Genomic DNA, 72089 nt, shown 5'->3' on the forward strand with positions numbered 1-72089 from the left:
GACTAAATGGTGGCTGGTGTGATGGCAAATTATGATCATTTTAGGATTCGTCAGGCAGAATCACACATTCAAGGTCAAGTCTAATTCGCTATGGAGGTAATTTGAAATTATTCTTTGTTGACCCCAGGAGTTTTCCAATGAGCCCTCGCTCCCTTAGAGTGATCGGTCCCCTACTTCCCTTGTTTGTCCCCCTGCTTGAATGACAATTAATGACATCCAATACTGTTTGGCTTCGGGCATGAATGAAAGATGGCCATCGGGGTAGAACTTTAATAACATGGTGTGAAAAAATACTTAGGATCACTTAGAGGTGCGGGTTTCAAGTCCACTTAAGGGTTTAGTCAACGTAAAGGGATTTACATGCGTCGTCCTCGATGAGCAATTTGCATTTAAATTCAGTGTGGTTTCAATTCCAATTAAGATTTGGCCCAAGGAGACCTTTTTATTTGATTTGATTGATGCGTATAACAGTGAGCAGTGGTTTTTACTGTGCGTTTAAGCACCTGGAGTCATGTTCCAGGCCTGCCTGTCTTTAAGCAAGACATGTAGGCTTTATTAGAAGCTTTCAGGGTAGAGGACACCTCTTTAAATGGCACTAAATGGCAATAAACCCCAGTAGACCCTAACAGAGCTTATATAAAGGCCTTGATTCTGGCCATTTTTGGGAGAAGCTTGAGTTATATATTGAGCATTTAGTGTTAAAGGCCTACTGCTGTATCAATAAAAGATGATGCTCAGTGAGTTGTGTTATTCAGCACAGTGAGTACATAGAATTCCAAATGTAAAATAATGGACGTAACACACAGAGGACCAAGAAAGTGTTTGGACACCATTTAAAATTCATAATATTTCATCCAAATTGAGAATCCTGATATAATTGTGTAACATGGCTGCTTTAGTAATGAGGGAGCATTGGATACAGATGCAGTAGACACATTTATTAAAAAACAAACAAAAGTAAATCCAGGTAGAAAACAAAATATTCCAGACATGGGAGAAACAGAACTAAAACAAATGCGCATGTAAAATTGATCAAAAACGTACATTTACACACAAATCGACCAGCAACTGCAACTTTCAGACGTCATCTTTATTTTACTAGCTTAACTGTCACCGAATGGAACGCAAAGGATTATGGGATATCAAAGGCAGCGAGGGATACATCTATTCTGCCTTTAAAATTTGATCAATGAAGGTATCTCAGGGGACAAGAAGTGAAGCTAACATTGGATTCAGACGTGCCTTCCTACCTGGGAATGTGTACGGTGGCCGAGAGAGCTCAAGGCGCTGCAACTGAAGAAAACACATGCAAATAGAAAAAAACACCTGCAAATTAAGAAAACATCTTCATCAGTTTTACAACACACGTGTGCTCCAAAAGTTCACAACACAACCAAATACAGAAATCCTGTATTTCTGTATTTTTGAACATTTGTATTCTGTATGTAACTGTAAAGTTCTATATTCCCTGAACTTTTGCATCGCGTTTCTGTATTTGGTTGTGTTGTGTATTTGAGTATTGTATTTGTAGTTGAGTATTTGGAGCACACTTGTGTTGTGAAACTGATGATGTTTTCTTAATTTGCAGGTGTTTTTCTATTTGCATGTGTTTTCTTCAGTTGCAGCGCGTTGAGCTCCCTCGAAGGCTGCGTCCAGTCTGGAGGTCGTATTTGTCGACCGCATACGTCATAAAGGATGTCTTATTTCAGAACTGTAACCATTATAAAATTGACCATCATTCCTTGTCAAGCATAAATTGTTATAATTTCTTAATGACTTTGGAATGTAGAGGTCAGCAGCCTCGCCGACAAAAGCGACCTCCGGAGGACGCAGCCTACAAAATGAGACACAGCAAAAGAAAGCAGGAACAAATCACAGGAAGTCAAACAGCAGAAACAATAGGAACAAGCGGGATTTTCAACAGCCATAACTCCAGTCTTCAGTGTCACATGATTTTTTCAGAAATCATTCTAATATGCTGATTTATTATCAATGTTAGAAACATTTTTTTTTGTATAACCTGTGATACTTGTTTCAGGATTCAAAAGTATTTAATTAAAATATAAATTATTTTATAAGTCTTTACTGTCACTTTTGATCAATTTAGCACATCCTTGCTGAATAAAAATAGCCTATTAATTTCTTTTTTTTAAAAAGAAAGAAAGAATATTACTGACCCCAAACTTTTGAACGGTAGTGTATATTGGTACAAAATATTTCTATTTTAAATAAATTGTGTCCTTTTTTTAAACTCAGAATCCTATATGTATATTAAAATAGAAAACCATTATGTCAAATTGTAGTAATATTTCACAATATTATTAATTTATTTTTATTTTTTTTGTATTTTAGATCAAATAAATGCAACCTTGATGAGCATAAAGAGCATAAATGATCAAAAACATTAAAAATAGTAGTGTCCAAACTTATATACAGTGAGGAAAATAAGTATTTGAACACCCTGCTATTTTGCAAGTTCTCCCACTTAGAAATCATGGAGGGGTCTGAAATTGTCATCGTAGGTGCATGTCACAATGTATGATTTTTTAACTATTTATTTGTATGATACAGCTGCAAATAAGTATTTGAACACCTGAGAAAATCAATGTTAATATTTGGTACAGTAGCCTTTGTTTGCAATTACAGAGGTCAAACGTTTCCTGTAGTTTTTCACCAGGTTTGCACACACTGCAGGAGGGATTTTGGCCCACTCCTCCACACAGATCTTCTCTAGATCAGTCAGGTTTCTGGGCTGTCGCTGAGAAACACGGAGTTTGAGCTCCCTCCAAAGATTCTCTATTGGGTTTAGGTCTGGAGACTGGCTAGGCCACGCCAGAACCTTGATATGCTTCTTACAGAGCCACTCCTTGATTATCCTGGCTGTGTGCTTCGGGTCATTGTTATGTTGGAAGACCCAGCCTCGACCCATCTTCAATGCTCTAACTGAGGGAAGGAGGTTGTTCCCCAAAATCTCACAATACATGGCCCCGGTAATCCTCTCCTTAATACAGTGCAGTCGCCCTGTCCCATGTGCAGAAAAACACCCCCCAAGCATGATGCTACCACCCCCATGCTTCACAGCAGGGATGGTGTTCTTGGGATGGTACTCATCATTCTTCTTCCTCCAAACACGTTTAGTGGAATTATGACCAAAAAGTTCTATTTTGGTCTCATCTGACCACATGACTTTCTCCCATGACTCCTCTGGATCATCCAAATGGTCATTGGCAAACTTAAGACGGGCCTTGACATGTGCTGGTTTAAGCAGGGGAACCTTCCGTGCCATGCATGATTTCAAACCATGACGTCTTAGTGTATTACCAACAGTAACCTTGGAAACGGTGGTCCCAGCTCTTTTCAGGTCATTGACCAGCTCCTCCCGTGTAGTTCTGGGCTGATTTCTCACCTTTCTTAGGATCATTGAGACCCCACGAGGTGAGATCTTGCATGGAGCGCCAGTCCGAGGGAGATTGACAGTCATGTTTAGCTTCTTCCATTTTCTAATGATTGCTCCAACAGTGGACCTTTTTTCACCAAGCTGCTTGGCAATTTCCCCGTAGCCCTTTCCAGCCTTGTGGAGGTGTACAATTTTGTCTCTAGTGTCTTTGGACAGCTCTTTGGTCTTGGCCATGTTAGTAGTTGGATTCTTACTGATTGTATGGGGTGGACAGGTGTCTTTATGCAGCTAACGACTTCAAACAGGTGCATCTAATTTAGGATAATAAATGTGTGGAGGTGGACATTTTAAAGGCAGACTAACAGGTCTTTGAGGGTCAGAATTCTAGCTGATAGACAGGTGTTCAAATACTTATTTGCAGCTGTATCATACAAATAAATAGTTAAAAAATCATATATTGTGATTTCTGGATTTTTGTTTTTAGATTATGTCTCTCACAGTGGACATGCACCTACGATGACAATTTCAGACCCCTCCATGATTTCCAAGTGGGAGAACTTGCAAAATAGCCGGGTGTTCAAATACTTATTTTCCTCACTGTATATATATGCCCCTTTTTTACATGTGAGCCCCTGTCCCTGAAGAACTCTCTGCACTTCCCTGGTAAAACATGTTGAAGGTTAGCAAACAGGCTGTCGATTCATTAAATGATAAGCTATTTCCTCACAAGAGCTGTTTATTCAGCGTATAGTGAAGCCTCTCCTCTATTGATATCCATTAAAAAAAATGCTCCTTTCCTGCATACCGCCAAAGCCGGGCCGTTAGCTTTAGCAGTTACACTTTTTTTGGCTAAAGGTTGCAGGCTTCCCTTTCATTTGCTTTGGTTACAACCTCTGTGTTCCAAAGAAGAAAGTGATACAGATTTGAAATGACATGAGGGTTAGTAAATTATGACATAATGCATCTTTGGGTGAACTATCCCTTTAAGCCACACTTAAAATGTCACTGAATTAAAGTAAGGCTGCATCCAAAACCGCATCCTACCCTACAGTACGCAAAAAAAAAAAAAAAAAAAAAAAAAAAAAAAATCAGTATGTGAAAAGACTAGTACACTCTTTTAAATAAAGCTCCATAAAGAACCTTTATTAAAGTGAAAAAGTAAAAATATGGCAGTGGGTACAATTTAAACCCTAGCACAATGTCATGGAATGGTAAGGATATTCTGCTCCCTAGATGTGACTTGTAGCTTACTGACTGATAAAGAGGTCACTGCACTAACAAAGTCTGTGCCCTGTGCAGCGGCTTCATTGTCAAAACCTATTTAATCAGGTAAGGTGCAGGAGCTAATGTCTTCGACGGTAGGTTGACCTTTGCAATTTACCCTACATCTCAGTGGTGCCCTGCCCTGTCTTCTCTCATTGTGCCTGCATCCACCTCCTCTCATCTATGTCACTACAGTAACTTATTACTGTTTGAGGCCTGTATATGAATTGTTCCCCTTAACCCTGTAAAGCCTGACATATGAAACAATAGTCAGAAAAAAAAAAAAATTTGGAATAGTTTATTGAACTTTAGACAAAATCTAAAAAAAGATATCTAAATAAAGTTTGCATACTGTATTTGTTTTTTGTTAAACACTATATTTGAAAGACAAGGCTTTTAAAGGATAACTGTCGCCAACATGCAACCTAGGGTCTTTTTGTTAATCTAACTGAGGCAATATTTTGTTTAAAAGCATAATTAGAATGGAAACGCCACTTTTAAGTTTGACTGAATTTTCGTTTTCGGTCAAATTGCCTTTTGAATGGGAGTGCTTGGGGCACTACTATGATAGCATCAAAAATCGCTATTTTTAAAACACCAAGAAGGCTCGACACAGCATGAAACTTTGCTCGAAGTATCACCAGGGGCTCTACACATGAACTCGAGCATTGAGAACATTGCAGAGTTTACTAAGAAGAAAGATTTTGAACAACCCACTGTAGCTGTGTCTGCCGGCATTTTGACAGTCAAAAATAGTCGATCTCTGAATGTGAATGAACTGACTCTGAATTTTAGTATTGCTTCTTATATGAGCATCCTTTTCCAAATAGTTATTTTTCACTAATGACAAAACAACAAATTATCCGTGAATTTATATGGAACTAAACTTTAGGAGCTTTCCATCTTTACTCTCCTCCCTGTTACGTTGCATTCGGAGATCGACTATTTATGACTGTCAAAATTTGAATTATGCTTTTAAACAAAAGTTTGCCTCGGCTAGATTAACAAAAATACCCTAGGTTGCATTTTGTCGACAGTTATCCTTTAAGCTTATAATAGAAGAATATGGAGCTGATACTCGAAGAGAAAAGAAAAACCTCAGAGGCCCAAACTGAGCATAAATATGCAATTTGGTGCAGTTGCTGATATTTACTGTACATGGCCAACAAGTAAGAAGAAATTCTGAAAGCTTGTAATGTAAATTAATGAGGAATTTATAACAGTATAGCAGATTACATAAAATGCATATACATATCATGGTAACATATTACAATAAGGTTTCATTAGTTAACTACACTAGTTAACATGAACTAATGAGCTGCACTTTTGCAGAATGTAATAATATTTGTTAATGTTCATTTCAACATTTACGAATACATTATTAAAATCAAAAGTTGTATATGTTAACATTAGTTAATGCACTGTGAACTAACATAATCAATGAAAAGCTGTATTTTTATTAACTAATGTTAACACAAATACAGTAACAGATGCATTGCATGGTTAGTTCATGTTAGTTAAATACATCAACTATTATTGATATATTATATTATGCTATATGTTAACAAAATGAAACCTTATTGTAAAGTGTTACCAATATAATTTATCACTCTATATCTCCCAATAAGGAACAACTTTGAATTGACTGAAGTTATATGGACCAGATTTTTTAGGCTTATGGTGCTGTTTGTTATGGTGTTATTATGGAGCTTGACAGTCCCAGTCCTCATTCCATTTTATTATACCACAAAGAGTGACAGGGGGATACTTCAAAAACTACCCCTTTGTGTTATACAGAAGACATAAAAAAGCAGGTTAGAATGAGTCATATGAACTACATTTTCTTATTCTTACACCAAGACTTATGGTGGTTTTTTGTGTCATTTCGGAGCTTGAAATCACAGTTTTCATTTACTTCTATTATACTGAAAACAGTGGCCAGGGTATTCTACAAAAACTCCCATTGTGTTACACCAAATATATAAATCATAGAGGTATGTACTCATACATACCTCTATGATTTATCTATTTACTCATACATACCTCTATGTGTTACTCATACAATTAGTATGAGTAAATAATGACAGACATTTCATATCTGGGTAAAGTATTTCTTTAAACTCACCTGCTTTGCTCCATCTGTCTTCGAAGCATGCACCATTATGCCAGTTTTGCTTACATGTGTTTGAAACAGTGTGCAGGCATGTGCTTCTGTCTGTGTGTGTGTGTGTGTGTGTGTGTGTGTGTGTGTGTGTGTGTGTGTGTGTGTGTGTGTGTGTGTGTGTGTGTGATTGAGGTACGGCCAGAGGAATGATACTGTCTCTCAGGCTCAGTGTGATGGTTCAGTGAGCATGGCACTGACCCACATTCACCACCATCACATTAGCTCTTCCTTCCTGTCTCTCACACAGACATTGCGTAACACTGCGGCTCTTCTCTGCATTCGAGTGTTCCACTTTCACTCAGGGACGGACTGGGGCTAAAAAACAGCCCTGGACTTTCTCCCAAATAGGCCCATCATCCGGCCATTCAACTCTAGCCGTGTGCGACAGACACTATAGCCAGGATGTCCTGATACTATATGCCACAATACTGTAGCCTATCAGACAAGGTATTCACAGCAAGTAACATCTCAAAACAAATGATGATAATTGGGGTTGTGTCAACCTGATCTCCTGGGAAAACGTACAAATTCTACGAGGTGGCTAATTCGTACGAATTCATACGACCTCACTCGTACGAATTTTTGCAAAATCGTACATATTTTACGAATTGCCCAATTCGTATGAATTCATACGAATGACCTACCCCTGACCCCACCCCTAAACCTACCCATCACGTGGGTTTAGACAAATCGTACAAATTCGTACGAGTGAGGTCGTACGAATTCGTATGAATTAGCCAACTTTTTATCATTCGTACGAATTGGTCGTGAGATAGTGTTGGTTGTGTTTATTAATGAAGCCTCAGCCTTCAAATAAAAACAAAAAATGTACAATGCCATAAAATACAAATAATGAAATGTCACTGGCTACAGTAACCCCAAATTACACAAACTTGTAATTATAAAACATATAGGCCTAGTTAATATACCAGGGTCCAACCTTTTTGTGTGCGAGGGCTACCTCAAGGGATGAAATAATCTAGAAGGAATTTTTATTTGTTATACTCCAATATTTATTATACATAACATGGTGAAGCTTTTTTTACTTTTCACCATCATATGTGAAATTATGAAAATATTTATTGATTTTTTTTTTGTTGATTTTCTATAAACCTATTGTATGTGTTATCAAAAACAGTAGCCCAAACATTTAGTATAAATATAAATGAAAAAAATTAAAAAATAAACTGCCATAACTTCTAAACAAAACATTACTGCATTAGGCTACATTTAATACATGACTAATATAACAGCATTTTTAATATGAATACAGGCACATTTCTGCCAAAAAAGTTTGTTTTACTAAAGTTAATTCATAAGTTTTGGTGTGAAATGTCTTCTAACTGGTTTGTTCTCGGAACAATGTTTCGCCTTTTTTTTTTTTGCGTCAATATGTTGAGAATATCAGCGATGTTTCATCTGGCTTTTACTGTAACAAGCTTAAATCACATAGTCTAGTCATTTGTGGGTTTATAATAGAGATAGAGAATTCTGCGCTGAATTTAAATGCTTCTCAGTGGATCGCGCAGCTCTGTGTAATAGCCTAATGTTCGCGTGATCGAGATCGCACAGCTGCTTTGTCCGCGATCGCTGTTTTTTGGGCCGAGCTAATAATGCGCTGCTCAGATCAAACAAGTTTTGTTCCGCTTTTTGAGCGTTTGCCATTTGATATTTTACATACGCAACGCAAATGACAGCGTATAATCATAGAGAGTTGGGTAATTTTGTAGAGGCAAAAGTTCAAATTGAAACGTTTAGTTGAAAAGGTCGCAAAATTATACCATTTTTTCCGAAGTCTGGAACCCCGACGGCAAGTTGGGGCTATTTATAGAATGTGTTTAGCGGGCAACTCACAGGCACCACGTTGGAGACCACTGCTATTCAAATAGCCTATAATGTAAGCAAATTTAAAAGTGCAGCCTTATAAAACTAACTTTCTGTCAGTGGCTATAGGCCGACTCTTCTTCCTCAGTTGTTGTTTTTTTACACGTAGCATATAAGTGATCATATTAGTGCCCCTGCTGTTGGCGGTTCATATTGCTTTATTAGACTTTTTTCTTTTCTTTTTTTCTTTTTTTTTGTGCCGACGGCCCTCGGTTGGACTGCCGTTCTGGACTTTTCCAGAACGCACAGATTGTCAGTCCATCCCTGCTTTCACTCAGATTCCAAACTGCCAACGTATAATGTGTGTACAGAAAATATGCCTGATATGCATGAAAATAAATATATGCTTGCCTGTTTATGTGCCATTGGGTGAGCTGGGCTCATTGTTCTACATAGAAGAAAAAAAAAGATACAGCATCAAAAAATCCCACTTTTCACAACATTATGTGCCTGCTGTTTACAATAGCAGCAAATTATATTTTGTTTGTTACATCTGACAGACTTAATGTAGTTATGTACTTTTGCTGTTTACAATAGCAGCAAATTATATTTTGTTTGTTACATCTGATCTGACAGACTTAGGCTAATGTAGTTTATGTACTGACCTGGGACACTCTTCATTGTGATGAGCAAAAGAGCATCCTATGCCTTTTCAGAGACCCATAATCAAAATAAAAAAAAATGTTGATGTTATGCTACGGACTGAGGACAATACAACTAGGAATCCTATTCTTTAAGTGTGCAGGAAAATCTTTTTATAAATACAGCCTTAAGTAATACATACAATTTTCCCTGAATGATATTGTTCAAGCTTTTATTTTAAATAGAACAAAACTGGAAGAATGAAACTATAAATCTTTCAATTGTGTGTTCGCTTTACAGAACCTTCTATTGTGTTGCATCTTTGCACATGGGAAATATATATAATTTTTATAAAAAATGTTGTACATGTATTTATACAAGAAACACTGCCCCTCAGTGGCTAAAACTATAAAGACTCTACTCTTCTATTGTTCCCTTTATGGTATAGTCTTTATATCTTACATACTATAATATATTCCTCGACTAATGTTGTCAGATTTAAGAATTTTGGCTTAATAAAAAATGACATGTATCCTATGGAATTCAAAGCCATTGCAAAGCCAGTGTGTGTGTGTGTGTGTACACAATGTGTACACACACACACACACACTATATACTCATACATACATACATACATTCATACATCAACGGAAAGAGCAAACAAATTCATCTTAGCGAAATGTAAGATCATTAGTGTTGCTTGATTAAGACCTGATTCTGTGGGAGCGCTCAATTATACAGTCAATGCACATGCAAATTTCCCCATGGCAAAGCGGTGGGAAACAGGTCTGCCCTGTTGGTATGGTACAACATGCTCCTCATAAGAGGACGACACTGGAAGAACGAAAGGGAGAGAGAGGGACAGAGAGACAAAGAGGGAGAGAGAGAGAGAAAATGGGATTCTAATGAGTCAGCCATCCAGAACCACAACTGATGCCCTGGGGATGATCTGGGGCATACACTCTACCAACACTGTTTATTCTTTCATTTCCACAGGTTAATGGTTTCCTTTATAAAATCTTCATTTCAATATCATAAGGTGATTTAATTGGGCATTTCTGGATGTGACTGACTCAAGCAAAGGCAGTCTAAAGGTAAATGTCATTTCCGCATAACTAACAGCCTCAGACGGATGTTAAAAAGTATCTGGCAATTTAGTTTGTTCCACTCTACCATTTGAATATATTATTTCACCTTATAATGAATATACATCTCTGGCTTAGACACGGCTCTCCTCATTATTTTATTATTATTATAATAAACTCCTCATTTTTAAACTGTCACAGAGGAGAGTAAAGATTTAGGGCTAGCTACAGCAGCAGCATTCCATGAGGCTGAAAATATTAGGAAAGAAAATTTAGATTTCCTTATTTGGATAAAACCAATTTTGTAACCAATTTTATGGGGTTCAGAATGATGCAGAAATGAATAGTAGGGAAAACCATGAGATTAATAGTGCTTGTAGTCACTGGTGTGTGGTGCACAAACACAAAGCACTTCATCACCTTGTGTTAGTGCTATGTGCAGGTCAGGGTCATGTCCCCAGAAGAATAGCAAAATATTAAATCACATCCATATAGGGCCAGCAAACCAGGGTCACGCACCATTCAGAAATGAATGCTTTTTAAAATTCGGATTAAATTCATGAGTTTAAATTGAATTTTGTAATTTAAAGTTAATAAATAGGTTCGCATTTTGAACTTGAAAGCACAACAAATTGAAATTCAAAGAAATTAATTTAAACCATTTCATTTTTAATTAAACAAAAGCAAACGTCAAGACAATCTTTAAATTGTATTGGCTTGACAAAGCTTAAAAAGCTTTCTCTGGATAAATTTATAGAACGACAGAACTATAGATTGACAGATCATTAGAACTATTGATATAACCATAGAAAGAAAGTCAGAGAGAGAGCGGTATAACGACAGAAAGAATAACCAATAAAACAGAAGATAGACCTATAAAAGGAACTATAGATAGAACAATAGAAAGATGGATGGATGGAGCCTCAGTAGAACGTCTCCATCATGTACAGGCTAAAGCCCTATTCGGACGGGATTAACTTTACAAGGGTAGATGGAGTAATGTAATTTTACCACAGGACGTCTGTACTATTAATGGCCAATTCGCACGGGATAAGATATCTCAGTAAAACTGACAGAAGTGGAGGGGTAACTCGATTTGCGCATCGCCGTCAACCTACTGTCGTCTTGTGCGTATTACGTTGCTTCCTGATATCACGTGCGCAAACACATATAACCTATATTTATATATATAAAACAGTTATGTCTGGTCGAACGATATATTAACTAATTTCAGATTGGATTGTGTTGAAACAAGTGCTTTCGATCTTCTTTCTGATCTGAATTGTATGTGGAAAACACTTGAGTTTTGCCACAGACTTGTCCCAGCGTCTAGAACGCAACTGAATGCTTTTTCAAGTGTCTCCATACTCAAAAAAACGCGAAAAACTACTTTTATGCACGAAATGACTAAATATTTACGTACATATTTACACCGGGTCTATTCGCACGGGATTAGTATTACCTTAATAGCTTAAACCCTATTCGGACGGGACTAGTTTAACATGGAGAGGTGGGGTAAAGTAATCTCAGTAATCATTACGGACAATGTCAGTAAAGATTACGGCGACTTTTACCTTCAGTAAAAAGGTCCGGAAAAATTACCTCAGCTAATACGACAGGAGGTTGACGGCGATGCGCAAATAGAGTTACCCCTCCCACTTCTGCTAGTTTTACTGAGATATCTTATCCCGTGCGAATTGGCCATTAATATTACAGACGTCCTGTGGTAAAATTACATTATTCTATCTACCCTTGTAAAGTTAATCCCGTCCAGATAGGGCTTAAGAGTATGTGTGTTTTCAAAGAGGTGTTACAGTAAGTATGAGAGCTCATCACATAATTCGTTTTGGCCCAAGCAGGGATGAACAGAATTGTTTACAAAAAATAACAGTTCCTGATCTGAATGAGAAATTGCTAATCACTGTTGTGTTAACTTTCTTAGGACTGTTGCTTCTGGGTCTGATTACTGAGGCCTCCACTGTATCGCTGTGCATTGAGCGTCTGGATGTGTCACACAGTACCAAAAACCCATTTGTCTTCATAACAAAGTATGTGTTGTGCTTGCTTTTTGAAAGCACCGTGTCCCATCTTTTTGTCTGGCGGCAAGCGGCACCTTTTTCAGCAAGACACATTGCACGAGAGGCGCTGAGTCAGCAAACCATCCTGACAGAAACATGGTGCTCTGTCTCATCCAAAAAGATGTCCCTTGAGACCACAGCGGCTAGACAACAACAACAACAACAACACGAAGTGGGACACTCATCTCTCACAGGCTGTGGCAGAGTCATGAGATAATGAAGCTGTTGAGAGATAAAGAGTGAATAGGAGGGAGGGCGAATGAGTGTGCGAGAGAGAACGAGTGCGGGTACGAGAGAAAGTGATCACTCTGAAAAAAGAGTGACAGTGTGGAAACAACAAAGGATGTGGAGGCAGAACGGCAGTGCCCCTTCAAGGTCATCTCCTCAGGTATGTGATGTGAGAAAAATGAGCTAGCGAAACGACAGCGCGGTCCCTGCTCACAATGAGGCCCATCAGCTCCGCTGTTGGCATATTTTGCTTTGACAAGTTTCATTTATTAAGTGGAGGGCTTGCGTATGCACTGCGCTTGCCGGCAGTCACCTTAGAGCATCCCAATTAACTCCTCTCTAATTGATGTTGGACGTATTAAAGTTAATGAGGCAGCGGTCCATCTGTTGCGTGAGGAAGCAGAGAGGGTATTGTCATTGATAGGGCGAGCGAGAGCATAATGCAGCAAGGACGGTGGTTCTGACGGCGTGCAACAAGACAAAGAGCTGTTTGGTGAGCGGGATCCATAACGCAGCTTTGAGATTACCTCACACCGCTCCGTGATGATCCCTCAATTCGCCTCTCATGCATTTTTACGAGTTTCATATATCAGCTATATGAGTCTATATAAGGGAAGTATGACACAATGAATGATTCACAGGGCCTGAACAGCTCAGTATGTCTAATAAATAATAAATCTAAATTTCACTGATGCACACATTGTGTTTTGCTCTCGATTAAATTTTAATCGAGGTGACAGTGGCCGCAGTGCTGTACATGCCATTGTAGACTGCGCAAATCTATATCACTCTCTCTTGTTGCTTTGTTGTGGTTTCAGCCCCCTGTGGTTTATCAAAGAAAAAGATTTCTGACCAACTCAGTCTTATGGTTTATGTTTCTCTGTGCGTGTGGCTGTACTTGCAAGCATATGAATGCGTGTGCTAATGGAAGAGAAAAAATGGGAAACTATAATAAGGCAGAAAGTCTCTTATTATAGTAAATGTATTCTTTGGATCTTTACCTATCACACTGTATGACTGCTTGGACTAGAAAGAAGTGCTTGGTAGCACCCTGGGACAGCAAGAGTGTCACACTGTACAAATCACACAACATACACTGTTTAAAACTAAAGAGAGAACATTTTTGCAGAACATTTACAGTAAAAAATATGGTAGCAAGTTCCACATACAATACTGATGTGGTAATGGAATTTTTTTTTATCTCTTTCTTTTTTGATGATGAATCCATGCATTTGCACAACACAAAGAACATTTCAAGAAGTGTTTTGTGGTGAACTACTAACATTCAACAATCCCATCTAGCATTCAAGGCAAATGGAGCATTCACACCCCGTTCCTTTCTTTGTATTGTGTAACAACTTCCAGATGAGTCCACATGAGAGTGTCTGAACTGCTGAATTATGTAACCACAGTTTTACAGGTCTGCTGAATGAATTCCTCGAATGGTGGAATAAGGTGTTATTCCTTAGGTTGAGAACCAAAAAAATGCAGGGATAACAGTGATAAATATTAATAATAAGATGCATCTGAACATATAATCATACATAGTAATGATAGCAAAATAAATAGGCTTATCAACTTTTTTTGAGGAAATGTTTCCCATATCTTTTGTTATTGACACCACAGGATGAACATCCAGCCCCAAATAGACTGTCACAAAAGCACTGAAGGCAAGTTTGAAGAACCCATGTGCAGTTTATTAACATGAACGTAGACAAAATATACAATAAACAAAGACTTGGCTTGACCTGAACCATGAACTAAACTTGAACAGAAACATAAACTCACCAACAGTAGGATGACACCAACAAAGCTATAAGGAACAATGGTGACTAATGAGCAATAAGAAACACCTGTGAACAATCAAGGTAATAAACCAATCACAAAACAGAACAGAGAAACACATGACCTGAAAAACCATTCAGAACAGGCTCGTTCGACTTGAACCGGCGCTGCACAGACCGATCAGTAAATGACATCAAAGTACAGCGAGAGCGAATAGAAAGTAGACGGCTCCTTATGCTTTTGAATTGCTCTCGCGGTACTTTGATGTCATAAACCGATCGGTCTGTGCAGCGCCGGTTCAAGACGAACAAGCCTATCATTACATGAGACTAGGGAAGCACATGACATGATCACATGATGGGATAAGGGGATCACATGACAAAACCAGGAAACAAAGGTACCATGACTACAAAATAAAATACACGAAAACGTGAACCAAAACCCAAAGCCAAACGCGACACTCTATATGCAAGCTGACTGCCTACGTATTTCCGCTGAAATCTTCTATATTCTTCTAATACATTTTGTTATACAATATTATTAACTATATTAAACAACATTTTATTATACAGTATGTTAAAACATAACTTCTTTGTAATGATTTCCAGAAGCTTTAAATACCTTGAAGGTGAATCAAATCAATATTGCTTTGTCAATATTACTCTTCCTCATTATTTCATTTTGTGTTTAATTTTCTCACAATTTCCATACACTCCGCTACACTGGAAGTTGAGGTGGCCACTGAGGCTAAATAAGGAAGTGATCATGCATAGAATCCATTCATCTGTCTATTGGTAGAGGCAATACAGATACCAACGTGGACAGGTTGTGTGACATGTTCTCAAAAACCCATGAATGAAACTACACAAGGTTAAAGAAAATATGACCCAGACTACATTAAATAGAGCTTCAAATGTAACAAGAATAAACATGGTTTGTGCTAAGCTCAGTTTTGTCCAATCAATAAAAAATACATCAAAATGTATGCATTAACAAATATTTTGGTATGTGTCGAGTTGCCACTGGTCCTGAAGAAACACTTTATGGAAGTCACTGCAGTAAAGCAAATTCCTGTGAGACGGTTCAAGACTGCTTTATGGGTCTGGAGTTCACACTCAAAGACACATTAGGAATAACATATGGAGAGAGATCTCCATGGATTCTGTGGCTCATCGAATTTTTAAGATTGAGTACTTCCCTTTTTCCCCTTTGAACTATAGCTAAACAATTTACAATCATCCAATGCATTAACTTTTAGAAGGCAGCAGTGAGCCATCATTCTAAATGCTTTAAGGGTTAGTTCACCCTAAAATGAAAATGAAGTCATCATTTACTCACCCTGGTGTTACCATATGCCCTTCTTTCTTTTTTGGACCACAAACGGAGAATAATAAATAAAAAAATGCCCTGCTTGCACTCATCTATTTTAATGGCAGTGAGAATAGGAAAGGTATCACAGAATGGTTCCAAGTGACACGTGTCATATATTCCAAGCTTTCTGATGCTATACGATAGGGTTTAGTGAAAAACAAACGAAATTTAAAGAATTATCTAATGCAAATCCTGACCTTGGCCATTGATTTTCTATGTACGGCTGCGCGTTCATGAGACTATCTTAGCTCTTCAGTTCACTCAGACTGGTCCATATAAAGATTGTAAGAAATCAATATTAATAAAAATGCGAAATGAAATACAATTCTGAGGTGAATATATCCGTTGTGTTTGTCAAAATAAAAGGTTATCACATTTACTGTGATTCTGACTGTCAAATGGAGTTCTGGCCCATACTAGATATTCGGTCAGCCAAGTCAGCCAAGGTCAGGATTTTCGTTAAATAATACATAAAATTTTGGATTGTTTTTCACCAAACCCTACATCATATACAACCATATACGACATGTCGCATATGACCATTCTGTGATACTTTTGCATCTTTTTTTATTCTTGGTGCTTTATCCTTGTGTTGTCAAAAAAAAAAAAAAAAAAAGAGAAAGAACTGCATACTGAAGAACAACACCAAGGTGAGTAAATGATTACTTAATTTTCATTTTAGTGTGAACTATCCCTTTAAGAAGACACTTGTAATGCATGTCTGATGAAGCTAAGAAATGAGAAAATGCATTGAAGGGGTGACACCACAAAGAGCGAGATTAAGGTAGGAGAAGAGAAAAAGATGGCCCGGCATAAGATGCGTGGCTGGCATATTTAACCTGCCCATCTGCATGAAATACGGCCAGGCGGACGTCGCTTCGCTTCAGTGCTCCCGAGCCCGTACTTAACATTTCCGGAGGTGAAAGGGGAGGCGTCGTTAAGGGGAGCCACGCTCCGGGGATGCTCATCTCCAGCTCTCTCTGAAGCCATTTATTGCATGAGAGCCTCCATATCATGATCAACCCCCTGGAAATAACCAAGAGGGTCCATGCCACCACAGAGGCTCACAGTTACACCTTTTTCGTCCCCAAATACTTCTCTATTCCATCTGAAAACAATTTTCAGGAGCTTGGAGCACTATTTGAGACCTTCACTGGGTATTTTCCATTTATCAGACCTCTTGTGGAAAGTCCTCTGATAGCTGGATTACACTGGAGTCAAACTCCTTTTCTTACTTTAACAATCTTTATACAGTTAATGCTATAAAACAACAGTTGGTAGTGACCTCAGCTGGCAAGCTCTAAGCTCTAAATATCATAAAATGACTTGTGCACTATATTCCAAGTCATGCAATAGCTAAAATTAAGGTATTTATATATTATAGCCATATGCATGGTCACAAAATCATTTTACACGCTGTTATGTCTCGTGGACAATGTATAGAACAAAGGAATAAGACTATGATGCACAGCAATGCCTCTCTCTCCCTTTCCATAAACTGTGCTAGGCACTTCTCCTTGATCTGATTTATAGGCCTAGTCGCCTATGGCATGATGGACCAACTTGAATTAATATGCATTTGCTTATGGCTTCCTGTGATAAATTAATACTAGGGGAGACAATAGAGGTCACAGGGGAGTCTGTGTTTAGGCACAGTCACTACTGTCTCTGTTTGCTGCTCTGCGCATCCCATAATCCCTCACTATGATGAAAAGGAAAGTCTCACGCAGAGGGATTTACAGGCTGTGTTTACAATGTGATTATACTGACTGCTGTCAGGGAGGGTTCTCTTGTGGTCTTAATAAAGTAATAGGAATGCCTGATGTGTTTTTTTTTCCCCTATGACTATTCGCATACGGTTTTAAGGGTATTTGTTTTCTCCAGATGGTGAACTTGACAAAGGATTTGTTTTGGAAGACTGGAACCACAGTGTTTTCGTTGTTAATGATATAATAAATCAGAGTTTTCACTTGCCTGATCTTAGCTTTGTCTAATCAAATAAAATGGTCCTGAGATTCTTATTCTGAGCCATTATGGTAACACTATTTGTCGTGGTGGTCGTATACTTCCTCATTAGAGCAGAGCTGCTTGTTTTGCAGGTTCGCAGGTCATATTATTGGCCAGCCTATGACAAGGGTCCCGTCCTGGGAGGAGGTCCTTAATGACGAAATGCCCCTCTGGATCATCACAGCAACTACGAGAAACCAACCATGCATCACCTGAGTTCCTGCCCTGGAGGGAACAGATAATACTTAATCTAGCCAATCTCATTATGGCTGTCCATGTTTTACTGGCTCCGCTGATATAGCTGAATTTTCTTTCGCTTGGGACACTTGCCTTACTTATGATGAAAAAGTGTCCACCTAATATTTTATTTCTCCCCCTCCCCAAAATACAGGACTACTGTATGTCTGGAGGTTATTAACTGCTTTAATTCCTAATGATGTCTGACAGGTGCTCTTCTTGGTGAGATTAAGGACTGGATGGGTTAATGATGGGATTGGCGAGATTGTCATAACTCACAATAGGACCATTAAAGTGATATTACGAAGAGGGCTGCTGCTGATATGTGTTTAACTCTGGCAAGGTGGCACCAGGCAATCTATCAATTTTTTTTTCTTTATGTGATTTTCTCGCCTGTAGGGCCCAGTCTTAGATGTGTGAGAAATGTCAAATAATGCTGGCCATGAAAATCGGAAGGCGAATAAGTGGAAATGAGATTGAGTGAAGGTAAAGGAAAAAAGTATAGAGCAAACAGAGTTGTGAAAGATGTAACAATTTGCAGGCAATGATAATTTTAGATTTAAAAAAAAATACTACTAGGAGTAGGAAAAGGTAGAAAAGAGAATGAGAGAAGGTGGAAAGTATATAGGTAAAGAGAAAGGTATGATAGATGAGACATGCAAGGCAAAGTGGCTATACATACATACATATATTCCTTAAATAACTATATACATATATACATGCATGTATATGTATAATTTGTTTTATTATTATTATTGGCTTTTTTTTTTAGATTATTCCAGCAAATCTTCAAAATCATTTGCTGAGGGGATTTTATATCTCTTTGTTTTGTTTTCCTATGGATAAAACTGGACAAAGACATTTTCTTCCTCTAAGGGACCATCAATCATCTCCAAGTATCTAAGATACCACAATGGTGAACCATTGAAGCCATCCAAGCTGAGAGCCTTTGCACTGCAATACTGCCCTCTATTGGCAGATACATTTCCTTTGGTACAAAAGAACAAAGGAAACCACACATAAAAAAGTACACAAAGGAAATTAAGGAATATGTACAACACCTGATAGGTACTGATCAAAGTCAACCTTAAAGACAGCACTCACCATGTTTTTGGTTCTACTTTCTCCTTGACCTTTTCTCTGTGGATACTCTTTGACATTGGAACAATTTTATTTTATTTTTGAATTGGTGTCATGAGTACATTTCAAATGACTTTAGCTAATCATTACCATTCAGAAGCAAGAAAAACAGTAAAATGATTGTTATCATAATGATTATTATGTGTGTGGGAGATTTTGGACCATATGCATTTAAGTGACATCATGGAGGTAATCCACATTGGAAACCACTCTGACTGCAGGGCAATGCAAATCATATGACACTCAAGCCACATTAAAGCCATTTTAACCAGCTATGTTATATCCAAACCACACCCATCTCACCTGTTCAAGTCTCTTCCACTCTTTCCCTCTCATTCTGTCTCTTTTATCTCTGTCTATTCACTTAACAGCTCACTCAACATTACATCTATTAGTGCGCTTTGGATCGAAACAGGTGAGTTGCTTTTACATAAGCTAAACAAAATTGGATTCAAATGGATTTAAGCAGCTTAAGTGCTTATTTATTACATGTCGGGTGTGTGTGTGTGTGAAAACAATCAAACTATGAAATGCAGCTCTGAATCTTATTTATGTTTATTGCTTCATTACAGAATAAAATGGGCTGCTTCACATTTGTCAAAGTTGTGATGGTTGTGTTTAACTTGCTTATCTGCGTAAGTATGCTTTATTTTCTCATTAAATGTTTACATTTGAGTGCGGGGAGAGGGGTGTTTAGAAGAATAATTGCATTTCTTTATTCATTGACTGAGACTTTTATGTGGGGTGTAAAGAATGAAATAGATTCAGCCTGCCTCCGAATGAGCAATAAATAATTTATACTCTTCTCTTTACAACAAACGCACACAGTCCACACATAAATTGAACTAATGCAAACCGATAACACGAATCCATTAGAAAATGTTTCATTGCTCCATGGTGGAGTCTTGATGATCACAATCAAAGTGTGAATGTAAGGCAGCCACACTTGTTCACATGCAACAATTTTCATCTCATTATTGTTCACAGCCACTTTGTTTGAGAGTTAAAGTCTGCAAGTGCCTGAAATGATGGTATGCTGGGTTGCTTGGTGGGACAGGAGGTTTTTAAGGCTGTAGATACTGGAACAAGTGAAAGCATACATAACAGTGTGCAATATTTCATTCGAAGTATTGCTAGAACAGCATACTGTTGGTTTCTATCTGGTGAACAATTTATCTGATCTACTACTGACGTATCAGTCTTAATACTTGTCAAGACTTACATGTGTTATACCGAATAAGAGGTCAAGGTTTTCTGCAAATAATTAATTCTATGTCAATTAAAAGCAGAAAAAAAGAGAAATGTACAACTGTGCCTTCTGTCAGAATTCAACATACAGTAAATCAATCAGTTAGTTAATTAGTCTTGAGTCTGACATAGTGATTCAAAAGCAATGGTTGGTCAACACTAGATAAAGTATTTTTCACAAACTAGAATCTTGTTTTGTTTTACTATGTGTCCACTGATTATGGAGCGCATTCATGGTTAGTAATGCTGTGCGCATTGGCATTATGTGAAATGTTTATTTCCTGCATTAAATATTTAAGGCCCGTTCACACAAAGGACAATAACTATGATGATAACTATAAAGTTTTAATAATCATTCTAAATCTATGGAAGTTGTAAAGTCCACACCACAGTTATAACCATAACGATACAGAGGAACTGTATCATTTAAAAAAACTTTCTGAACTTTTTTTTTCAGCTAATGAACAATAAAAAAAACATTGACAGACAATCGGAATCCATTCATCTGATGCTTGAGCATTTAATACAGCCGATGATATAACTGCAGCGGGTGTTTATTATAAACAGAATATTATCGTTTTTGATGTGAACTGGCCTGTACTGTCAAATATGCTGCAAATAATGCAGATTTTGTGAGGTGGATGATAACCATATTTTACGTCATTAAAGGACTTTCTGCTAAATATGAATCAGACCCAGAAGAATGCCAAATTATGCAGGTGTTTAAGTTTTTGGAGGTTTAGAGTTGAATGCTATAGGGGTATTTGCACCCTATGGGGTGGGGCTTTATGTATGCAGCCTGAACAACCACTAAATGCACTAACATTTGGCTAAGTTGAGTCTGAAACCACCTCTTGAGCTGTGTTCGGATTGCTATCCATTTCAAATGCATCTTGGAGGGTACTTGCACTTTAGCGTTACATGATAGGATAGCTATCAATAAAATCAGTGATATCAATAAAAACATATGAAGTGTCCAAGTGAAAATACTCCCATAGAATATTACTTAAAGTCCCCCTGTGCTGTGGTGAAAATCACACTTTTAATGTTGTTTATTTGTCTATGTGGTGTTTTTAATATGCTTTGATACAAACCATGTGCAAATTCATGAGTCAACACCATTGCTGAGTATTTTCTCCTTAAAACTCCAGTGAATCAAAGACAGTCTCAAAAAATGCGGTTTGAAATCGCTGGTGTTTCTGACGTCACAAACTACCATGTAACCAATCAAGTCAACGTGTGATCGACAACGAGTTGGCTAGAGCGGGGCTAGTTTGCATATTCATAGAACCGCGTATACTAATTGAGGCAAGGGTGTAGTTACATTCATGCTATTATAAGGCTTTTTTTTTTCTTTTTTTTTTACAAGGAAAAAAAAAGTTTAAATATGTCATTTTGGTGATCAAAGATGAGTTTTAAGAGAGAAAATGATTGACTACTGGGGGACTTTAAATAGTTACAACAACTGATTTTGATGTTGTTGGGTAAAATATGAGCCAAGACGCTCCAACAAAGCAACAGCTCATATTGATACAACTAAATTAAGGGTTCTTATATTCAAAATATTTGACTTATTTCGTCTTACATTCAGCAAGACAGCCCATACGGTCTTTTTTTCAATTTAGATCCCCCTGCACATTGGTCTTCATAAATCCCAGTGTAATACCATGGAAATCCAACTTATTTTCCTCACCTTCAATGTGGTGTGCCAATTCCATTCCTTAGTATACCCTTACACACAATCTTATTTCCATGTAATCTCTCCAGGTGCATCTTCCTTTGACGTGCCATTTCCAACATTAAGCCATGCATGGTAGCATTTTATCAAAGCATTACTCACAGAAAAACAATAAAAACAGCAGAAATAATTATAGCAGAAAGAGAGAAACTTTGAAGAAAAGAAGTTGAAGGTAATATGCCTGTCACATTCTATTTGCTTAGAGATGTGCCCATTATCAAAAGCTGACAATTAAACTGCTAAAACACTCAAACAATTCCCAAAGCTCCATGAGCTCAAACGGGAAATGATAAAAATTTTAAAAATGATTCTCATCCAGAAAAAATAAACATTGACAGGAAGGAGTATTGAGTGTTTCATGTTCAGCTGTCAGCCAGCTGAGTTAGATGTGAATGGCCCTGACAGCCCTGATTGAGTCTGACAGAACATATCAGGTTTCAGAGGTTATGGCACCAACTGTGAATTAACATACTGACACAATCCACTCATTAACCCAAACCACCCCAAAATGTGTTCTGGGGCTTAGACCTTTTGGGATCTGATTGGATGGTATCATTCTGCTTGGAGGCATCACTTGAAATAGGCAGAGTCGATGAATAAAGCTCTTCGTCTCACAGTTAAATGAGGCAACCGTGGTGTTGCATCTGGCTCTTGATACATCAGAAGACACCGAATGACAAAAAAACACTGTTTCCATCATTACCAGGAGATCCATGCCATAAACAGACCTGGTTATGTGTCAGACATATTGTCTGTGAAGAGTCCTGGAAGTGACATAAATGAGCAGTCGAGCACCTAATCCTGCAGGCTTGTGGCCATTAAGGGTACCCTTTGGTTTTCTATTGAGCCATTGCCGTTGTTGAATGACCTACCTCTATGGCAGAACACACATAACTCAGGTACACTCTGGCAATAATGGGAAATCCATGCAGGGCCTCTTATCGTACAACGTAATGGTGAGAATAAAAGGTCATGGGAAAATGCAAACGATAAAGAAGCCGAATCCAAATGACTATAACTGATACATGCCTCTGGTCATAAAGCTTTTGTGTGAACTAGAGCTTATAGCAAAACAACTTGAGCATGAGGTATGGTTATGTTTCATGAACTAAAATATGAGTTACATATTAGTATCAGATTTCAGTTTGTTTTGAAATATACAAAAGGTTGTAGCCTACAGCTAGTCACATTACTGTCCTTGATACAGTTCATATGCAAACATTTCTTTTAAGATATTTTCATAAGTCATTTACTCTATTTTGAAGACTACATGATTACTGTGATTAACAACAACAAAAAGACACTTACCCTGTAAATCTCCTTGTGGTGGTCTGTATTTGGTACCCCATTATAAACATCAAAAAGCGTGGTTGACACTTAAAAAGACGCATGAATTTGCTGTCACATGTCCTCTACAGTGCCAAAACTCCGCTCAGTGCTGCCCAAAACGCTAGTATGCTACTATACGCCTCTGCTTTGGTGTGTGTCTGTAGCCAGTGGGTTTAATCTGTCTTTTTCAGCACACGGGCAATATAATCATCATATACAGTACACACGCAATTACAGTTGTGAAGAAGCAAGCTTTGTTTCCAGATCCCCAGAGTAAAGATAAAGCGTCAATTTTCCAGATCCCCAGAGTAAAGATAAAGCGTCAATTTACTTAACTTTTGTAAACAGCCAGTCTGTTCAGAATGAAAGTGTCCAAACTGCAGTATTTAACATTTACAACAACTGCAAAGTTTACTGTTAAAATGCAATGGTGTACGGAAGTAAAAAAATATTTTATTTTTTTATTTTTTTGACAGTTGGCGGGGATTTGTATGGCAACTGCAGGGATATGGGTGACTGTGATGAACGATTCCTTTATGGAAGTTTTGCCACCCTTTACTGATCAGTACCTGAGTCATGTCAATGTGGGAATGTTCAGCATCACTATTGGAACAGTTATGACTCTACTCGGAATGCTGGGGTGCTGCGGAGCTCAGAAAGAGAGCAAATGCCTTCTTATAATGGTAAATCTCAATCATTTTATTTCTTATTATAAAAGTGCCATATGAATATAATGTTTTTACGTTAGTTTTGTTTGTATGTTCACTCTCTTCTGCTCTGTGCAACCAGTTCTTCTCCATCATCCTGATCATTTGCATTGCTGAGGCGGCAGCTGCAATAGTATCACTGGTTTATTCTTCATATGTGAGTCTTCCCCTAAACCACTGACCTCTCTGCCAAGCCTCCCCATCCCCCCACTCACTGTTTGTCTCTCTTTTCATTTTAGCTGCATGTAAATTCCCATCATACTCTGGCCATCATTAAATTAGGGGGTTTGAAATGGCTCCAGCACATTCAGCCACTTAATAACTCCCAGATTGCCTCAGGCGCTATGCCAGCACTCTCACTTTGAGCAATTTATCGCACTACAATATTGACGTTTAGGCATTTTATATGCAAAACAGGCGATTTACATACAGAGCTTCACCCATTTAGTGAAATGTATAATAATTACAACAACTTTAAATGAGTTATGGAGGGTATGTTAAGAGAATAATGCCATTTAATTAAAAAACACAAAGGCCTTTTAGGGCAAATTAAAAAACTGAATTTTCCATTTAACAGACAGCAATCTCATTTAGTGCATTCGAATAGTTAAACCTATATATATATATATATAATGCTTTTTTTCTGTGGTAAATAATATTTTAAAGCCACCTGATTCTTTTCATTCCCATCTGTGCTCTATTGATCTCTGTGAAGCTTTTATGTATTTTTTTAACAGAAAATTGTACAATATTCATCAACAAATGTCTGTAACAAATTTAGATGGTTGTCTTATCAATTCTTGTTCTGATCAACCTCTAAATTCTACTCTTTCCTTTCAAACTTCCAGGCATGGAGGAAGTGGTCTATATTATTCAAAAATCTAAATCTACCACTTGTCATGTTTTATGCTATTCCAAAGTACTTGGTTAAAGCCTGCTTACCTTCTCTCTCTTCTCTGATTACTGACATCATACACACTTCACTTGTTTATGGTATTGGTCCGTCTTCACTGAAAACAACTGTGTAACTCCTATACTTAAAAAAACGGGGGCTGATTCAAGTAACTTGATAATTTTGGCCCCATTTCAAATCAACCATTTCTTTCTAAAATACTGGAAAGGATTGTAGCAGCCTAGGTCTGGGATCATCTTTTTGATAATTGTTTGTATGAGCAATTTCAATTTACGTCCATATCATTGTGTTGACACTGCACTAGTTAAGATCTCTAATGACTTACTGTCAGCTGCAGACCCTGGACTTTAATCTATACTTATTCTGCTCGATTTGAGTGCAGCATTTAATGCTATCTAGTATGATACTGTTAGACAGATTGGAGTCTATTGGAATCATTGTTACCCCCTTGACTTGGTTTCAATCTTATTTTACAGGTCGTGCTCAATTTGTACAGCTGAAGCAGTTTAGATCAAAGCCTTTATATGTCAATACTGGTGTTCAGCAGGGCTCAGTTTTGGGTCCTCTTTTATTCATTATTTATATTTTACCCCTTGGCAATATCTTTAGGAAATTTGGTATTCAATTCCATTGCTATGCCGATGACCTCCAAACCTACCTCTACTTTTTCTCCATCGATCCTCTCAGATTGTTTAGCTGAGAGTGGTTTACATCAAAACTTCTTAAACTTAAAGGCATTCTTCTTGTTGGTTTAAAAAACAATCTGGTCAAATTTAAATGTTCCTCTGAATATTGATCATTTTCCAGTGTCTGTTTCGAAGCAGGTTAAAAGTTTGGGTGTCATCTTCTTTGACAGTACTTTATCATTCGAAGTACATATAAACAGTGTCATTCACTTTGCATATTTCCACGTAATATTAATTGACTTTGTTCCGGCTCTCTCAGTAAAAAGCACTGCGATTCTTGTTCATGCTTTACTTACTTTTCAAATTGATTACTGTTACGCTCTTTTTTTATGGCCTACCTTCAAAGCTTCTCTACAAAATCCAGCTAGTGCAGAATTCAGCTGCTAAATTTTTTTGCAGAACACATTACTCCCATATTACAACTCTTGCAATAGCTCCCAGTTAAATATTGTATTGAGTTGAAAATCCTTCTTCTTACAGAACAAGGCACTCAATAATCTTGCCCCTTCATACTTCATGACCTTATCTACACTTGCACTCGTACTTTAAGATCATCTTCTGCACTCACTCTTATTGTCCCTCGAATTCACACTACTTCTATGGGGTTCCGAGCAGTCTTGCAGCTCCTTATTTATGGAACTTGTTGCCAGGATGTGCAAAACAATGAAAGTCTTCTTGTTTTTAAATCTCTCCTTAAGATCCAACTTTTTAGACAGGCTTTTATGTGATTGCTTTTATGCTTGTATCCAGTCTGTCCAGGCTGTAATCATGATTATTTGTTGTTTAATGTTGATTGTTTTACTGTGTTTATAAGGTTTCCTTGAGTGTAGCGCCTATAAATAAAATTAAAATAAAATTAATAATAATAATAATAAATTAATACGAAATTATTATTTAATATTCTAAGTTTAATTTAACAATTTTAAAAAGATTTTAATTAAATCACTAAACACAACTAAACACTAATAAAAAAAATACTAAGTGTAGTTTAGTTTCACACGTTATGGTGTCATAATTTGTAATGAAAAAAAAGTATCACACTGTATATTTGGGGTGTTTGGTAATTGTGGATCTATTCCATTGGGATTTTAAATAGTCTTCTAGGCATTTATGCAAGCGTAGAATCAGTTTGTTCCTGAAACATCATTTATATAGCTATCTGGATGAAACATGGTACTTCATCAACAAGCCAGAGCGGTTAATGCTACTGGGGAGTCACCAGAAAGGAAGAGTGCAGGACATTCTTGTGAGTTATACATCAGCTAAATCATTTGGAGGAATGATTAAGCATGCAAATGCCCATTTAATGTGCTGTTTGTCACCATCACACGTTTATCCATTCATTCATTTATTTATTATCATGACAGAAGAAATTGGTGTTTTAATAATTCATGTGCAAGTCTTTGAGCAGCTGCTCCATTGTAGTTTCGATAAAAAATAGGCTTCACAAAATCATCAGAATCACACAGTATGGAACTAAATAGCATTACATGTTTACATTAACATGTAAAATTGTTATGGAATAATCCAAATCGTTGTGGAGATTATGTTTTTTAATGTTCAATTGGTCAGAGCTGTTTATTGTGCGATCCAAAATGTAATCACTCCCATTTCAATAACATTTAGCTGATGTGGTATCGTTTGGCAATAACATTTTCACTGTTTAAATTAAAGATTGTTATTATGATTAGAAAAAGCACATTCAAGTAACGTTTTTATATTGCATTGCTTTCAGTTGACGTTATAAAAGGAATTCTGTGCCGTATGCACTGGTCTCAGATCAGCAATTAGCAATCGCTCCTTTGCCTTACAGTGCTTTGTCCTGTCTAGATTGTGAGGGAATTCCACCAGACATTGATGGATTATCTTAAATGGAATAACTCTACTGATCTGTGTAGCTTCCACAGCTTCATAGGTGGGAGGGGGAGCACTTTTAATCATGTTTTGTCTGCACATCCCCACAGACATGGATGTGCTGAAGACCACTCTTGCTGACCCCACTTTTCCCAACAAACACACACACACACAAGTAACACCTAGCAACAGAGTCCTTGTAACTAAAACTCATCTAGGTTTATTAATCAAATTCCAACTAATAAGACAGAAGGGAGAAAGTGAGGGAAGAGAGAGAGAACGATAAAGCAAATGCAAGCGTGCATCACAAATATTTTACTTCACAAAGCATATGCAGCACCAATGCATTCACATTATTTGTTATCACACATTCAGTTCTAAAAAAAACTTTTATTAGTTAAACTTATGTTAAAACTTATGTTTTTATGTTAAAATGATGTAATGGTGTTCTTTATGCATCAAAGTGCACAGGAAATGCACACACAGAATTATGTGCAAATGTGTTCTAATTCAATAATATAGCAACTGTCCCAACATTTAGGTCTTAATCATGCATGTGTAAAGTTGCTTTTACCGCTGGCTGACCTGTAGGCCTACTTTACTGCATTTTGCATTGATATTTGACTTTGATAATGATTAAAGTTCAAATCAGATGTTTAACATCTTACCAAAGTTTGATTTATAAATAGCCTACATTACCAGTAAATATATCATGGTTTACTGATACATGACAATGTTAAAAAATCAAATAAATGTGCTGACGTAATTTTTTTTTAAATGCTTTAACTAAAATTAACTAACAATGAGCAATACATTTGTTACATTATTTATTAATCTTTGTTAAATACAAATCCAATCGTTCATTTTTTATTCATGTCAGCTCAGGTGCATTAAATAATATTAACAGGTATGACTTTTTATTTTAATAATGTATTAGTAAATGTTGAAATAACATTAAATTTAATAAACGATTTAGATGTATTCTTAATTGTTAGTACTAAGTAACTTTTTTACCTTAACCGAACAGCTTCGGTGTCATCGGAATAGTTATATGACTTTTTTCGGGTTGAATGGTGGTCATCTCACCCCCCCCAAGCGCCTGTGAGCCGAAAAACCACCCTTGCAACTTTGGGCCGGCGGGACTTCCTATAGGCACTTCCTCAGCGTCAGGAAGTATCGCGTGATATCAGGTCTCGCGATGTAACGAATTGCTTTACAGCAAAAAAATCTGCTAAAATTCTGTCATTATTGCGCTCCCTCATGCTGTTCGAACCTGAATGAAGAATACGTTTTAAAGAATGTCCCATCTGCTTTGATGTCGTTGATCTATAGCCTCTGGTATCTGAGAGTCGCCAACGAGTTTTTCGACAGTGTTGTCAAATATCTATTCCGAAGCTGTAGGGGGAGCTCTATAGAGAAACTGCGAGCAAAAAGCGAGAATACAGCGAAGAAATTCCTGAAACTCCATAGCCCTGCTTTAACTTTTTTTTTTTTCTTTTTTTTTTTACAATTTTAACAATTTAACAAATGGAACCTTATTGTAAAGTATTTTTTAATGTGTTTTGTAAAGTGTATTGTAAAGCTTAGGTTTGTAAAAATAAAATAAAATAATGTGAATGCAATTTTGACAGCCATAATACTCATGCATTTAACATATGCTTTCGCTATTAAATTACTAATGAATATAAATCTTTGATAGCCAAAAACATCAATATATAAAGAAATAACCTTAAAATTATCAGTAGCCAAAAACTAAAATAAAAAAATGCATTGCAGAGCAATGGCTTTACTGCCTAGAGCCTTTGTTTAATTTAGTCATGATACATGCTAGTGGCTTTGTGGAGACACATGGTGAAAGCAGTTTGCTGTAAAATAAAAAAAAGTACGAGTTCTCATGTGTGCCTTTTCATTTGTCCCTTTCTGTCTGTGATTTCGAAAGACTGAGACCATTCTAAGAGCGTGGGCCACAACAGGTCTGAAGGAACAGTATGGGAAAGATCAAATCCTCACAGACTTGTGGAACTCAACCATGACAACAGTAAGCCACAGCCAACCAAATGCATGCATAGATGAGTATTGATCTGTGCCTCAGGCTTTTCAGTATGTGGTCAAATAAGATGAATCGATCATGTCAAATTTCCTGGCCAAAAGTGCCATTAAAACCAGTATGGTGTAGTTGACAGTAAATGTGAAAATGAGCTTACTAAACAGACTGCCTCGAGTTTGACAGGCAAATGAAAACCCTTCAAGAGTGTTACGGATCAATAATCACACGTATAACATGGGAACATAAATATGTTAGCCTTACAAATCCATTTGTGAATATGGAGCTGACTGTTAGTGCCCTTTCATTTTGTGTAACAGTTGCAGTGTTGTGGCTTCAGCAACTACACGGACTTCTCTGAATCCTACTACAACAAGCAGAATGGGTTCCTTTACCCTCCGACCTGTTGTGTAGGTCCTGCGCTCTTCCCCTGTGATGAGGACAATGCATATTTCAGTAGTGTGGTGGTGAGAAACATGCAGTTCTATCAAATAATTCCACTGCAAAAGTTAGCAAGAGTTTGGACATGTTTAAAGCTGCTAGTACAGTAGATGCTGTATAACCAGGGGTGTAGAAACTAGCTTCTTTTTGTTTTTTTCGGCAAATAATCATATTCTATAAGTTTTTGCTGCTGTGTGAAGAAAAATAATGAGTATAAATTGCCAAGTTCTAGTACTTGCTAATACATGAGCTTTTCTCCATATAAACACATGTATGCAACAAACACGTACAAACATTCGCAAATGCATATGACCAGTCTGCAACAGCTAAAAGATTAACTAACATTTACCACTGAAACCTTTCTCTACTTCAGCATGTTGAAAGGTTGGGTCATCTCAACTCTTTGGTTTCAAAATAATATCTGGTTCCCAGTTGGAATTATGAAGTCGATAATTCTGATAGCAGCACTTCTTGGCACAATTGTTTTGAGCCAATCATCTGAGCCATAAATAGCATATGATTGATGCTGAATTAAAGTGCACCTGGGAAACTCGTACCTCAACATGCCATGTATTCAAGTCGAAAACATAACACTGAAGTAGCCAAGTAACTACATCTGAATTTGAAATTATGAAAATGAATTAAATAAAGCATGCAAAATGAAAATAACTTTCAAAATCAGTCATTATAATTCACTACGCACTTGCTGTTCTCTCAATATGCTCTACATAGATTAAAGATCATATTTTTAATGTTTCATTTCATAATTTTTGGTTTCAGTCACTTGTGAAACTGTAAACTGGTATTGTCACATTATTTTAATTTATTATCGCAATTATGTTATTATTAGGTTTCTGCAATGTTTCAAATCGACATGACCAAAGTCATAACTCTGCAACTTGTCTATCATCTAGAATATAGAGTTTCCCACTCTTAAATATAACTTCTCTCGGCCCTTCGTGCACTCAGAACTCGTAATCACGCTATTTCTGAGCTTACTTGAAGGACTCATTAGTCCTGAATTTGAAACCAGATTCTAGCTTACTATTCTTCTTAGACCTATACCAGAAATAGATGGTAGTAGAAATAGTAAGAGTAGTATGTGGTTCAGAAATCAACCAATCACTATGGAGTAAAACAGGAAAATGTCATGATGACAGCTCTGATTGGCTGAAGGCATCATAACCTATGACTATGGCTAGTGCCCACGTACCATCCGTTCTGCAGGAATTACTAGGCGAATGTATCCTTATTAATATTCATGAGCCAAGCTGATAAGGTATAAATGTGACCCCCCCACCACTGTTTAGATCGTTCCGACGCTCCTGTGTAATACAGCAGTGCGTTTATGTGATTTGGGCCCTTTCATCTGATATTGGTTTCTCTTCCCAGGGCTGTTTTAAACAAATTGTTAAGGTCACCCGGAGGAACGTTGACATTGCGGGAGGAATAGCTGCAGGAGTCACAGCCATTGAGGTAAACACAACACATCCATCATGCTGTTACAATAACAAATGTATTGAAAGAAGTGTATTGGGTTTATGTAGGTATAGTTTAGCAGCTCTCAGGATTTGACTATAGCCTTTACCATGATTTGTTAAAGCTACACTGTGTAACTTTTTTTTTGATTCTTAGCAAAAAAACACTTAGTTCTTTCAAAAATATATGTGCTCATTAATGTATATTTACTTCTTTCAAGTAATAAAGTATTCTCTTAAGTTTATAATCTGCCATTGAAAATACATACAGGTGAGGGGTTCGAATGCCGGTCGCCATGTTGCCCCTCCATCTTGAAACTACATTAGCCAAAGAGGGACATACCTGTAAATTCAAGCTTCGCCTTTTGCGTTTTTCACTCAGTGACACCGTGACGAATGCGAGGGGGAGATTACTCGCGAGCTCGCGAGTGCCGGCAGATTTGAAAGATAGTGTGGTGTGTGTGTGTGTGTGTGCGTGCGTACTCACATTTGAAAGAGAGAATTAAAACGTCAACGCGACAGACAAATCAGCAAGACCATAGTCAATATTGGAGTAACTTTTCCCAGATGGAAAGAGCTCATGAGGAGAAAAGATTTTAAAACGGACGCCGAGGTTGCCTGCTTTCTTCTCGACAGGTAATTCAGCCTGTTGTAATTCATTTGTGTAAATTCAAAGTTTTATAGTTGCTTGTCTAATAGCATGGTTGTGCATAACGCCAGAACGACCTCTAGTATAACTTCATTCTCGCGTCAATGGTGAAAAAGTATTGTTTACCTTGTAACATAAATCTGTGCTGCGACGGATCACAGGTAATGAATAGTTTTAAAGGCGCAATTTTTTAAGCTATATAAAAAAAGGACACTGTAAATTTTAGTTATTTTTAATTGCTTTTACTTTGTACACATTGTAACGTTAGCCTAATCTGATTATGCTGGGATAGCCGATTCCAAGGGTGACGTTTACCTCCTGACATCTGTCCTGTAGTTTTATTCATTTTAGACGTATTGTTTATTATTGTCATGGACGAAGTCGATAACTGGAAGCCATGTTAATCTTGGAATAATACGGCCACCGTAGGAGTTAAAACGCCCTCGGAATTGAGAGGAACAGAAACTAATATTCCCTGGGTAGTCATATACAATTTCACCGCTAGATGGGGGTAAAAATCACACAGTGTAGCTTTAAGCCTAGTTTGGTATACAGAACAATTTACCACCTTGCATGTCCAGCAAAAGGTGTAGCGAGGGGCATTATTATCTTCACAGTTTTCAAAATGCATTTAAATGTCCTTATGCATGGTATAGGCACTTCAATCATATGCCACAGACACATTATTTACCTACAATTGACAATGTATTTTGTTTTCTAGTTGGCAGCGATGGGGGTGTCTATGTATCTCTATTGCTACCTGGACAAAAAAGCAGCTTAAAAGTTTCATCTTACTTGTTTACAATTATGTATATGCATTTTGTTTATGCCATAAACTGGACAAGCTTTAGATAATAATTTAACTGTAGATATTAGTCCACTATTTATTGTACGATTACACGGATATTATGAAATTGTCTGTTATTATATTTTGAATTTGACAAGTAATCTTTCCTTTTTTTCTGAGCATGTAATGTAATGCAAAATAATAAAATAAATGCTTTGCTGTATTCCCTTTGTAAGAGAAAGTAATTTTTTAACCAGAGATCAAGTTCATTTACATAGAGAAGCAATAATGCTTATATGCTTGTATGTCCTACAAGCTGTTCTTATACATGAAACATTAGGTTAGGGACAGATAAGAAAGTGTTCATGGAGAATGTGTCATAAATAATGATTTTGTGAAAGGCAAACAGGTAAAGAAGTGTGACTTTCTACCTCATTGATTTCATTATTGTATAATCATGATGAGTTATGAATAGATGAATAGTTTTAAAAGACAAATGCAAAATATTGCATAGGGTTTTTGACTAGTAAGTTTCACACACACTATATCTCACTCTACAAAAACAACACCTACTCAAGCTGGCGGTCTGCATCATGATGAAATCACCCCTACAACTTTGGCACACACAGTCGAATCACATTTACGCAAGGGATCAACCACACAACATTTGCATTGATTTCAATAGTCACACCATTTCCTTTGTGGGTTGTTTAAGATTTCCACATAATTTGGCTGCTGTGCTGTCTGCTTATCTAACAGGAAACAATCGTTTTAAAAATAAAATAAATGTATATTTTTATATTGAACTACAGAAAAACTATTTGAAAAAAAAACAACAACATAATTTTATAACCTTTCAAAAGTCCCAGTTCGTCAAACTTTCTTGATACTATACGGTCCTATCATAATTATTTAAACTGATGCAAGTTAAGCTCCATCCTCACACAAAAATAAAATCAGCATTTTTTAAGCCATTACATCAACACCACTCTGTTTAAGCTCCATCCACACACAGAATAGAATAAGTATATTTTAAGCCAATACATCAACACCTCTCATCATTGGGGTGCGGAACGGATTTCGACAGCTGAACTATTTGCCGTCGGATTCTGTTCCCCCTATGTTTCTTACACAATGCAGTTCTAAAATGTATCACATTACTGCTAATTACTAAACCCAATAGCCTAGTGATCAGTACACTCTGCACTGACAATATTTTTTTTTTAGCTTTGGGCGACCAGAGTTCAAGTCCCGGTTTATCAAACTTTCTTGATAGTATACTGTCCTATCATAATAAAAGGCAAAACAATATATTCTATAAACTAATGCAAGTTAAGCTCCATCCTCACACAAAAATAAAATCAGCATTTTTTAAGCCATTACATCAACAACTCTCATAAAGGGAGTGGGGGAACGGATTCCGACAGCTGTTTTTTTTTTTTTTTTTTGCCATCGGATTCTGTTCCCCCCATATTTCTGACACACTGAGGTTCTAATATGTATCAAATTGATGCTGTTTAAGCTCCATCCACACACAGAATAGAATAAGCATATTTTAAGCCGATACATCAACACCTCTCATCATTGGGGTGGGGGAACGGATTTCGTCAGCTGAACTATTTGCCGTCGGATTCTGTTCCCCCCATATTTCTGACACACTGAGGTTCTAGGCTAATATTTATCAAATTGATGCTGTTTAAGCTCCATCCACACACAGAATAGAATAAGCATATTTTAAGCCGATACATCAACACCTCTCATTATTGGGGTGGGGGAACGGATTTCGACAGCTGCTATTTGCCGTCGGATTCTGTTCCCCCTATGTTTCTTAAACACTGAGGTTCTAATATTTATCAAATTGATGCTGTTTAAGCTCTATCCACACACAGAATAGAATAAGCATATTTTAAGCCGATACATCAACACCTCTCATCATTGGGGTGGGGAACGGATTTCGACAATGTAGCCTACCGTTGCCGGTCCGGTCTGACTCGCAATACCACTTTTGTCATTCAAATACACACGATATCGCAGTGTTTTCCCCACGCCGACTCCACCCTCGCCCACGCCCCCAACTATGACTAGATGCCGACTGTATGGTGAGTTGCCAGATCTTGATGTAGGTCTGGCTTGCCAGGCTAGTGATTGTGTACACACTGCCAAAACACATTTATGTTTAAACGCCATGTCTAAGTAAATTTTGCATAATAGGTGCCCTTTAATAGATAATGCTTTACAATGAACCCTGTTAGAGAGCTAAATACGACTTTTCTGTTAAAAAGTTTTAATCTGTTAAAAACAGAAGTACCTGTTAAATAAAATACATTACTCACCTGTTGAACGTCCACGTCGCTTTTATAACATTTCTAATCCCTCATTTCTCGCCATATCGGAAAAGCCAAGCCAATGTTGTTTCTAGTTTTGTTATGAGCTCTGTCGTGTTCTCATTTGCCAGCAGACTCTTCTGTGTGTTTTTTTTTTAACAGGTGATTCCCTGGAGGTTTGATATTTAAGGTGTTCCATGTCAACCTCTCTTATTCCTATGACAACTAACCTATGACACTTCCACATGTCAGTAGTGTCCAAGCAACTTTTCTCTATTTACGGATATGAGGAGACACGCACGGGAGGGGAGAGTGATTTCCAGCAAAAACATCCTGACCCAGGTCTAAAATATAAACACTTAAAATGGGCTTACTATAGCGATTCAGGGTAAGACAAAAACACATTGGAAAAAGGATTCATCAAATACAAAAGGTTGAGAACCACTGCTTTCCACATTATAAAAACATTATTATAATTATTAGATCTCATTCCAATTTATGTCATGATTAAAAAAATCATTAAAGTAACAGCCCTTACTATGCATCCTGCAAACATTAAGAAACAAATATAGCTACAGCAAAACAATACAAATTTAAGAAAGACAACCAAGGAAATTGAAAAAAAAAAAAAAAAAAAAATGGACAGAGGGGAAAAAAGTAAGAAAACCGTTTTATTTTATACAAGAAAATCAATTTTAACTACTTAAAATACAAAACTGTTGAAGAATCTGGCATATTAGACACAACCTCAGCAAACTTGAGTACACAATAATATGTTGAGATGACAAACATTTCTATTATGGTATTGCACATGTTCCAGATATTATGAAAATGTCTAGTGGCATCACAAATAAAATATCTGTAGTGATTTAAGCACTGATCACTGCAACCCACAGCAATCTAATCTGAAATCTCCTCCATGAAATGATTTGGACATTATTGCATGAGAAATCAATTTTTCATCACATCTTCACTTACAGAAACTCACGTTAACACAGGGTAGATGCAGCTGAGATTGCATTGATTTCAAGTGTTAAACCTCCACTCTGCTCATATAAGGTTCTTTAGTGGCTGTGACACAAAGATCTCACCTAAGCAGCATCAACTATCATTCTCTGCGAAAGAGGATTCTTAAAATTCTTAAATCTAGCTGGAAAGACATTTTAGCACAACATTTAATAATAATAATAAAAAAATCAATCATATAGTTTAAAAACTGTCAGTTTCAGACTGTGCAGTCCAATAAAGGTTATGTGTTGTACAAGGATACTGATTGTATGTTTTCAACCACTAAAGAACTCAAACTAATAAAAATATGATAATCTTTTGTTCTAAAAATATATATGTCTGTACATATATATGTCTGTACATAGTTCATTTGTAAACAAATGTAAGCCTTTTGTTTCTTAATGCATTTTTCTTGTGTAAAAGTGAATTCATTAGGTAAAAATAAACCTGCAGTTATCTTGATATTGACAAAATAAATAGACATAAGTTAAAACGTATGTGCAGGACGGCCCAAAGCACTCAGTGTCAACAAAAAAAAAAGTTATTCAGTAATTCAGTAACTCAAACCAGCACTGGTAATACTTTAAAACATCTTTACTAAAGTCAAACCTTCCAACATAAACTCCTTTGAAATTTCATGACCTCAGGAAATGCTCCCAATGCAAAATACATACCAACAACAAGAGAAGGTCACGTCACACACCGTTTTTAGAAATCCACACTCATATCGTTCTAGTTTCAAAGAGCCTGCAGTTCCTAGAGGCTACCAGCACAGGATGGTTCATCCTATACTTTGTCTTGCAGTAGCCTTAGAGAGTAACACAAGGCCCATTATCGGCCTGACATAGGCTTTGTCTGTTAGTGGTTAGGAAAGGCCCTTTGTGTGGGATTAGCAGTGTTTTAAATCTGTTCCACAGGAGGTCCCTCCTCTTTAGGTGCTGGCTCCAGGTGAATGGGAGTGACATTATTGGGCTTCTTACCACTGGGGGGAAAAGATGCAGTGAAGGTCATGCACAGAAAGTTAAAAACATGCATGCACACATTTTAAATGAAGTACAGTGTCAAATAAATAAATAAACAAATAGTTTCCAAGAAGTTTTCAGCTCTTAATAACCACGTTTTGCTTTTATTCCTTTTAAGAGTGCTTTTAATAATATAATATCATTAATATCATATCATATAAAATTGTTTATAATATGTAATTCAATTTACTGAATTACACATCCTACAATGATTTTTTTTCTAACCCCTGAAACTGACATGAATCTGACATGCTTTAAGTTAAGTAGTGTTAATAACAGTAAAGGTCTTTAATCAAAAGGAACTGGATGAATATTTGAAATTAAGGCTCCCGATCTGAACTCGGACTTGTGATGCAGCCTGAATCATAATGACACCGTGTTCGTTCACTGTCCCAGAGGAGAAGTGGCCCTCTTACTGAGCCTGGTTTCTCCCAAGGTTTTTTCCCTCCATTCTGTCACCTGATGGAGTTTGGGTTCCTTGCCAATGTCGCCTCTTGCTTGCTTAGTTACTTTGGGACACTTAATATTCAACAATATTATTGATCTGACTGTACGGACGCTGTTGCATGAGAAGTGAACTGAGCTGGACGATGACATTTTATTTTTGCAGAACTGCTTTATAGACTAAATGAACTAATTCAGTAAATGATTATCTTTACAACGGAACTGAAACAACAATGAACTGACTTCACCTGAACAACAGCCGAAATGCATTATTGTCCTGTTCTCACTGTACTTTGAAACAATCTGTATTGTATAAAGTGCTATATAAATAAAGGTGACAAAGAACTGTGACAAGAATTGCTGAGATTATAGGGAAAAAAATGGCTTGGAAACAACAATTAAGAATAAAAAGTCTAAATCTAAATCCAACTGAGAATCTGTGACACTTTTGGGGCACACTCCTGAATCTGAACTGAACAACCTGAAGCAAATCTGCCAGGAAGAATGAGCCAAAAATCCGGTGAAGCTAGCAGCATAGGATGGTTCATCCTATACTTTGTCTTGTGTTTTTGGTTTCATTGATGTAATGTTGTATATTTTTTAATAGAACATTTCTAACATAAAGCAGTGTCACATATAAATAATGTGTTCCTGTGCTTGGAAATTAGATAAATCAATTGTTAAATGTATACTCACGAGTACGGGGAGATTGGAACGGCAACTACCAGGACATGGTTCTTCTTTCTGAAGAGCCTCCAGAGTCCTTTGTGATAACCTCGTACATCCAGGTCCCACACGTGCAGGCACTATAGGCAATAAACAAAATGAGGCCATAACCTAATACCACTCTCCCCTCAGTATTTATTCCCTTATATTTCTCAGTGTCTCTAAGCCATTTATCTACCCTTGCAGTCTCTTCAACATATAAACAGGCCACAGATCTCAATCAACAGATTCATTGCAACCCACTGTAACAATAAATGCAGGGTAAATAGTGGCTAACCAGCTGAGAAATTCAGCAATTTGTTCCTTGAGATGCTCAAATAAAATCCTATTTATATTTAAACCAAGAATATTCACAAAGCATCCTCAACTAAATGCAACAGACCTTTGCCAGTTCTGTCCAGGTGTTTGTATCTGTCTCCTGCTCCATTTTGATGAACATTACAAAGGTCTTTCCCTCAGTGTCTGGGATAAATGAGTCTTCACATGGGTTTTTACTGTGGTCCAGAACCTCAGCCTCACTGCAGACACATAAATGATTACTGTAGGTGTTGGTAATGATGCAATTTTAAGGTGTTATGAAGGACTTAGGATCTTCAGATAAAATTACCGGAGTAGGTTTTGGATTTCAATCTCATAAGCATCTTTCTTCAAGCTGTAAAAATGGAGAGAATATCAAAAAATATTGAACAGGATATAAATAATAGACAAAGAGGCTAATATAGAGACAGCAGGAACAATACATACCTATCTACATTTTTCATCTGAACATTCGGAATAGTGTTGAACTTGTGCTTTTTAAAGTAAACTTCCTGTAGAGAAACATGCATTTCATTGAATTCAAATTGTATATAAAACACTGTCATATTTTACATTTTAAATAAACACTGGATCACTGGATTCACAGAGTCCTAGATTCAGTTCTCCATTGAAAAATACTCTTAGTAAATAAAATAATGGTTAAGATAATAAAAGAACTGTTGCAAGTAAACTAACAAGTAAACAACAGAAGTTAAAGGAGAACTCCGGTCAATTTTAACATTGAGCTCATTTTTTTGTACATTTGGAGTGCTGTCAATACAGAGAACAACGACAAAAATCGGTGTTGCCTACACCGAGTTATTCTATTTTTAAAATTTGCACCCTGTTGACTTCAATGGGGCAAGTACTAAACCTGCTTTTAGCCTCTTAACATCCTTGATGTGTCATTACAAGTGCACAGAAAATGTGAGTGATTCCTTCTGAGTGAACACGAGTGAGTCTGACTGCAGTAGATGTGAAAGAAATGTATAAAAATGATGTTATTTAAGCCAGCGCAAATACCTTTGTTTACATCCTGTTTTTCGGTTGAAGTCCAAAGTAGTCGATTGCAGAGTTCACACACATAGGTTTAATACCTATGATCACGCGCGTGAACTCGGCAATCGACTACTTTGGACTTCAACGAAAAACAGGATGTAAACAAAGGTATTTGCGCTGGCTTAAATAACATCATTTTTATACATTTCTTTCACATCTACTGCAGTCAGACTCACTCGTGTTCACTCAGAAGGAATCATTCACATTTTCTGTGCACTTGTAATGACACATCAAGGATGTTAAGAGGCTAAAAGCAGGTTTAGTACTTGCCCCATTGAAGTCAACAGGGTGCAAATTTTAAAAATAGAATAACTCGGTGTAGGCAACACCGATTTTTGTCGTTGTTCTCTGTATTGACAGCACTCCAAATGTACAAAAAAATGAGCTCAATGTTAAAATTGACCGGAGTTCTCCTTTAACATAATCGTCAGTATAACCATCTCACTTACATGGAAGTAACCATTCATATTTAAGCCAATGATGCCAAAGTGATAAGAGCGGGAGACATCAGGAATGACACACTCTCTCCCCTTCCTCTGTTCTGGCATCCGCATCCACATGTCCCAGTCCCATAGCTAAGGGATGGCAACAATACGAATAGAAGAAACAAACAAAACAAAAAAGTTATCAGAGGCAGGTTTAATATATTTAGATGATACACTACTGTTCAAAAGTTTGATGTCAGTATTTTTTTTTTCTTGAAAGAAATTAATACTTTTATTCAGCAGACACATTAAAATGATCAAAAGTGACAGTAAAGACATTTATAATGGTACAAAAGATTCCTAAAAAAAAAAAAATCAGTTTCCACAAAATTATTAAGCAGCATCTGCAACTATTTGTTTCCAACATTGATAATTACAATTTTTTCTTGAGCACCAAACTAGCATATTAGAACAATTTCTGAAGGATCATGTGATACTGAAGACTGGAGTAATTGCTACCATAGAAATGAATTACATTTTAAAGTAATATTTGGCAGTATTACAGTTAAATTAATGCATAAGAGACTTCTATCAAAAAAAAAAAAAAACAATCTTACCAACCCCAAACTTTTGAATGGTAGTGTATGTAGAACAGTATGCAAAACTGTCAATTTTCTTCTCAAAGTTTCAAAATGAGGGCACTATATGTTCCTATTTAAATAAATCGATTTTCTGGTCTTTTCTAGACACTATACATTACACACCAAACTGACTCTTCAAAGGTTAGCAATGTTATTCAAATCAGAGAACAAAATGCTAAATTCCATAGTGAGAACAGCATTTCCCACTGGTGAAAGAAGGAATAATCACTGTTAGAAGTTTTCTCATGCATGCAAATGGAGCGGAAAATTGTGCCAAATGAGACATCACTTTTGAGGGGTTTTGCATGTAAATTGTAAATATATAAACTTTTCCTATTTAGACATAATTTATGGGCTAAATGTGGGAATTAGCTGCCTCACCTTCTCAGGAGTTGGCCATTTGGGCTCCAATTCATCCTTGTAAAGGCTTTTTTTAAGCACCCAGCCAAGGCCAGGCATACTTTCCACTCTGTACAACAAAGATGGGTCCTCTGCCGTGTGCTCGTAGCCCTACAAAACAGCACAGCAGCAAGGTCATGTGCACTGCTTGAAGGCCTTTCACGACTTCGAGAAATTTAGGCTGAGGATACACTAACCACTGTTTAGCAGAAGAAAAATATACCAACAGAAAGACCATATGGCAGCATCCCCCCCCACCCCCCGAGATGTTATCAAAGTAAACAGTCTATTTTCAAGTCATGAACAAATTGAAAAGAACTTTTTTTTTCACTCACTTGGTCATTCCAGGCTGAGATACAGTACAGACTGTCATCCTCACGCAACAAATGGATGGTCTGACTGAGAAAGCTAGAGACAAATGTGGAAGAAATAAATCAAACATGTAAAGACATTTAGATATGATCTGTCAAACGTTATTCAATCCTTTCTATTAAGATTAGTTGAGCTGATTCAGCACTCATACATTTCTAAACAAGCCTTTAATATAGAAGTCTGCTGCCATCTAGTGAATATCTTTTAGTATTACAGGTGTAATTCAGTAAAATTTTATATTATATCTTATTTTTATATTATATTATATTATATTATATTATATTATATTATATTATATTATATTATATTATATTATATTATATTATATTATATTATATTATATTATATTATATTATATTATATTATATTATATTATATTATATTAAACATCCATACCTGAAAAAATCTATGGAAACGTCCAGGTCCTCCTCCAGGACAATGGCAAAATCTGCATCCTAAAACATAATTTTTTCCCCCCAAAGTCAAACACTTGCAAGGTGTTTTACAATGTAACTGTAGACAAATTCTAAGGCAGGTGAACATTTACTTACTGGATGCAGATTAAAGGTTGCAGTCAAGCTGGCTTTGTAGTGCTGAGACAAAAGGAACAGCAGAACATTAGTACCATCTTACGGTCATTCACATGCTTCGACACTAAATGCTTTGCCACTAAAGCTGAACCCACAGCAATCAGCTGTAACTGGCCATTATGTTAAGTGACCTTTCTATGTTAATTATTCATCTTTCAAAGAAAAAAACAACAACAAAAAAAAACAGCCTCATCACCTGTGACACTCTAGCGTTCTTAATACTGATAGGCGTATGCTGAACTCCTTTAAGACCGAAGAGATCCACCACATCCATAGGTTCCTAAGCAGAAAATGTTGTTGTTAATTCTGTATATATGAATGAATCGTCTTACAAAAATGAAGAAGAAAAAATAATGCATTGAAGAAGAGAGAAAAAAAAAGAGGAAAAGGAGATGGCACCTCATAGTATCCATCGATGAAAACAGTGATCATCTGTGGATTGACACCATGGGAGGAAAGAAGAGAGCGCAGCATTCTAGAGAAACAAACATAGCTTATACATCAGTCTGGTATTAAATGTATGCTTTCTTATATACAGGGTTTCTGATTTCTCTCCTGAAGCCAAACCAAAACTTATTTTTATGTGAGATCATGCCACATGATCTTTCAGAAATATCTAATATGCTCATCTGGTGCTCAAGAAACATTTCTTATCATCAATGTTGCTAACAGTAGTGCTGCTAAATAATTGTGTGGAAACTGTGATGTTTGTGTTTGTGTGTGTGAGCACAAATTTAACTAATACATACATGAGGTGGTTTGGTAGTATGGTAAAGTACAAAGAAATCTAAGTTTACTAACCTATAGAGATAGTTTGGTCTATTTCCAGCTATAACAGCTACTGGGGTGTTGTAGACATTGTTGTTAGGCAGCTAGACAGGACATGGAAAAGTTTAGTCAACAACACAGATTTAAGACAAAGACTTTGTTCTGCTGTCTAAATGCTGATATAAATGCAAAGTTATCTCAGGATGAAGGGTATAACAACCACTTACAAGTGAAAGTTTAAACACTTTTGTTTGAAAAAGCAAAAAAAAGTAAACAAGGAAACTTGTAGAGAAACCTTGTAGAGTCTGTCTTGGTATCATGCATTTTGTTGTGTGACATTTCTGATACCAACATCATGGCACCAAAAGTTTATCACTGTAAGATATCAGCATCTGACTCTGATGTACCACTCTTTGTATTTGGAATTTCATTATCCTTTAAGTATATTTCAAGTATGAAATATTGAAAAAAAAAAAAAAAAATTCATGTTCCACTGACTGTGATTTTGGTATTGATCCAACCTTAAGATATACTACTGTTCAAAAGTTTGAGGTCAGTAAGATTTTGCTCATCAAGGCTGCATTTATTTGATAAAAATACAGTAAAAACAGCATTAATATGAAATACTATTAAAATTTTATATTTTAAAAAGTAATTTTCATCTATTATGGCAAAACTGCATTTTCAATAGCCATTACTCCAGTCTTTAGTGTCACATGATGCTTCGAAATCATTCTAATATGCGGAATGCGGATTCGGTGTTCAAGAAAGATTTAATATTTTTGTGAAAACAGTGATTCTGAAGTTAAAAAAAAACAGCATTTATAATAGTTCTGTTTGTATTTGTAACAATGTCACGTTTGATCAATGTAATGCATCCTTGCAGAATAGAAGTAATAGGCCTGGTTTTACAGACGGGGCTTAAATTAAATTAAGCAAGGATTAGGCCTTAGTTGAATTAGGACATTTAAGTAGCTTTTTTAAACGGGCTTTAGAAAAAAACATTACTGCTGTGCATCTTCACATTCTCAACAAAACAATGGAAGTTGCTTTCAGTTAAAACAGCTCAAACATGCATTGTAGTCCAGGACTAGGCTTAAGCCTTGTCTGTGAAACTGGGGGATAAAAATTTACTGACCACAAACTTTTGAACGGTAGTGTATAAAAGGTATTTTAATCACATGATGTGTGTCTTACTGGGTCAGGATTAAACTCTATAGGGGCTGGATCTTTGCAACTACAAATGCTCCCATATCCTTCCACTTTACTGCAGAAAAGTTTCCTCCGGCGGTTCAGCTCTGTGTCTGCCCAATGGCACTCAGCCTCTAAAATAAATCATGACATAAACAAACAGCTCTGATATAACCCATAACGTAATTGCAACATGTAATCTAATAATCTACACTCATAAAAATTGGCAAAAATACCTTCAGAAGCTGTCAGCTGGACCTCAGTCTTCAGCAGCACAGGATCACCCCATGTGGACAGAGCAGGAGACTTGGAGTGCTTCTCCCCATACACTTGACCTGAGAAAATAAACAGTATAGGGATGAGCCCGAAACTGAATGCCTTATTCAGAAAGGCACGGATAATGGCTTCAAAACAAATCACAAATTTTACAGAGAATGAAAATAGTCTGCAGACAGCCACCCCTCGTGTTAGCTGGAAAACAAGTCAGGGGATAGCACAATATTATAGCTATATTTCAATCATGACAATGAATTTAACCAGCATTTATTAATAAACATGGAATGTACATAGACATGATCTTGGTGGACTTGATCTGCTACGCTGCTGCTGGATGAGTGAGGATACGTCTAAAAATGCACATGAAAACAGTCAATTGAATTCAGGATGCTGCAAGAAAACAGGGAGAACCACCCGAGCAGATCCAGGCAGGTGGTGCTGGGGAAGGTGGAGGGCTGCAACGAACTGATCCGATTCAAAGTCAGGAATAAATAGGTTAGGTAGATAGAACAATTGGACGACCAATCGTCTTTAAGTGAACAAATCAGGTGATCAGAAGAGTTTCATGACTGAACTTTATATCAAAACTCTAAAATCACTACACAATGATTGTGTGTAGTAAATGAGTGTAAAGTCTATGAATAAAATGAGCACAATGTTCGCAAATGAAATAGCCGTGTTGCCGTCGGTGCGTATCTCAGAAATCAGACCTTGTCAGGAGTAATATCAACTACTACATTATACGCATTTTCTACTAGAATATTTGATGTTTCTATTTAAATGTTTTAAAGCCATGATACACGAATGAGCGTAAACTGAAAATGAAATGAGCACAGCACAATCATAAATTATGCGTGTCTCTCTTGATAAGAGTGATATCAACTAAGATACTGAATCATACACATTTATTACTTTTTATCTGAATACAGAAATAGATAAATTATTTTGAGATTGTAAAAGATATTGGCTCCGCTGCACACCCCTAAAACAGTACACTTATGTCACATCACAGAAGAAAAATAATTAGCCATGAGATACAATAAACAATAGGGGTGCAACGGTACAGATAGCCCACGGTACGGTCCGTACCTCGGTTTTTGGGCCACGGTCTCGGTTCGGTTTTGGTACATGTTTTGTGCAGAAAGAGACTGCTATTTCATCCCAAAAATATGTTTTATTTTTCTTATGAGCATAAACAGAATGTCACAGTAGGAAGAACATCAATGTATGGAATAAATTAACACTCTAGTCTGTACTGAACAACACTAAGTAATACAACCTCTTCAACTATCACTTATATGAAATACAAAATGTAAACAAACACACTTCAAAATATTCAAGTGGATCCCAAATCCAAACCTTGATAACTGGTATATGAAGTGATCAATGTGAAAGAAAAAGTGCACTTTTACCTTTAACAAACATAAATTAGCTTGTGCTTTGAATAAAAAAAAAGCAGAGCAAAATAATATAATAAAAAAATACTGCATTCAGGATACAAAGTGCAATGTTATTTACTCATCCACTATTGAGAGATTCTTGTGCAAAAAGATGAGTCTATCAACACTGTCTGGTGCAAGGCGAGACCGGTTGGCACTAACGATGTCCCCAGCAGTGGAGAAAATTCTCAACTTTTCAGAATGCCGCAAGCGCACCGTAGGTCACGTGACAAGAACCAACCAGAGCGCAGCTGATAGTTGCTTTAGCAACGACAGACGCCTCCGGAGCGCAACCGCCCTAGCGCTTTGGAAAAAGGAGAACGCGGCGCTTTTCTACGCAAATCTACGCGTTTTTAGGCGCGATATGTGAACGGCGCCTAAAGCAAAAACTAAAAGGATCAGCGCGAACTCAATGGCAAAACCGAAGTCCCGCGGGACACGAGGGTAGATTGTCCCGTGCAGGGCTGACCGAACGGTCCGGGATTTTACCGTGTACCGTTGCATCCCTAATAAACAAACACACCTAGTATAATAGAGTGAAAAGATAAAAAAGCATTGTCCTTACCTCCCTTCTTCACAACCAGAGTCCACATATCCCTCCAGCCTAAGGTAACTGCTACCTGACTTCCCAAACCTTTGAGAAGATTCTTCGCAGAATCCTTCAAGTGGAAAGTCCCCTCATCCTAAAGAGGCCAATAAGAAATGCACTTACAGACAAACAAGTTAAACAACACAACTCTGAAATCAAGAAAGTGGATGGGAGAGGCATTTCTTTAACCTTAATAGTGAAGATGAGGACTCTGCCACGTGTGACCATGTTGAGGAAGAGGATCATGGCTTCATCCTCATGGGGAGAATAAGTATCAAACACTCTTTTGGCCATAACATGACCCTAAACGAAAGACGATACAGCAACATTCAATTATACAATCTTATAAATAATCAAAATTATGATGGAGTGGATATCATAAAAATGATAGTAATAATACAAAAAGATACAGTAGATTATGAGGTATGACTGTGTGTGCTTACAGTGGCCTGATTTAAAACTATAACATGTATGCCTCGACCCTGCTCCCTCATCTCATCTTCCAGCACCTGCAAAACACATCAAATATTGTCGATATCGTTATCTGGTAACAGTGTGGCAAATGTGTTATATCATAAAACAGGTTTAGAATCACTTACAGTGGTGCCATCCACTGCCACATACACCTTAGAGCGACTAGAGTACACCTCAATATCCAAAACCTTCCTCCCACTGGCTGGCCTGCGTGGGGTTTCCATGTTAGGCAGGGCATCATCTGAGAAAATGTTCAATGATAGCAAAAAAGAAAAGAAAAGAATAATTCAAAGCTAATTACTAATTCAGAACTGAAATAGTTAAAAATAAATTAAAAGGTTAAAAAAAAGACATAAAAGTGTAGTTATTTGATCCACATAAACTGAAATAATTTCACTCAAGTAATAAGACTACTTAATATTTCTAACATGTGAATTGGCCAATCAGGTATCATAAAACATTTAGTGTTCACAAAGGACAGTTTTCAACATTACCATATTCTTGAACAGCATCCTCCTCACTGGCAACTCTCCTTGTGTCAAGAATGAGTTTGATATTCACAATCACTGTGATCAGTAGAAACAGGACAGCACTGGCCTGCAAACACACACACACACACACACACACACACACACACACACACACACACGTTTACTTCTCTATCTAAATGGGGACGTTCCATAGACTTCTTTTGCTTTTATAAACAGCTAGTTATAAATACTATATTGAACCCTAGCAAACCACTTTCAGTATTTTTACAATTAAAAAAATCTTTATTTTTTATACGAATGTATACATTTTTCCAAATGATGACATCTCCAAAAGGAGGTTTTGTCAGATGTAGCTTACTTTATGGGTACATTTTTATTCTCTACAATATTGTTAAGCAGGTACACACACACAAACATAAAAACTGTGATAATTGAAATGAAATACAGTGGGGTCCAAACATCTTAGATCACTGGTGAAAATACTTTTTGTAAATTCATAAAAATGTTATTAGCAGCATTACAATTCAAGTACAAGATGAATTGCAAAATGAACAGTATCAAAATTCTAGTATTTGTTATAATAAGAGCAACTCTCGAGCTGCATGAACACCACAAAAATAAATCCAGATGATCATGTTGTAAAGCATGATTTGATATGTTCCACTGAGCATCTGGTGCTTCACTGGAAACAAGAACATGACCTTTTGTGCAAAGGTCACATGGCCAGTGTCACAAATTTGATCTGATTTGTGAGAAATAGCCTAAATCTTATACATTTTAATTCAAAATATTTCTTATTTTCAATTTTTTGTTTTAACCCTACTGTACCTCCCATCTCAGGATCAAGTGCTGCCCAAATAACCATAACAAGTGACCGTTACATAACTGCAACATAAACCAATAACCAAACTTTAATTGTGGCAATGTAATTAGTGACCGGAAAAGTGACATTTCTGGATTTGTTGCTACAATCTGTCAGTAATTGCGACGTTGCAGACCAACAGTTGCGTGTGTTGTTATCACTCAGTTGGTAATTATATTTCTAATTGATTATCCGATGGCCAGACATGCAGTAGTTTAACTTAATTAATGTCCTCATTTGCACAAAACTAATTTAAAGGTTATTTCAACAGGTGTGTGAATTATGAATGCAGACTCAAAAATAAATTCAGTTTACTGTTATAAATACAGAAATGAAATATTTGTATTTATAAAAAATTAAAAAAAAAGTAAGAAAAAAAAAACACCCTGCTCTTTAGGTTATATGATGGAGCTGCCACCCAGGCATAATCTTATAAAGTGACATGCTGACCTGGCAGATTCGTCGCATTGCTCTTTTGTTGGTGAGTCTGTATTTCCATGTTAGGTAGAGGCTGCGCTGCTGGCGGGGGATGAAGGGTTTGGCTCTTGGATTGGGTGTCCAGGTGTCCATGGATGTCCAGTCCTTCCCACTGCTCCTGATCACAACACCTGTTTGCATCCGACAACGCCTGAAATCACGTCTTCTTCATCTACACAGCACGGTGAAATCATAGCAGTTATAAATTATGGACATAAATACTGCTCAAATATTTTTTTACAATGTTAAAATATGATGCAGGAGACACACCTTTAATGTAGGATACCACAAATTCTTGATGAACTGCTAAACTGCATTTGTAAAATTTCTTGCATGTGTACGAGCTGATGATATGAATACCGAATTATTAATAGCGACTATGGCAAACAGATGGTGAGGTAACGTTAGCTATCTGAGCACAACAGCTGAAATTCTTTCAAAAAGCCATTTCTGTTGGCTTTGGAAATTCTGTTGATTGTAACTCTTCACAGAATAAATGCTAGTGACCATTTACCTCAGCAGCATGTTATGTTGAACGGAAACGACGTCCCGCCTCTCCAGAAAATTTAACTGTAATTTAGTTTATGTAGGGTCTAGTAACATTTGGCCATATGCAGGTAATAAGCATTGTGAAGCCAGAATGCAGGACAGCGACTCTTGTTCGCGTTTCAAAATAAAAGCCCCTTATTTGTCCTGTTAAAAGTTCTCAGTTCAAATGATTTAAAACATAAATAAAAACTAAAATAACTATCTATAGAAAATATAAATATCTATACGAAATTATAGAACCACTAAATGTTTAAAAATATTAAATTAAAATAATAAAATTATAAGAATGAGCTGAAAGCAGTGTAGTTTGTTTCAGTGTAGCCATTTAACGAACGTATCTAGACTAGGCTACTCAAAATCACTGTATGACCTAACATGCTCTTTTATGTAACGAAAAAATGACTGAATAATTAAATTAAATAATATATATATATATATATATATATATATATATATATATATATATATATATATATATATATATATATATATATATAGGAAATGTCTTTGTAAAATGTAAAATGACAAAATTCTAAACAATACTTAACTAAGCAAGAAAAAATTAAACAAATAATGTTTCAAAACTCATATTAGGCTATATATAGAGAGGGGTTGATTTGCGGGGACTGATTTGCTCATATTGAAAATGCATAACAAAAATATTCATTTAGAGAATTATTGACATATGCCAAAGATGTGCAAAGAGGTTGTATTTCTAATGTGCAGAGAAGAAATGCCCAATTCCCAGTTTACAGACTGTGTAAACGGATTTATCAGATCATCTCTAGCAAGCGGAAAAGGTGGGGTAAATAAATGCCTCTAAATGTTCGGTTGGGTGTTGCACTGTCATTATGTCTCTCTTGCATACTTTTTTCTCTTTAAAAAGGCCCAGCGCTAAAGGAAAACATGGGACTTATGTCAGCTGCTGGTTACTTAGGTGAGCTTTTTCTTCTTAATATATACTCTAGTCTTGTATGAACTCTTTTTAACAATTGCCTGCTCAATTGTTTAACTGCTCAAGAATCAGATCTAAAGCACAAGCCACTGATCTGTTTTGTCAATGTTTATCCTATAATTCCTAAGCCTGGTTTAATTGATAGTCTACAATACACTCATTTAGATGGAGAAACATGATAACATATTGTTGTTGCATTATATATCTTTACAGTGCTGCTTTCCTCCTTGTTCACACATGGAGCATTTGAAAGTGTGAATCAGTATGAATCAGTCAAAGATTCTCACTCAGACGCATCTATAGAGGTCCGGCCTGACAACAGACAACACCTCAGGGGGGAAAAGTTCACCCTTCGCTGCCTAGTAAATGCTGGTAATTCAACAGGCTGGATACTGAGCAGGCTTCAAGGTGCTAAAACGGGGTCTGGATGTTTGCAGTTGAATGGCACAGAATCTATAGACAGGCCTGAAGAATGTCATTTCATTGACATTGACAGTAAGAACAGTGGACTTTACTGGTGTGAGAATACTGCTGAAAACAAGACAAGCAACACCATCAACATCACCGTGGTCTGTAAGAACATCAGTGGCAATAATATATATTTTTATTCGTTTTTTATTAATATCTAAAATACTTTTTATTAATATGTGAATTGTGAAAAGCTGGGAGATATATTACAATCACACACATGTGTGTGTGTGTATACATGCATACATAATATATATATATATATATATATATATATATATATATATACAGTATATATATATATATATATATATATATATATATATATATACATATATACAGTAGGGAGAACAAGTATTTTATACACTGCTGATTTTGCAGGTTTTCCCACTTACAAAGCATGTAGAAGTCTGTAATTTTTATCATAGGTACTCTTCAACTGTGAGTGACGGAATCTAAAACAAAAATCCAGAAAATCACATTGTATGATTTTTAAGTAATTAATTTGCATTTTATTGCATGGCATAAGTATTTGATACATCAGAAAAGCAGAACTTAATATTTGGTACAGAAACCTTTGTTTGCAATTACAGAGATCATACGTTTCCTGTAGTTCTTGACCAGGTTTGCACACACTGCAGCAGGGATTTTGGCCCACTCCTCCATACAGACCTTCTCCAGATCCTTCAGGTTTCGGGGCTGTCGCTGGGCAATACGGACTTTCAGCTCCCTCCAAAGATTTTCTATTGGGTTCAGGTCTGGAGACTGGCTAGGCCACTCCAGGACCTTGAGATGCTTCTTACGGAGCCACTCCTTAGTTCCCCTGGCTGGTTGTTTCAGGTCGTTGTCATGCTGGAAGACCCAGCCACGACCCATCTTCAAAGCTCTTACTGAGGGAAGGAGGTTGTTGGCCAAGATCTCGCGATACATGGCCCCATCCATCCTCCCCTCAATACGGTACAGTCGTCCTGTCCCCTTTGCAGAAAAGCATCCCCAAGAATGATGTTTCCACCTCCATGCTTCACGGTTGGGATGGTGTTCTTGGGGTTGTACTCATCCTTCTTCTTCCTCCAAACACTGCGAGTGGAGTTTAGACAAAAAAGCTCTATTTTTGTCTCATCAGACCACATGACCTTCTCCCATTCCTCCTGTGGATCATCCAGATGGTCATTGGCAAACTTCAGATGGGCCTGGACATGTGCTGGGTTGAGCAGGGGGACCTTGCGTGCGCTGCAGGATTTTAATCCATGACGGCGTAGTGTGTTACTAATGGTTTTCTTTGAGACTGCGGTCCCAGCTCTCTTCAGGTCATTGACCAGGTTCTGCCGTGTAGTTCTGGGCTGATCCCTCACCTTCCTCATGATCATTGATGCCCCACGAGGTGAGATCTTGCATGGTGCCCCAGACTGAGGGAGATTGACCATCATCTTGAACAACTTCAATTTTCTAATAATTGCGCCAACAGTTGCTGCCTTCTCACCAAGCTGCTTGCCTATTGTCCTGTATCCCATCCCAGCCTTGTGCAGGTCTATTTTTATCCCTGATGTCCTTACACAGCTCTCTGGTCTTGGCCATTGTGGAGAGGTTGGAGTCTGTTTGATTGAGTGTGTGGACAGGTGTCTTTTATACAGGTAACGAGTTCAAACAGGTGCAGGTAATGAGTGGAGAACAGGAGGGCTTCTTAAAGAAAAACTAACAGGTCTGTGAGAGCCGGAATTCTTACTGGTTGGTAGGTGATCAAATACTTATGTCATGCAATAAAATGCAAATTAATTATTTAAAAATCATACAATGTGATTTTCTGGATTTTTGTTTTAGATTCCGTCTCTCACAGTTGAAGTGTACCTATGATAAAAAATTACAGACCTCTACATGCTTTGTAAGTAGGAAAACCTGCAAAATCGGCAGTGTATCAAATACTTGTTCTCCCCACTGTATATATATATATATATATATATATATATATATATATATATATATATTAGGGCTGTCAAACGATTAATCGCGATTAATCGCATCCAAAATAAAAGTTTGTTTTTACATAATATATGTGTGTGTACGGTGTATAATTATTTTCTATATATAAATACACACACATGCATGTATATATTTAAGAAATATTTGCATGTATATACTGTGTATATATATATTTATATTATATATAATTTATATTATATATAAATATTTTATATATAAATAACACATTTTTCTTAAATATATATGCGTGTGTGTATTTATATATAGAAAATAATTATACTCCACACACATATATTATGTAAACACAAACTTTTATTTTGGATGCGATTAATCGCGATTAATCGTTTGACAGCCCTAATATATATATATATATATATATCATCACAATCGTATATATTGTATTGTGACATTTTATAAACGGTTTAATGTCAATTAAAAAAGTGCACTTGTGTTTTGATCGTATGAAACACTGAAAGTGGTTTAAAATACTCATTAAAATCGTAAAAGGATACTTCAGTATATTGTAAAGCAATACACTTATATGCATATATTTATATAGGCCTAATCTCTGTTCCCAGATGGTACAGTGATTCTCCTGAGCACACTTCATCCAGTGATGAAAGGTGAGTCAGTAACTATATCTTTCAGTTAGATGTGTGATGTCCGTATATCTTTTAAGTCACTGTGTATACATAATGTGCATAATTTTATCAGTTCAGTCACTTTGTGTCTTTAGAGAACTCCACAGCTGATTCAGAAGATGAAAAGCCATATACAGGTATGAGATCCAGAACATCTGTGATTGAATTTGGGTTTCAATGCTATAGCCATCCTTGTAAACTCTGTAATGCAGGAACTTTGGTCTGGGTGTCGGGTCTCTGTATCATCTTGGTTCTTCTGGTGCTTCTTCCTGTGCTCTGGCTGCTGTTTCCAGGTTTTAGGTAGGCTACATGTACCAACACACTTGTGGCCATTTGCAACTATTTTGGCGAATTGGTGGTGATTTTGAATGAATTCCTACATTTTCGTATATGCTTAAAACCAACTGAGGGTTAGTTTTAGTGGTGGACCTTCATGCGTAGTCCCCCTGCATTGTACGTTTTCGTACAAATCAAATCATACGAACTCATACAAGATCACCAACTTGTAAAATAGTTGTTTTCTCATGAGATCGGGTAAAGTAATGGTGATACACCCATAAGGGAACAGTTCGACGAGAAAATGAAAATTGTGTCAGTATTTATTCAACCTCATGCCATTATGAACCTTGAGATTTAGTAAGACAAATTTACATTTAAAAAAAAAATCATTGCTACAGTAGTTTCTTTTAATAAGTGCATGGTATTAATTTCATTGAAGACTTCTGTGTCACATTGCTCGCTGTATCAAATATCTGCAATGTTTATGCATGCTTTTCAGAGAGAAATTGCCTGTCTGTCCAAATGGGTCATTTAGAAGGGAAAGGGTCCAACAGGAAATGCCTAAAACCAAGCAAGACGTGACTGAAATCCAGTGGGATCTTCCCTGGATGGAGATGGACAATTTGTTGGACAAGCAACAAAATTCTGGCAGATGAACATTCCACATTCCAAATGTGGATGTTATCAGATACAAACAGTCACTGTGCTTTATTAAGTGAGTCATGGCAAAATAAAGAGGCCGATACTGATGTATGGAAGTGTTTTCAGTTGAATAATTGTTATCATAAGCTTTGGATATGGGGTTAGAGGTCTTTAAGGAATAATTACATCAGCTGTTTTTATTTGCAAAATGACTATTTGTTTGTATTTTTGAATGGTTTAACATAAAACCTTCTGCAAAGGACACCAGGCAAGCTGATGATGAACATGTTTTTGTAGAATTATGGTTATTTTACAGTGTTGACATAGAACACATTTATTTAAATAAATTAAAAAGATAAATAATAAATAGCCTAACAGAGATGAATCATGCATCAAAAACTGACTGAAAATGCTAATGTATTTAATGCTGACATTGTGACATTTGATAAACTGTTTAATGTCAATCTTGCCATCGTAAAAAGTGAATTTCTGTATACTAAATGTATTCTTTTATGATTAACATTTTAAAAGGACATTTTAGTAGTAAGCAATTTAATATATAGTAAACAAATACACTTTCAAGGGTTAGGTCACCCAAAAATGAAAATTCTGTCAGTAATTACTCACCCTCATGTTGTTTCAACCCCGTAAGACTTTCGTTCATCTTCGGAACACAAATTAATATATTTTTGATTAAATCTGAGAGCTGGATCACTCCTCCATAGGCTTCTAAGGCATTATAACTTGCTGGCCCAGAAAATGTATTAAAGACATCGTTAATATAGTCCAAGTGACTACAGTGGCTCAATCTTAAGTTTATAAAGCGACGAGAATACTTTTTGTGCGCAAAACCCCCCCAAAAATAACGACTTTATTCCACTATTCATTTCCTTCTCTCTGGGCCTCGAGTTTTTTCACGTAGTGTAACTGCGTAGCGCATCTGTGTTGTACGTCACACGTAGGCTCACTATTGGCCGACGCTGGTCATGTGTGTGTGATGCGTGTGACATACAACACAGAAGCGCTGCGCAGTTATACTACTTGAAAAGACTCAAAAGTCTTACGGGGTTGGAACAATATGAGGGTGAGTAATTACTGACAGCATTTTCATTTTTGGGTGAACTAACCCTTTCAAGAATGTGTAAGCATTTCTAAGCGTATTATTAATTTAAGATTATTATTTTAAATAAATATATTTAAAAAATGCACTAGTAGGCCTACTTATGTAAGATTAAAAAATACTTATCTTGTGAATTATCATGTGGTATCAATGTATTATATGTATTATAAATAAATGTATTTTAATATGTACGTCAGTCTGTTTTCAGTTCAAAGATTATACATGGCCATTTTAGACTATAACCGAGCAAATTTATTTATGCTTTTCAGATTTTTAAACATCTCAAACTCAACATCTCAGACATATGCAAATTGTACAATTTACTTTTAAATTATATTTGGTTAAACTCCTTAAAAACAATACAATTGCTCCAAAAATAAAGTAGTTCATACAACTCATTAGATTTCACATCTATAAAAGCTGGCATTTAAGTCGCATCAAAATGCATCACATCTCAATAGATCACAAAGAGAACCAGTGAGGTTTGGTATTAATGGCGTCAAACTTGGCGCAGAACATTATGAGGTACCACGACTGAATGCACTAAATCTAATGTGACAGTACAGTATGTAGGGAGATTAGCATCCAAATTGAGACTCTCCCAGCATGGGCGGCTATTTAGAATAATTCATTCCTACTCCCCCCACCTCTATCCTTCTGTCCTCTCACTCAGACATGCCCCCTGCCTGTCTGGAGATCTGGCTTGACAGCAGACAGCACTTCAGGGGTGAGCACTTTTCCCTTCGCTTCTCAGTAAATGATGCTAACTCAACAAGCTCTCTATAGAGGCTCCATCCAGATCAATTAACAATGAACAATAGTGTATTTTTAAATTATCATTAACCAATGCTCAATCAAAGATTTCTTCTTCTTCTTCTTCTTCTTCTTCTTCTTCTTCTTCTTCTTCTTCTTCTTCTTCTTCTTCATAACAATATGACACAAGAGTTTAGGCCCTTTTGTTTCAGTAAAGTGGTATTTTAGGCATGTTTTACACATTGTCATCATCATAGACACTGAGCAGCTCCAGGCCAAGGGAAAATGAAGTGAAAATGTCCTCTCATGTTGAGTCCCTGGAGCTGTCACCTCAGGGATTGCATGTCCTGGTTTTTGTCAGGCCTATCATAAACAGACTTTCTAGTGTACATGCTCCATGCAGGCCTTGAAGGACCTGACACAAGTACATTTCTATATGCTATACTTTGCTGGTGCAGGTGGAAGGAAAGTAAAGGTGTGGACCTCTTAAAGTGACCTGAAACCTGGATTTTAAGCACAAAAAAATGAATGAATGAATGAATGAATGAATTGGAGCCAATAAAAATCACCAATAAAATCACCAATAATAAATAATTAAATAAACAAATATGGTATACATGCATCCATACATACATGCAGGCTACATAACATATACATGCATAGAATCACCAAAATGTTTAATATATAATTAATAGTGACTGCGTTTGCTTATTAAGCTTAGATATGATGACATGATAGAGTATTTTTCCAGGAGTCAAATATTACCCAAAGTAACACTAGAGGGCAGCATGTCTTTGCATTGTATTGCATATGTCTTTTACTAATGTATTTCCAATTCACCAATTCACCCATTATCTTATACAGTAATAGTCATTAATAATAATATTATAAGTAAAATCAAATCAAGTAAAATACAGTCAACAATAAAAAATATATCTAAAACAATTTTTTAAAGGAAACAGTAAAGTATGCTTACCCTGAGTGTAAGAGTTTGAATTTAATGCTGTTATTTGGAGAAATTTTGGTTTGGTTTGAACAAAATCTGATGAAGGACACAGTGAAAATTCTTCGTTATAGTCTGCATTATATTCATGCATGATATTGTAGGTTTCTAATGAGTTCTGCATTTTTTCTGTTATTTTTTATTTGTTTATTTATCACAGTGTTGCGAACATGCATAATTTTTCTTTATAATGTATGCACTGAATGAAATGCATTTGTTTGAAAAAAAATGCATTTGTTTGAAGAAAACAAAAAAGGTGGGGTGGGTTTTTTGTGGGTGTGGGTGGAATTTATCAGGACCTCTAATTTCTCTTTTTTTTCCCCTCTCTCTCCCTTCCTTACCCTCTATTGTGCTTGTGTTTTAGCATGCTGCTGCTGACAGACGATCAGATGCCAGTGAGGGAGGGGGTCTGACCGTTACAGTGCCCTGCCTGGCCTCTCCTGCTAGAGACTGGCAGTTTGAGAGGGCACCTTGGAGATGCAGGTCGAAGGGCAAAATGCTGCCACACTGACACTATGGCTAAAAGCAGACAGACTGTTTACAGCATTTGCTCTCTAAAGTCATAACTAAAGACCAGGAAGCCTTAAAAAAATTTATTTGTATTTGTCATGACTATTCAACTATGATGCTAAAACAAGACTAAACAACAATAATAAGGCTATACCACAATACAGAATTTTCAAATGACTTTGGACAAGGAGTCATTTGTGCATGTGCAAAAGTGCAATTAAGTACGCCAGCCTCTGAGGACATCTCAACTAGACTGAAATGTGGAGTCACTTTCACATAATTCCTCCCTTGAGGCACTTTACAGTTTCTACATTTCAAGCATGATTGCCAGTCAAGAGACCTGATGAGAGATTTTGTCTGTGTTCCATGCTGTTTTTTGAAAGCGGGATTACATGTGTTGGAGTGCTCAGTACCTCTAAATATCATGTTCATATGTTCATGTTCATTTTTTTTCTCTTTGGAATAACATGCACTGATGAATAATGCACCAATAAGACCATGATATGTCTTAAAGGGGTGATGAACTGAGAAATCAAAATTTCCTTGAGCTTTTGACATATAAGAGATCATCATACTATAATAATATCCTGTAAGTTTCAGAACTGAAAACTACCTTGTTAGTCCAATAAAAGCTTTTATAGACATCAGGCTCAGCAAACGACTCGTTTTTCAAAGTGGGGAACTATGACGTCAAAGAGGATAAAACACCGCCTCCACAAAAGAAGATCAACGCCTACTTCAACACGGCCTGTTTAGCCCCGCCCACTGATTCGCCCAAACATGCAAAATAACATAGGACGACATGATAATTGCTAAACCGGATCAAGCTACTTCCAAGCAATAAACATGCTGTTTACTAAATATTGTGCAGCGCCTGTTTGTGGAAGAGGACAGTCTGCATAAGCTTCCTTCGGATTCCAGCATGGTTAAACTTTATTAAATCAATCAATCACAATTTCCTGACACGGATCTGTCAGCAACATGTAAGTAACCATGTGTATTCTAATGCCTGATCTGCGATCAGTGATTTCTGTGTAATTATTCAAGTTCAGATATTTCTCTTAAAATCGTTCAATACTGTTTATGCATCAGTGACTAAACGATCAACTTCACATAATTTCTCGTAGTATTATGAAAATAATCTTCTTTAAACTGTTATTAAATTATATACAGAAAGCGATCAAAGAACGATCCCTTCCCATTCGCCCAAGCTGTCAATCAAACAGCACAGCGCGAGCCGCGAGAGCTTATCTGTACACTTACTAAACTCGTGATGAAATAATGACACTGTTACACTACACAACGAAGCTCTTACTGTGTATTCACATCGTGTTTACATTGTGATTTGGAGTAAGCATTTGTGAGAGTGCAAAAATTGCTTTGCAATGATAAGATCTTTATTCACGCGATCAACAGTCTGTCATCTGCTCAGTCAGTGCTCATCATGCTGCAACCTTTCATGTGATGGAATAAATTTAAATATAATGCTTTAAACGATACTTTTCAGGATTTGTTAATCTCGATAGCTGTAATAGTAAAAACGTAGTAAAAGTTTTCGAGAGAGTCGTAATACTAGCTATTTCCAACGCATTCTCATCCCCAAATCGTCACTTTCAAACATTCTTCAATATCCGACGCACAAAGCACCCTTTAGCGTCCATATGAGACGCTTCGGTTATGGGTAGGTTTAGGTCTGTGGTAGGGTTGCTGCGTCTCATATGGACGCTAAAGGGTGCTTTGTGCGTCAGATATTGAAGAAATTTTGAAAGCGTCAGTATATGACGACTTGGGATGAGAACGGGCTGCTATTTCATATGCAAGCATGTCAGCCAATCACAGCAGTGGGCGTTTGGACTGCAGTCTCACAGCAGACACGCCCCTTAAAACTGAGCGTTCAAATCTGAAGCTGAAATCAGGCTTGGAAAAATGGCTTTTATTTATAAATTATGACAATTTTTGATGTAAAAATCATACTAACATTATAAGGGCACCACAGGAAACATTATAAAATAATAAAACAATCCAGTTCATGACCCCTTTAAGATAGTAAATAGAATCCATTTTTAATTCATGTTGACATTTTTATTGTGATTTTATAGTAAGCAAAACAGAAGCTTGTATAAGTAAATTCAACTACATTAGTATGTTGATATTTAAAAAAGGCACTCTTCCTTATGAAGTCTCTGGGAACATCATGCTGTAGAAAACGTTTATTTCATGCTTACCAGGACCGACTGGAGTATAAGTCATAAAAAAGAGGTAAGGTTGGTATCAGATGTAAAGAACAGCTATGTCATGAGTGCTCAATTTTAGAGCATTCTGTTCACATTCACAACAGCTGAGAGACAGGCCAGACATTTCTGAAGTTGCCATGGTGATCTATGCACTGAGCAATTGAGGGAATGAGGGTGAGGTATACTGTATGAACATGCTGATGTCAGTACAGTATAGACTTTAATTCCATTATGCTTTGGTCTCCCCTTATCCAGTTATGATTCAAACAGTACCACCATCAGTGAGCACTCTACCATGCTCCAGAGCCATACATATGGCCTCTGAGCAGGAGTCCTTTACCCCTGTGACAAGCTGTGCAAAACCCTAGTACTTGGACTGACTCAAAATAATAAAAAAAATATATATATATAAATATATATATATTTCAATGACTGGCTTCAAAATTGGAAATTCAAGCTTCTACTATTGTTGGATTCATACACATAACATTTTATGTCATTATCTATTTAGGCAATATAACACAATCAAGAGTGCTTTGGTTCAGAGTTTACTCTAAATTCAGTTGTAAGCACTGCTTTTATACAATCATTTAATAAACAAGAAGGTTATATTAAGTAAGTTACACGTTAGACCCAATATAGCTTATTATTTTGTCTATTTTTTCTCTGCCAATGAAAATGGTTCCAAACATACAGTAGATGAACAATAGTTAAACAGAATGAGCTCTCAAGCCTGGCGGTCTCAGCGCACTCAAGCTCGGTGGTCCTGGAGCATGCACCAACACAGAATGGGAAGCCAAAACAATTGTTACCAGCAGCAAAGGATTTGGACCCACCGTTGATGTCAGTACGGGCAGCACTGAAAGCTTTTCCAGTGGTCTCAGAGCTCTCAAGCCTGGTGGTCTCAAGACCGTTGGTCCCAGTGCTTTCATGTCTGGTGGTACCAAGTCCGGTGATCTCAGTGCTCCCAGGTTCAGTGGTCCAAAGTCTGGTAGTTTTAGCACTTCCAAGTTCGGTGGTCCCAAGCCGTCTGTCCTGGAGGTCTTCCCACTGTCGACTGTGCTCCCCATAATCGCAACAGCAATCCCGACAGCTTCTCCCGAGGCGGCAGAGTCCACTTCTGAACTCTCGATCTGCCCTTTCACGGCCAAAAAGGCTGTCTCTGAACACTCCACCTGGCCTGCCATGGCCAAGGAGCAGGCTCTGAACTAAGAGTGTAATAGTGCTGAATCGTCACGAAACATTATCAGTTGCATGTGTTTTAAGCCTTGCCAATATAAGTATTCAAGCACAAAAAGACGCAAAAGATAACTCATTTCAGTTCCCTACCCTGCGTCATGGAGTTGACGCTGTGGGAATGCTTCTCGTGAGCCGGTGTCTGAAGCATGTTTTTTTTTGGCTACCGCAGTCAGGTGACATCACAGGCCCAGTGTATAAGGGCGCCTAATAAGAACGTCATCAGCTTCTTTGTCTTCAGGAAGCTGTTTGTTTGTCTGTGTTTTTGATCTCTGTATTTGTCAAAGTAATGTCAAAGTTTAAGAACACCATTCCCAAGATTTATAACGCCAGATGATGGCCACAATCTGTGCGTATGTCTTTGAGAGGAGCACGCTCAATCAGCCCTCAAGGGGGCTGGTTGTTCTCACTGTGACCGCTTCACAGTGAGGAAGCTCCACTCCTTCCTGGCTCTTTTTTAACCCTGATGGGAGGCAGGTGTCTGCACCAAGTGGATCGGGTCCTGCTGCTGCTAAAGCTGCCCGGCAACTGCAATCGTGGTGGTCGCAGATAAAGCTAGCAGATGAACTTGAGACAGCTTTAACCCTTTCTCAGGCTTTGCCCGCTAGATCTTCAGCTCTCAGGCTGAGCCCTGCTCGGCAGCTTCTTCCGATATGGCGGAGAGCATGTTTTTGGCCTGATCTAATTCTGAGGAATTAGATGTGATGTGAGTTAAGGTGAATGTTTTGAGTGAGTATGTCTCCTCCCTTACCCCCACAAACGAGGAGCTGGTCAACAAAATGACCTGAGCCACAGCCAAGCTGAAATTAGATTGGACACTGAATCTGGCCCAATCAGGTTGATTGAGCGATTCCTCGCGGGTCATAAGTGTCCCACTCCAGTGAGCCTTTCTTTCCTCCCCGATCTCCTCACTGAAGTGGCGAGACTGTGGGAGAAGCCGTTTTCGACCCATGTTTATGCCCCTGTGATGAACAGTTATGACAATATTAAGGAGCTTGATGAACACGGATATGTGGAGATGACCCGGGTTGAGAAGTTGCTTGCAAACTATATTCCCACAGCGGCATCCTCATGGAAGGCTCCAGCCTTGCCATCGAAGCCATGCCAGGTGACATCCAAGCTCATTGGCAAGGCGTATATTGCGGCGGGCCAGGCTGGTGTGGTTTTGCACGCCATGGCGGTGTTGCAAGCCTACCAAGCTGACTTATTAAAGGACCTCGATTGTGGTGAGGGATTATCTCCAGACGCAGTCCTGGAGCTCTGATCACCACTGATCTTGCCGTGCCACCAAGCAGTCGGCCCATTCCATCGGCTGCTCACTTGCTGCCATGGTTGCTACGAAGAGGCATTTCTCAAGGAGAAAGATAGAGCTTTTCTCCTGGATGGCACGGTGATGTATACTGGGCTTTTTGGGCACTGCTGTCGAGGCAGTGGTCCAAAAGTTCTAAGAGGCAAAGTTTAAGTCTATATCCTCTGACGCAGTTGTGGTCCTACATCCCCCTCTCATCCCCCCCTCAGTTGGAGACAGGGGCATCACTACCCATAATCACACTCACTTTTAGTACTTTTAATAAAGTTTTAGTAAAGTTGGTGTGCTCACTTTTGTGACCCACTTTTAGTTACGGAGTGTGTCCTATTTGGGGAAAAGGTGCCACAAAGATAGGGAGCGGGATTTTGCTGTTAGTGCCCCGACCCTTTGTTTGTTGTGTCCTTGAATGTTTTGAGGCTTCCGTAAGTCTTCTTAGCAGTGAGCTAGGCTGTTGTAGATGAAGTAGAGGGAATATAATAGTCACTCCTTTATTGTCTTCAGAAAGTTTGTACTATGGAGATGATATGGTACTCTCTGGTGCATTGGGAGTTGCAGGTGTAGAAATGGGATCTAACACGGCCGCATCCCATTCTTCTACCTGATGCCCTTCCTAGGGCAGGAAGGACAATATGATTATGAGGTGTATTTGGCAAACCGCACATCACATTATCATTTGTCGTCTGTCTAGTTCTAGGAGTATTAAGTTGGAATTGATGTGCCTCCCTGGTGGCATATATAAGAGGATCTGGAGGAAGTACAGAGGCAGTTTCAGTAACCTTTATATTTCATATGGGCAGGAGACAAAGATGGGCAATTACGCTGTTTGTGTCCAGTGCCTCATTTTGTCTGTTATTTCCGAGTGTTGGCAATTTAGAGGTGGTAGCAATATGCTCCCTCCCTCTATAACAGTTAGGTTGTGATAAATGTGGATGATGGGCAAATAACGCGATCTGTGTCCATTTCCCTTTGTTTTGTGCTGAAGGACTCTTTTCTATGTATTTTTATTAGGGGTTCAAGCATGAAATGCTGAAACCCTATTGTAATTGTAAGGATTCGTAAAACGCATCGTGCAGGGCAAACCGTAAGGCCTAGAGACTTGAAACCTGGCCAGATGGTAGGCCTCAATTTGGGGACAACCTATCAGAGTATGACCCCGATTGGCCCATAGGCCACAGCAACCAAAAGTACAAAATCGCTCATAACTCTTAGACCGTTTGACCGTTTGACCTGTGATCCCTGGCTCAAGGCGGACGACATGGCTATCTCCAAATTCGATTTAGGCCAGAAAAATGTTCTGCTATGTCGAAATTTGTCCGAAACCTACTTTTGCGAACTAGTCCCTGGTTTTTGGCCCGATCGGAACCAAACCAGTCTAGGACAATTCTCTGGACTCTCTAGATCAATAATTATCGAAAAAAAGTTTAACTTTTGCATTTGGCTGGCTGTAACAGGGTCATTTAGCAAAGGGGCGTGACAAAATACACTCAAAAGCCTATAAATCCTACAGGAGAACTCATGGGTTTCATGGAGATCGGACCATAGGTGGCGCTATAACTGGCAAAAAGCTTTAAAACCATATATTTCCTATGGTACATTGCCTGTATTGGCTGTAAATGGTGTTTTCCATCTATTATGTCAGTGGTTACATGCTTGCTAAATAAAACTTAATAACTTTTGATGCTTTTGTGCATAAAAACCTTAAAGGCCTTAATAGCTTGAACCCCGATAAATGCTGCTTGCAGCTTTAATTCATATTGTTCCCGGTGTTAACTATTTGTTTCCAATTTTATTTGTTTCCATAGCTGCCTTGTTTGTTTCCATAGTAACTCTTTTTAGTTTCCATAGCGATTTATTTCCCACACCTGTTCCTTGTTAGCCTGTGTATTTATATACCCCTGTGTTGTTCAGAGTCTGGTGTTGTCTTTTATGGATGTTTGTGTGTTGTGTTGGGTTCAGTTCTATTTTGCTTGCCTTGCCCTGTGTCTGGATTTTTTTCCTAAGTGTCCTTGTGTCTGGATTTACTTTTGTTATGTTTTTTTAACAAATGTCTCTTTTTTGCGTTTGCATCCGACTCTCCCTCATTTCTGAAAAATCCCGCGTTACATCTAATCACAATGTTTCAAACAAAATATGTTTTTTAATTTTTAATGGCAAAGTTCCCCTACTGTATATCCTCAATACCAATTTATTTATGGACTGTATACGGTCTACTGTATACAATCTCTTGACACATTGGAGTATGTGCACAGACAGCTTATCTCTGACACCTTTATCTGCATTTGTTTATATGTGCATTCCTCTATCCACAAATTACTGCCTAAATCTCTTTACTTGGTACCTGGTAAATAACATTGATATCCATTATTCTAGAAACTCACCATGAAATTTAGGCAGCAAATGAGAGGTGTTAATTGTAGCATGAAAATAAACGATTAAACAACATTGGGCCCCTGGTATAAAAGGGATATAAATGTTGTCCTTCGTGTCTTTGTCTTACTGTAAATGGAGCTATTCATTTCTGGCCTTTTTGGGCACTCATGTAGTGTGTAGACTGGTGGAATGTATGCAAACTGATGTTGACCCATAACCAACCAGCACGCATCGGATACTGCCTCATTAGACTGTGTTTGTGTGTGTTTATTAGATGGTATTCTACAGGCCATTCTCCCACCTTTTTCATTCATCCTCCCCTTATTTCTGCCCATCCAGTAGAATCTTTCTAATCATCCTTTTTTTTTCTTCTTCCAATAATCTTTTCAGTGGAGTTAATGTGCTGTGTATATGACGGACTACTGCTCCCCTGATTATGCGTGGTCAATTACAGCATTATGAGTGGTTTCAAGGGCATAGGAAGAGGAACAAAGAGATAAAGGGAGAGCGAAGAGGCACAATTATGGGATGAAAAAAAATATGCTTTCTAGAAAAGAGAGAAAATTAATTGTTAGACTGAAACTGAGGGTTTAATGCTCCATTGGGAGCCGCTGGTAGATTCCTTATTAAACATAAATAAACATATTCTGATGCTGTGAGATTGTTATCTTCTTTCTGCAATGTTACTCTAAATCCAATTGTGGTAATTACCAAACTTCCTCCATTAGTAATTTGTGAAATGTATAAAAATAAGTATTAAACATCAGACTCTCAATTAACAGAGGTCTCAAAGGACTGGTGACATCCTAAGATACAGCAAAACCCATTAACATGAAAAAAGTTTGTGTTTTTACTAGATTACCTTATATACACTACCCAATAAACAAAGGGGTGTTCCCAATGACAACAATTAGCACTGACAAAGCAATTAATTTTGTAAGGCCCGCTATATTGGTCCAATCTGCCGGTTCGCCAATACACGGGGAAGGTATCACGTGTTCTGTCCTCACTCATGCAAAGTATTGGTTGGTTAAATTTGTAATACATTAATCATATGTATTTAATCGTTTATTTCATCTGACTCCATAAATGAAAAGGTTTTAATGATATCTGTGGATCATTAATCATGAGTGAATGTTTGACTATTCCGTTTAACTCTACAATGAAAATAATATCAAAGTCAGTTAGAATAATCAAATGTAACAATTTATTATGTCAGGTAAATGTATCATGCCAATTTCATAATCAATTCAAAGATAATCGATACAAAACATCAAATGCTCTGAAATAGAGAGAAGATGCAAACCCAACTTTAAGAAATACATGAGGCTGAGAGATTTCTCTCAGCCTCACGGGCCAATCTGAAGTACAGAAAAGGCCTCGATCTCCCTGCTGCATTTCCTTATATAGACAAACCTTTCACTTGGAAACATGTGCTAACAATAGAAATTTGCATTCAGGGGTAGCACCTCTTGGGGGTTTGTGACCATTTGCTTGAGAGACCATCTTCCTTTTTGTGTCAGTTATCCATAAACTCTTAAAAACCTTATTACCTTTTGTTTGAACTATTTAGAAATGAGACATTCGTACCAGTCGCACTGTGACATTTTAAACGATACCAAACATGAAAATACTCTGTGATAATCATTCACATTAAACTATACATTTTCTTGGGTGAAATCAGGTGATCATCTGAGCATAAGAGAGAGGGGTTGAAGGGAGAGGGAACGAGATGTAGATTCGGATGACTCGGAGGTGAGACTTTCGTCTCAATGGTGCATGAGGGCCAGTTCAAATGGTAATCTCCAGAGAGGTCCTTTTGTCCTCTAAGGGTCTGGTCACCCCCCGAAACAGACTGTCTGGAATTTCCTAATTTATCAATTCTTACAATTTTAAATGCGAGGTGGCTGTTTCTGACATAAGACACAATGTAGGCATGCATGTTCAGCAACACGAGAAATTTGAGAAAAGTTCAACTTTATGCAAATGTGCGCCTCAATAAAGCAAGTGAAATCCGTGGAGCTCTGGTATTGTGAAGTTGAATGTAGACAAAACGGAGACGATAATATTTATGAGAGGATAATATTTATTTATATACAGATAATATAAGTGATTACGCTGTTCTATACAGTATTATATGTTTGTCCACATACAGCAATAAAATAGAAATGGCAATTCATATTAGTAATGGTCAGCGTTAATATGATGCATTATGCTCTGCTGCTATTTGAATACATCTCCTTTGTGGAAAAGCTATGTCCAGTTATACAGTCCACCAATTATGTTCAGCAACCAACAGTACAGTGCCCTAATGACCTCCAGTTGACAGTGTGAACAAAGTGTCACAGGAGTAGCAAAAATATACACAGATAGTGAGATTGTTTTGAGCTTTCTGCAGAGCAATTAAGATAAACTGTCCAATGTAAACCCACATAGATTTTTCCCTGGTAACCATAAGCCTCCTCTCACTCCAGCTAAAATATTTAGACAGTGTTTTATAAACACCGGAGCTGAACTGAGTGGTGACAGCTCAATAATAGCGACCAGATTTCATGGATACCGTGACATGTTTCAGAAGAATCTTCTTATTTTCCCTGCCATGTGAATTGGCTCACGGCGTCAGAACACATCACTTCTTTTAAACAAAAACAAAACACACTTTACAGTCACACTTTAGTTTATGGTCCAATTCTCATTTAGCAAATCAGCTCAAAAGGGAACTATGAATAATTAATTATAACTTGTTGTATAGGTACTGTGATAGTGGCCTTTTAGCTTCTGCAGAGGTCATACCTCCAGGGGGTCAATAAGCCAATGGTAACTTATGTGTAACATTTGCCCCACCTGTCCTCCCTTGTTACCTGCCTTGTTTGCTCCCTATTTATTCTCCTTGTGTTTGCAGTCTTCTGCCAGAACGTCGTCGCATGTTTACCAGTTGAATGTCTCCTCTTGTGTGTTTCCCCAAGTCAAGTCAAGTCAAGTGAAGTTGCCAGTCATGTTTTCCCCCTCGGGTAGTTTTTGTTTGTATTTTGTTTTATTTTTATAACTAATAAAAGCTCTTTTCATCGCCCCCAAACCTGACAAAAGTGTTACACAAAACACTATAATAAAATTCAATAATGTACGAAACAAAATAAAATACAATAATTTAATGTTTACTTATCTTTTTACTCTTTACAGAATATTTGTGTTTGGTGCAGTCAACATTTTCATTGCTCTGTTGTTATTAGTATGCCTATTATACTGTAAGAAAATACTTCCATTCGTTGAGCAGTGCTGAGAAGGAAGGCGACGTGTACGTGCAATGTTCTCATTGGTAATCTGTGAAGATGAATGGTGCCTTCCCTGCTGCCCTGCATCTATTAAGTTGCCTCTGACTCTGCTGGGCTTTAGACAGGCCGAAGTGAGTTATGAGGCATGACCAATACAATTCACAAAGAGACTGAGCAATAACTTCACATCGCTGTCACACTGTGTGTGCCCGTCGAGCATTCCTTTCTACCCTTTAACTTTCTTGCCCTTGCAAGTTGTTTTTCATCACTTTATATGTTTCCATCCCATTCTCTTCACACCTGTCTAGTGTTACTTTTGACGCTCCATTTTTTCTTTCAATTCTGGGGTAAGCTTGAGTGTAAGCTGCATTTTAAGCTGCCTGGATCTGACATAAGGACTCAAAATACAAGTATACATCACTTTCCTGCCATTTTCTAAACAAGTTTGGGACTTGTTGTTGCTTTGTTGACTTTGCTTTTGTATCTGTTTGTATGAAATATATATGACCATATTCATGTTATGGGCCTCATACACCTCCTTGGTCCATTTCCATCCCAAACTGTTATTCGATGACTGTTGCACTGAATATCATGAATGATCCTCAGCAGAAGGATGAAACAAATAAAACATAAAATGAGTACTTCTCAAACGGAAGGTTGCATCCTAGTGAGGCTGAGTCCTTCCTAGTCCAGTTCTTCGGAGGCTTGTATGCTAGAGTCCACCTCAGCACGGCTGTGTCATAAATGTTTCCGCCCCCACGGTCACGGCACAAAAATACTATTACAATTATAATTTGAAATATACTTTATATTAAAAATCTTGAACTGACTCTCTATTAATGCAGTACAGGTAATTACAACTGTATGTAGTCTTCCAGTGGTTTATATTACCCACAGTTCAGCATTCTGTGATTAATTTACAACAAAACAAAAGAAAACACAATGCCTTCATCTCTAAAATATTTTTTTGCATTGTATAGAGAAATCGGTGAGCTCAGTGCCGATTCATGTTCTTTTGTGTGAATTGGAATGTGTGAAAAGGACTGTGGGTGATTGGAGGACGTGAAGGATACACTTGATGCATCCTTCAAAACAGGACGAATAAATGATGCAGTATGGAGGCTGCCTTCAAAGGATTTTTCAAACTGAAACTGTTCTTGATGACGTGACAGCTGAGTTATGCAACCTTACTAGGACGAAGCCTTCCTGTTATGACGGGCGAACACAGAGATGAGGGAGAGGATCTAATTGCAGAAGGTTTTAATAAAGAAATAACAAAAAATACAAATTACTGAAAACAGGCATAACTAAACACAGGCAAACCAGAACTGAGAACCGCAACATGTCCTCGCTCTTGTAACACACGACTTAACACATCTCATTGCTGCATTGTCTCGGGAGACTAAATGGGCCGAGTTCACTTGCCAGTGTTGCTCAGGGCAACACATTGTTAATGGCAACAATTTTCTGATGGCAAGAGGTCATGTCTGTGTCGACAGGAACATGCAGTACGTGATACAGATGACACATCGTGTTGTTAGACGCTTTATTTTTGTCTTCTTGGCTCTGTCACATTCACACTCATCAGTTTCTCAATTACCACATTCCTGGTCATTGGTTTCTATTAAAATAATATGCACCCCATTGTTTTTGACTTCATGGAAAATATGTAGATGTGAATGTTTAGACTGGTACAGTTACAAATATAAATGATTAAATGGCTTCAGTATTTCACAAATGGCTCTTCCCCTCTCACATAAAAAAAAAAAAAAAAATTAAAACAGTCATTAACAAGAAGAGTTAATTTCTATAATAGAGAGCTAGTGTTTCTATTAGTCTCACTGACACAATTGTGCTTTAACCTTTCTAAATGCTTCACACAATTACACAGAAATCATTGTCTGAGTCTCATAATTCTACCTACTAATTACTTCATTATACATTTCAGGTGAATTGAAATTCCTGCAATATTTATTGTTAAGAGTACACAGTGACAGCTGTCTGTAGTTGTTAACCTGATTGTACTATGTAAATAGACAACCAGAGAGTTGCTACCCTTTCAGTCAATCAAAATTCATTTCCTGACCTTTTCAGTAGAATATCAAATTCCCAGATTTTTTTCTTCTTCTTCTTCTTTTGTGAGACTTTCAGTCAGTGTTGTCAAGTCAAGGGTCCATGTATCTATATAAATTCTAAGCTTCTCTGCAAGGAAAGTCTAATGCACATAGTAGCCTAATCACATTAATTCTCTTATTCAAATGGATAGTGATAGCTGGATTCAGCCCTTCAATGTACATACTGTTTTTCTTGTCCATTATAACAAATAGATTCACTCCGATGCATTTTCCTTGACTCTTTCCTCTGATCAAAGAAATTCAAAGAATACAGCACACAAACAAACCTACTTTGCTCGTAAGTGTAAGAGAAAAGTGTTTAAGTGGGCAAAAGAGCTGAAGTAGTTGCACAATCCTTTGTGTGGTTCTACGTCAGCCAAATGAGAAACTTTAATTAGATTTGACAGCAATTATCCAAATGCCAGTGCAAATCTCCTCTGTAACCCTTAACACCCCCCGGTCCCTGATGTGGGGCCCAAGTAATGGGGGCACTATTGTAAGACTAAGGTCAATTACTGGCTAATTAGTAAATGGACTGTGTCACACGGAATCACAAGTGTTCACAAAATGGTCTTCACAGTTAATATGATCTCTGGAAGATCTGAGAGCAGAGTTTGAAAGCAGGAAAAGTGTGGAAAACACTATTTTTTTTAGTAGGATTTTAGTGAATTATTCACACCAGGAATGATAACTATAAAGATAAATATAACAATAACAATAATAGCATCCACACCGTTTTGTACACATTTGTACAGTGATGGTATAAAACATTTGCACCAACGGAACCCTTCCAGTCTCCAAAAGGTAACAAAATATGCTGTATTTTATTCTTCTGTAATTGTTACTCTAGTATCAGGAGAGTTTCATATTATCGTGACAGGTAGAGATCCATCGTTGTCAGAAATAGCCTAGACCCGGGTCGATAAAGACCCGAATATGTAATGATTGGCGAAACATTCATGCATTTAAGGGGTTAAATTTAGAACGTTTTTAAAGATACATCTTTATCATTATGGCTATATTTTATAGTTACCTTGGTGTGAACGGGCCTTTATGGGACGTTCACACAGAACAACCTGAAAGTTGTATTCCCGTTTCACTGCTTGCGTGTCGCGTATTTTACATGGAACTGTGCTACTTTTCTATTGTTTTTCTATGTAGGCTAAACATGCACTATGTTTGACAGTTGCGCTCGCATCTCGTGATTTGCAGCATCTGGCGCATGACACGCAGTGCTCAAGTTAAAATTAAAATTTACTAAAATAAAACCGCGTCTCTAGACCTTTCATTTCTTTCACTCCACTGCTCGCATCAACTTTTCTATTGTTTTTTAATGTAAATGTGCTAGACGGACATGTCTGACCGTTGTAAAGACACGGTGTAAAAAGTTAAAAGAAGTAAAAAAAAAAAAAAGTGTCTCAAATCAACAGAATTATTTCCAGAATAATTCCACTGCCCTGTGTGCCCTCATGTTTATAAACGCAAACCTATGTTCCGTATATAGCCACTTAGGCTACTGTGTATTTCTATCCCATTTATTCCGAGAAATACAATCAACAGTCAGTCACCTCAGACAAAATAATTACTGCCCTCCTCATGTTCTGATATTTTTTAATCTACCAGAAGTGCATTTCTCTCTGCTGCCCTGAGCTTGCCAAAACAACACTGACAGTCAGCCAGCTGTCTTA

At 37.3% G+C, this 72089-nt stretch overlaps 3 protein-coding genes across 4 annotated transcripts; 2 read left to right on the forward strand and 1 right to left on the reverse strand.

The window, feature by feature from the left end:
- Positions 1-19577: 19577 nt before the first annotated feature.
- Positions 19578-33089, forward strand: tspan1 (tetraspanin 1; the record flags this gene model as incomplete). The annotated part of the gene is made up of 8 exons (XM_079884063.1): positions 19578-19636; positions 19794-19856; positions 24013-24219; positions 24326-24400; positions 29636-29734; positions 30061-30207; positions 31574-31657; positions 33030-33089. Exons 2-8 carry the CDS (start codon positions 19800-19802, stop codon positions 33087-33089), a joined length of 729 nt encoding a protein of 242 aa, XP_079740189.1. The 5' UTR covers positions 19578-19636; positions 19794-19799.
- Positions 33090-36077: 2988 nt separating this feature from the next.
- On the reverse strand, positions 36078-49653 carry pomgnt1 (protein O-linked mannose N-acetylglucosaminyltransferase 1 (beta 1,2-)). Of its 2 annotated transcripts, XM_079883795.1 has the most exons (23): positions 49484-49653; positions 49240-49313; positions 48943-49141; positions 47634-47736; positions 47265-47380; positions 47109-47174; positions 46855-46968; positions 46642-46759; positions 44598-44696; positions 44368-44495; positions 43204-43274; positions 42802-42877; positions 42599-42682; positions 42364-42405; positions 42209-42267; positions 41776-41848; positions 41423-41551; positions 40425-40550; positions 39364-39428; positions 39227-39271; positions 39002-39137; positions 38590-38699; positions 36078-37409 (listed from the first exon to the last, which is right to left on the reverse strand). In XM_079883795.1, the coding sequence occupies exons 3-23, from the start codon at positions 49108-49110 to the stop codon at positions 37328-37330; spliced, it is 2010 nt and encodes a 669-aa protein (XP_079739921.1). In that variant the 5' UTR covers positions 49111-49141; positions 49240-49313; positions 49484-49653; the 3' UTR covers positions 36078-37327. The 2 variants fall into 2 exon arrangements, with proteins under 2 accessions (XP_079739921.1, XP_079739922.1); XM_079883796.1 differs by lacking the exon at positions 49240-49313 and having other exon boundaries at positions 49484-49645.
- Positions 49654-50424: 771 nt separating this feature from the next.
- Positions 50425-54590, forward strand: LOC307165980 (uncharacterized protein; the record flags this gene model as incomplete). Its single annotated transcript, XM_079884064.1, has 6 exons — positions 50425-50455; positions 50687-51046; positions 53497-53541; positions 53655-53696; positions 53772-53859; positions 54338-54590. 6 exons carry the CDS (start codon positions 50425-50427, stop codon positions 54492-54494), a joined length of 723 nt encoding a protein of 240 aa, XP_079740190.1. The 3' UTR covers positions 54495-54590.
- Between the last annotated feature and the right edge of the window lie 17499 nt (positions 54591-72089).

This window comes from Squalius cephalus (assembly GCF_949319135.1).
Source record: "Squalius cephalus genome assembly, chromosome: 10".
Classification (NCBI taxonomy): Eukaryota; Metazoa; Chordata; class Actinopteri; order Cypriniformes; family Leuciscidae; genus Squalius; species Squalius cephalus.

Excerpts from the sequence above, each read along its gene's own strand:
- pomgnt1 (XM_079883795.1), bottom strand. The coding sequence starts at position 49,110 with ATGCAAACAGGTGTTGTGATCAGGAGCAGTGGGAAGGACTGGACATCC. Across the intron at positions 42,878-43,203 it reads AGACCAAACTATCTCTATAG|AATGCTGCGCTCTCTTCTTT; the intron begins GTTAGTAAACTT and ends TTGTTTCTCTAG. Across the intron at positions 42,406-42,598 it reads AGAACGCTAGAGTGTCACAG|CACTACAAAGCCAGCTTGAC; the intron begins GTGATGAGGCTG and ends CTTTTGTCTCAG.